This window comes from Gossypium raimondii, chromosome 7 (genome assembly GCF_025698545.1).
Source record: "Gossypium raimondii isolate GPD5lz chromosome 7, ASM2569854v1, whole genome shotgun sequence".
Lineage (NCBI taxonomy): Eukaryota > Viridiplantae > Streptophyta > Magnoliopsida > Malvales > Malvaceae > Gossypium > Gossypium raimondii.
In genome coordinates, this window is record NC_068571.1 from 27,768,153 (window position 1) to 27,840,241 (window position 72,089).

At 34.5% G+C, this 72,089-nt stretch overlaps 4 protein-coding genes and 1 pseudogene across 5 annotated transcripts; 3 read left to right on the forward strand and 2 right to left on the reverse strand.

Moving 5' to 3' along the window:
- Window positions 1-10,253: 10,253 nt before the first annotated feature.
- Window positions 10,254-11,717, reverse strand: LOC105762906 (uncharacterized). Its single transcript, XM_012580876.1, has 2 exons — window positions 11,646-11,717; window positions 10,254-10,751 (listed from the first exon to the last, which is right to left on the reverse strand). The coding sequence occupies exons 1-2, from the start codon at window positions 11,715-11,717 to the stop codon at window positions 10,254-10,256; spliced, it is 570 nt and encodes a 189-aa protein (XP_012436330.1).
- A 7,523-nt stretch (window positions 11,718-19,240) lies between these two features.
- On the forward strand, window positions 19,241-20,313 carry LOC105797829 (ethylene-responsive transcription factor ERF038-like; annotated as a pseudogene).
- A 10,388-nt stretch (window positions 20,314-30,701) lies between these two features.
- Window positions 30,702-33,977, forward strand: LOC105797795 (autophagy-related protein 3). Of its 2 annotated transcripts, none has more exons than XM_012627718.2 (10): window positions 30,702-30,969; window positions 31,143-31,213; window positions 31,329-31,445; window positions 31,535-31,701; window positions 31,910-31,995; window positions 32,151-32,202; window positions 32,365-32,430; window positions 32,578-32,705; window positions 32,942-33,044; window positions 33,644-33,977. In XM_012627718.2, exons 1-9 carry the CDS (start codon window positions 30,809-30,811, stop codon window positions 33,036-33,038), a joined length of 945 nt encoding a protein of 314 aa, XP_012483172.1. In that variant the 5' UTR covers window positions 30,702-30,808; the 3' UTR covers window positions 33,039-33,044; window positions 33,644-33,977. The 2 variants fall into 2 exon arrangements, with proteins under 2 accessions (XP_012483172.1, XP_012483178.1); XM_012627724.2 differs by having other exon boundaries at window positions 33,653-33,977.
- An 885-nt stretch (window positions 33,978-34,862) lies between these two features.
- On the reverse strand, window positions 34,863-35,719 carry LOC105797818 (auxin-induced in root cultures protein 12). The gene has a single exon (XM_012627730.2). It carries the CDS (start codon window positions 35,650-35,652, stop codon window positions 34,945-34,947), a length of 708 nt encoding a protein of 235 aa, XP_012483184.1. The 5' UTR covers window positions 35,653-35,719; the 3' UTR covers window positions 34,863-34,944.
- Window positions 35,720-61,611: 25,892 nt separating this feature from the next.
- Window positions 61,612-67,734, forward strand: LOC105797779 (elongation factor G-1, mitochondrial). Its single transcript, XM_012627705.2, has 20 exons — window positions 61,612-62,109; window positions 62,194-62,415; window positions 62,499-62,620; window positions 62,718-62,868; window positions 63,333-63,404; window positions 63,560-63,655; window positions 63,751-63,839; window positions 63,922-63,988; window positions 64,578-64,616; window positions 64,719-64,779; window positions 64,962-65,071; window positions 65,163-65,237; window positions 65,334-65,402; window positions 65,503-65,624; window positions 65,914-66,039; window positions 66,154-66,274; window positions 66,390-66,490; window positions 66,596-66,656; window positions 67,098-67,151; window positions 67,245-67,734. Exons 1-20 carry the CDS (start codon window positions 61,705-61,707, stop codon window positions 67,347-67,349), a joined length of 2,268 nt encoding a protein of 755 aa, XP_012483159.1. The 5' UTR covers window positions 61,612-61,704; the 3' UTR covers window positions 67,350-67,734.
- Window positions 67,735-72,089: the final 4,355 nt, after the last annotated feature.

Consider the following 72,089-nt stretch of genomic DNA (forward strand, 5'->3'; position numbering starts at 1 on the left):
GTAAAATTTATAATGATTTTTTAAAGTCAGAACAGGGACTTCAAAACCATTCTGACCCTATCTCACTAAAATTCAAATATCTCAAAATACAGAATTCCTTTGCCTACACCGTTTTTTCATATAAAATAGACTTGATAAGATTTAATTCCATTTATAATTCACTCTCTAATTCCATTTCTACTATTTATGGTGATTTTTCACATTCACGTCACTGCTGCTGTCAAAGAAACTGCTTCTTTGAATTAGTTACCATTTTAACATACATAACACCAAAACATATTCTTTAATAGCTACTTCAATAGCTAATATTAGCCATATCATTTGAACATGCTCAAAATGATTAAGACCCTATACATGCCATAGTTTAAACATTTTGAAAATCACATAATACCGAGATGATTATGATAGTGTGATACGAGCTCGACGATCCCCAATTCGATCAAGTTCAAATCACTATAAAACAAAGGAAAAGAAAGAAAGGTGTAAGCTATAAATAGCTTAGTAAGTTACATGTAAACAATAATTACTCATTTAATAATTAACACTTTTAACATATAACTAATCAAAACATTTCTTAGCAATTTCAATCACTTACACATGCACAATCTTACCAATTCACTTGCATATACATTTTCACACTTAACATTCATCACATATGCTCAATTCTTTCAATTGTACCGCATACACACTTCATTTCATATTCACTTTAACCCATCATTAATCCCGTTGAACACTGGAATATACACAGATACGTAGAGATTTAGCACATAAGTGCAACACCGATATGTAGCCGGTTACCATCATTATGTAGCCGGTTACCAATGAAATGTAGCCGGTTACCATCAAACGTAGCCAAAGCTACCACCGATCAATAACACCGAAATGTCCACGGCTCGCTCACACAAGCCGTCAGTGTCTCGCAACACATGCTAGATCACCCAGCACCGGGACTCACTGTGACATCAGAACATCGATCTCTAGTGACATGTCACTTGTATCCACTTCTATTCCTAAGTTCAACCGGAATTTACACTTAACACTTTATTTTCAACACTTTATCACTTGAATAATTCATGAACAATTTTCCTTCCGCATTCAATATTAATTCACATATCAAATATAATTCACAATTTATAAAAATATAACTATTATTTACACGTAACTTACCTCGGATGCAAAACGACTATTTTTGTAATTTAGTCGATAACTTTCACTTTTCCCCAATCACTTGCACTATTTCTTCTTTCTTGATCTATATTAACACAATTTAATACATTTTATCAACATTTCATTCAAATACAATTCATACACAACATTTTGGCAAATTTACATTTTTCCCCAAAACTTTTCAAAAATTCCACTTTTGTCCCTAAGCTCGTAAAAATAAAATTCACTAAATTCTTAAATTTCAAACTTCACTAAATCATATTTCATGCTCATAACAGCCCTCAATTTCACAAAATCACAACTTTATGCACACTTTACCATCTTTCACAATTTAGCCCTTTTTCAACATTTTCGTTAAATTTATCTAGTAAAACTTGTAATTAACACTTCAAACATTCATTATCTAACATCACTAATCAATTTACAATTATATCATGAATGGGTCAATTTTAAACTTCAATTTCATTTAAATTAAATGGTAGAAACATGAAATTCAAGCATCAATAAGCATAAAATACGAAAATAATTAAAAACGGGCAAGAAATCACTTACAATTGAGCTTAGAAAATCAAGAACCTTAGCTATGGTAACATGAAACTTTCGCAGCAAGCTTCTGATTTTGAAGAAGATGGACACTTATTTTCTCTTTATTTTGTCTTTTATTCAATTTGGACAAAATGCCCTTGACCCATTACTTAGATATTTTTCTAGAAATACCCTTTTGTGTCCATAACACTAATTTATGGTCTAATTGCCATATAAACACTTCCAATTTCATGCAATAATTCAATTAAGTCATTTAATCACTAATTAGACACACTTTGCATTTTTCTCGATTTAGTCCTAAAAATTCAATTAGGCACTAAATCATTAAAATTTTCTATCCATATTTTCACACAATATTTCAATCAATCAGTAATTAATAAAATTTATAAAATTAAATTATTTCACTTGGATTTGTGGTTACGAAACCACTATTCGATTAGGCCCTATTTCTGCTATCACAATTCTCCCCTTAGGGATTTTCGTCCCGAAAATCTTACCAATGAATAAGTTGGGATACTGCTTCCTCATAGCCTCCTCGGTTTCCCATGTTGCCTCTTCCATCCCATGTCGCTGCCATAACACTTTCACTAAAGCAATTTCTTTATTTCTCAACTGTTTCACTTCTCGTGCAAGATTCGAATCGGCTCTTCTTCGTATGTCATATCCGATCAATTTCCACTTGATCGGTGAAATCACATGCGATGGGTCCGATCGATATCGCCTCAACATAGAAACATGAAACACATTATGAATTCTTTCCAATTCGGTGGTAAAGACAATCGGTAAGCCATCGGACCAATTCTTTCTATCACTTCATACGGGCCAATAAATCTTGGACTTAATTTACCTTCTACCAAATCTCAAAATTTTCTTCCATGGAGACACTTTCAAAATACTTTATCACCCACTTGAAACTCAATCTCTTTTCTTTTCAAATCCGATACGACTTCATCGATCCGATGCAGCTTTCAAACAATCACGGATTATCTTCACTTTTTCTTTAGTTTCTTTTACCAAATCAACTCCATGTAACTGATTTTCATTAAGTTCAGTTCAATATAATGGAGTCCGACACTTTCGTCCATACAACGCTTCATAAGGTGCCATTTTTATGTTGGATTGATAACTATTATTATATGCAAACTCCACCAAAGGTAGATATCTTTCCCAATTACCTTCAAATTCCAATACACAACATCTCAACATATCTTCGAGCACTTGAATTACTCTTTCGAGACGTCCATCGGTTTGGGGATGAAATGTGTACTAAAATTCAATTTAGTACCCAATGCCTCTTGTAATTTCTTCCAAAACCTTGAAGTAAACCGTGGATCTCTATCAGATATAATAGACACAGGCACACCATGTAATCGAACTATCTCAGCAATATACAATTCAGCTAACTTGTCAAGTGAAAAACTCATTCGCACAGGAATGAAATGAGTGACTTAGTCAATCGATCAACTATTACCCAAATTGAGTCTTTCTTTTTGGTGACAATGGCAATCCGAAACAAAATCTATAGTAATTCTATCCCACTTCCACTCGGGCACCATAATAGGTTGAAGTAACCTCAAGGTACTTGGTGTTCACTTTTACTTGTTGGCACACAAAACACTTTGTCACATACTCGTAGATATCCCGTTTCATACCCGCCACCAATATAATTTCTTTAAATCATTGTACATTTTTACACTACTGGGGTGAACTGCCAAGCGACTATCATGTGCTTCCTGCAAAATTTTCTGAATTAAATCAACATTTTTCGGAACACATATTCTGTCACGAAACATTAAACATCCATCTGAATCAACCCGAAAATCAGAATTATCATCCATTGCACACTGAGTCTTTTTTCTTTGCAATTCATTATCCACTTTCTGAGCCTCACAAATTTCTTGAAGAAACAATGGTCTAGCTTTTAACTCTGCAAGCAATGATCCATTTTTAGTCAATGTTAATCTTGTATTCAAAGCTCTCAAAGCAAAGAGAGACTTTCTGCTCAAAGCATCAGCAACTATATTGGCTTTTCCCGGATGATAATCTATCACAAGTTCATAATCCTTCATCAATTCCAACCATCTTTGCTGCCGCAAATTCAGATCTTTTTGTGTCATAACATATTTCGAACTTTTATGATCTGTAAAAACATGACATTTCTCACCATATAAATAATGACGCCAAATCTTCAAAGCAAAGACAATAGCAGCCAACTCTAAATCATGGGTAGGATAATTTCGTTCATGCGGTTTCAACTGTCGAGAAGCATACGCTACCACTTTTCCTTCTTGCATCAATACACATCCAAGCCCATTTAACGACGCGTCACTATAAACAACAAATTCCTTTCCTGACTCGGGTTGCACTAACACTAGTGCCTCAGTTAAACACTTCTTTAATTTCTCAAAACTTTGTTGACACTCCTCGGTCCATTTGAACTTAACATCTTTTTGCAACAATTTTGTCATCGGTGAAGCTATCATCGAAAAACCTTCTACGAATCGACGGTAATATCCGGCTAAGCCCAGAAAACTCCTAACTTCAGATACATTTCTTAGAGGTTTCCATTCAACTATTATCGATATCTTATTCGGATCCACTCGAATGCCATCTCCGAGACAACATGTCCCAAAATCCCACTTCATCGAGCCGTAATTCACTTTTACTAAATTTAGCAAATAATTTCTTTTCTCAGAGTCAGAGCACAATTCTTAAATGTTCAAGTGTTTCACTTCACTTCTGAATAAATAAGAATATCATCTATAAACACCACCACAAATTTATCCAAATAGGGCCGAAAAATCCGATTCATCAAATCCATAAAAATAGCTAGAGCATTAGTCAGACCAAAAGGCATTACAAGAAACTCATAGTGACCATACCGGGTTCTGAAAGCAGTCTTTGGCACATCTGACTCTTTAGCCATCAATTGGTAATATCCGGATCTCAAATCAATTTTGGAAAACACTGTGGCATCCTTTAACTGATCAAACAAGTCATCTATTCGGGGCAATGGATATTTATTCTTTACTGTCACTTTGTTAAGTTGACGATAATCAATACACAATCTCAATGTCCCATCCTTTTTCTTCACAAATAGCACGGGAGCACCCCACGGAGAGTAACTTGGTCTTACAAATCCTTTATTTGTTAACTCTTGTAATTGCACTTTTAATTCTTTTAATTCAGTTGGTGCCATTCTGTAAGGAGCAATCGATATTGGAGCAGTACCTGGCATTACTTCAATACCAAACTCTACTTCTCTAATCGGAGGCAAACCTGGCAACTCTTCTGGGAACACATCTAAATATTCACATACCACTGGCACTGATTCGATCTTTATTTCAGACACTTTTGTATTCAACACATAAGCAAGATATGCTTCACAATCATTTTTCAAACATTTCTGAGCAGACATGGCAGAAATCATAATTGGCATCACATTTAACTTATCTGTTTCAACCCGAAGAACTGTACCACTACTACACTTTAACTCAAGAATTTTCTGACTACAGTCTATCTTGGCCTGATGTAATGTCAACCAATCCATTCCCAAAATAACATCAAATTCATCAAATGGCAACAACATCAAGTTGGCAGGGAAACACTGACCTTGTATCATCAAAGGACAATTTTTGCATATTTTATCAACTATCACATGCTTGCCTAAAGGATTCGACACTTTAATCACATACTCAGTCAATTCAACACACAAATTCTTATCAGACACTAAATTCATACATACATACGAGTGAGTAGAACCAGGATCAATCAATGCAAGAACATTAGTGTCGTAAAGAGAAAATATACCAATGATCACATCGGGGGAAGATGCTTCCTCTCTAGCTCGGATGGCATAAGCTCTTGCTGGAGCTCCCACTTCAGATCTTACAGTCGTGTCTTTTGTTACACCTTTACCACTAGTTCCAGTCCCCACATTTCTCGGTGGTCTTCCTCTAGTAGTCACACTGTTCGATCTCACATTTTGAAACTTTTCTATCTCTTCTCTTTCTGGACAATCTTTCACAAAATGATCTTGAGATCCACATTTAAAACATGCTCGGCTGATTAAATAACATTCCCCTAAATGTCGTTTTCCACAATGTTGACATTCCAGTCTAGTAGGTTTAACACTACCTACACTTGCCATAGAAGTCGCCTGAGCTTTAGAACCTGAATATTGTCTTCCTCGATCTCTTTGAAAATTCACACTAGAAACATTCGATCGTGTATTCATTTCTCTAGACTTCTTCGCTTGAAATTGAAATGACTTGCCCATTGATCTTTTTCTTGCATCTCTTGCTTCACTTTCCACCTTTCTTTTCTCTTTGCTCAATTCTTCAACCTTGATAGCTCTTTCAACTAGTACCACTAACTCTTTAATTTCAAGAATTCCCACTAGCAATCGGATATCCTCATTTAATCCATCTTCAAACCTTTTGCACAATGTAGCTTCATTAGATACACACTCTTGGGCATACTTGCTTAATTTGACAAATTCTCGTTCATATTCGCTACCGTCATGCGCCTTGTTTCAATTCAAGAAACTCTTTTCTCTTTTGATCAATGAACGCCGACTTACATACTTCTTTCGAATTCTTCTTGAAAGAAGTCCCATGTAACTTTCTTTTAGGCACCACCGACACTAAAGTTTTCCACCAATTATAAGTCAATCCTCAAAGAATGAGATAGCACATTTGAGACTTTCTTCTGGAGTACAAGATAATTCATCCAACACTCTGATGGTATTATCAAGCCAGAACTCTGCTCTTTCAGGATCATCATTTACATTAGCTCGGAATTCTTCGGCTCCATACTTTCAAATTTTGTCTACTGGAGGCTTTGACAATCTTAACACTTCAGTTTGTTGAGGAGCTATGGGAACAGCTTGAGGAATAGGAGGGGGCGGAGGAGGTTGAGCATTTGGATTAGTTCTAACAAACTCAGTGTACCAATTGTTCATCATCTGGAGAAAAGCTTCTCGAGCCTCATCTCCTTGACCCTGAGTCTCGAATCGACTTTCAACAGGCACATTACTTTGAGCATCATCAGTTGTATCTCGATTAGAATCCATTACTATAAAAAAATATTTTAAGATGTCAGGAGTCGTCACACTATCATTATTCAATTATGGCATGTATAGATAGTCTATTACACTCGCTATGTTAGTCCGAGAATCGACTAAACCGTAGCTCTGATACCACTAAATGTAACACCCCTTACCCGAGACCGTCTCCGGAATCGAGTACAAGATGTTATCCAATTTAACTTACCAATTCGGAGCATAAAAAAAATTGCTTTTAAAATTAAATTTACTGTTCACAACAAAACTGTCTACCTACGTGACTTTCACTAATTTAATTATAGCTCAAGTTACAGAACTCGAAATTTAAATCCGTAAATTTTCCCTGAAACTAGACTCATATTCCTACTTACCATAAAATTTTCAGAATTTTTTACTTAACCAATTAGTACAGTTTCTTCATTAAAGTATCCCCTATTTCACAGCTCAACAGATCTGACCTCTTGGCACTAAAAATAAATTATCTCTTTTTACAGAATACATATAAGGTTATCGTTTATTTCTTTTAAAAATAGACTCAATAAGAAATCTACACATATAAATTATGACCCATAATTCTTTCTGTAAAATTTATAATGATTTTTCAAAGTCAGAACAGGGGACTTCAAAAACCATTCTGACCCTATCTCACTAAAATTCAAATATCTCAAAATACAGAATTCCTTTGCCTACACCGTTTTTTTCATATAAAAATAGACTTGATAAGATTTAATTCCATTTATAATTCACTCTCTAATTCCATTTCTACTATTTATGGTGATTTTTCACATTCACGTCACTGCTGCTGTCAAAGAAACTGCTTCTTTGAATTAGTTACCATTTTAACATACATAACACCAAAACATATTCTTTAATAGCTACTTCAATAGCTAATATTAGCCATATCATTTGAACATGCTCAAAATGATTAAGACCCTATACATGCAATAGTTTAAACATTTTGAAAATCACATAATACCGAGATGATTATGATAGTGTGATACGAGCTCAAGACGATCCCCAATTCGATCAAGTTCAAATCACTATAAAACAAAGGAAAAGAAAGAAAGGTGTAAGCTATAAATAGCTTAGTAAGTTACATGTAAACAATAATTACTCATTTAATAATTAACACTTTTAATATATAACTAATCAAAACATTTCTTAGCAATTTCAATCACTTACACATGCACAATCTTACCAATTCACTTGCATATACATTTTCACACTTAACATTTATCACATATGCTCAATTCTTTCAATTGTACCGCATACACACTTCATTTCATATTCACTTTAACCCATCATTAATCCCGTTGAACACTCGGAATATACACAGATCGTAGAGATTTAGCACATAAGTGCAACACCGATATGTAGCCGGCTACCACTGTTATGTAGCCGGTTACCACTGAAATGTAGCCGGTTACCATCAAACGTAGCCAAGCTACCACCGATCAATAACACCGAAATGTCCACGGCCTGCTCACACAAGTCGTCAGTGTCTGCGCAACACATGCTAGATCACCCAGACTCGGGACTCACTGTAACAACTGTAACATCGATCTCTAGTGACATGTCACTTGTATCCACTTCTATTCCTAAGTTCAACCGAATTTACACTTAACACTTTATTTTCAACACTTTATCACTTGAATAATTCATGAACAATTTTCCTTCCGCATTCAATATTAATTCACATATCAAATATAATTCACAATTTATAAAAATATAACTATTATTTACACGTAAGTTACCTCGGATGCAAAACGACTATTTTTGTAATTTAGTCGATAATTTTCTCTTTTCCCCGATCACTTGCACTATTTCTTCTTTCTTGATCTATATTAACACAATTTAATACATTTTATCAACATTTCATTCAAATACAATTCATACACAACATTTTGGCAAATTTACATTTTTCCCCAAAACTTTTCAAAAATTCCACTTTTGTCCCTAAGCTCGTAAAAATAAAATTCACTAAATTCTTAAAGTTCAAACTTCACTAAATCATATTTCATGCTCATAACAGCCCTCAATTTCACAAAATCACAACTTTATGCACACTTTACCATCTTTCACAATTTAGCCCTTTTTCAACATTTTCGTTGAAATTCATCTAGTAAAACTTGTAATTAACACTTCAAACATTCATTATCTAACATCACTAATCAATTTACAATTATATCATGAATGGGTCAATTTTTAAACTTCAATTTCATTTAAATTAAATGCTAGAAACATGAAATTCAAGCATCAATAAGCATAAAAATACGAAAATAATTAAAAAGCGGGCAAGAAATCACTTACAATTGAGCTTAGAAAATCAAGAACCTTAGCTATGGTAACATGAAACTTTCGCAGCAAGCTTCTGATTTTGAAGAAGATGGACACTTATTTTCTCTTTATTTTGTCTTTTATTCAATTTGGACAAAAATGCCCTTGACCCATTACTTAGATATTTTTCTAGAAATACCCTTTTGTGTCCATAACACTAATTTATGGTCTAATTGCCACATAAACACTTCCAATTTCATGCAATAATTCAATTAAGTCATTTAATCACTAATTAGACACACTTTGCATTTTTCTCGATTTAGTCCTAAAAATTCAATTAGGCACTAAATCATTAAAATTTTCTATCCATATTTTCACACAATATTTCAATCAATCAGTAATTAATAAAAATTTATAAAATTAAATTATTTCACTTCGGATTTGTGGTTACGAAACCACTATTCCGATTAGGCCCTATTTCGGGCTATCACACTCGCCTACTGGAGAAACAAACGATTCTAAATTAGAAATTCTTGCAGCTCACAAAAATACTCCATTCAAAGCAAGTTATGAAACAAAGAAACATCGCGAAGACTCTCACATTGACAATTGCTTACCCGATTGCCTTCTGACTAGTGACTAATAATAGAATTTCCATTAATCTCGTATTCCTCTATGACCCGATTAGCAAAATAATGAAAACAAAAAAGAAGAAAAAGAAGATAGAAATGAGGAAGAAGAAGAAATTAAAAAAAATAAGGAAGAAGGAACTATCGTTATTTAATTTCCTAACTTCCAAGCAGATTTCTAACATTTGACAAAAAAATTTCCTTATTGGAAACCTTCGGGACTTGAACACGAGACCTAACAGAATACAGATAAATGCTTAACTAGAGAACCAACAAGCTCATTTCTGACACAGTTTCATACTGAATTCAACTTAACCCAGGTAACGTATGATTATGGGTTGATTTTAAAACAACAAAACTTTTAACGATACAATTCGAACTTCAGACCTTAAACACAAAAGCAGAGCATAAAACCAGAGATATCGAAATTAATTACTGTAGATTCTCATAATTAAATTCTCAAAATTTTAGGCCGTTACAACTCTCTCCCCCTAAAAAAATTTCAGCCTCGAAATTTTACTTGAGTCAAACAGATACGGATACAGCCGTCGAATTGATTCTTCCGATTCTCACGTGGCTTTCTCAGTACCGTGGTTCTGCCACAAAACTTTCACTAGAGGAATGGTTTTCTTCCTCAGCATTTTAACATCACATTCCAATATCTGGACAGATTCCTCTTCGAATGTTAAATCCAGTCGCAATTCAATCTTGTCGACAGTAACAATATGTGACGGATCTAATCGATACCATCTCAGCATCGAGACATAAAATACATCGTGAATTCGATCCAGCTCCGACGGTAATTCTAACTGATATGCAACGGGTCCGACACGCTTTAAGATACGATAAGGCCCAATAAACCTCAGGCTCATCTTGCCCTTGCATCTGAAACGGAAGACCTTTTTCCACGGTGATACTCTCAGGAAAACTTGATCACCAATAGAAAACTCGATGCATTTTCTTTCTAAATTAGCATAGGACTTCTGTTGATCAGATGCAGGTTTTAGACAGTCCCAAATTACTCTCACAGTGTTTTCAGTTTTAGAAGCTAACTCAGGGCCCAAAATCTGACATTCACTTATTTATATCCAACATAACGGAATACGGCACTTACGACCATATAAAGCCTCGTAGGGTGCCATCTGAATACTAGACTGAAAGCTGTTATTGTATGCAAACTCCACCAACGGTAGGTACTCCTCCCAACTACCCTTGAAATCTGTTACGCAACCCTGAAGCATATCCTCTAGGATCTGAATAACCTGTTCTGACTATCCATCAGTCTGAGGGTGATACGTAGTGCTGAAATTAAGTCGAGTTCCTAAGGCCTCATGGAGTTTCTTCCAGAACTGAGACGTAAATCGTGGATCTCTGTCAGAGATGATCGAGACCGAAATTCTATGTAGTCTCATAATTTTGGCGATATACAATTTAGCCAACTTCTATAAGGAGTAATTTGTCCGAATGGGTATGAAGCGGGCTGATTTGGTCAATCGATCAATGATGACCCAAATTGAATCTTTCTTAGTTAGGGTTAAAGGCAACCTACTAACAAAATCCATCATTATCCACTCCCACTTCCATTGAGGAATTTTAACTGGTTGAAGCAACCCGAATGGCAATTGATGTTCTGCCTTAATCTTTTGGCAAGTCAGATAGTGGGACACAAAAGCGACTATCTCCCGTTTCAGTCTGGGCCACTGGTAGAGTTCTCAAATATCCCAATACATTTTATTCTCACCAGGATGTATAGCATAAGGACTATTATATGCCTCTTGTAGGATCGAATGCCTTAACTCCTTTTCATTGGGTACACAAATCTGACCTTTGAAGCATAGCATATTATCGCTATTCAAGCTAAAATCGAAAGTCGTGTTTGAATCAACATGTTGCAGACATTGAACTAAGGACTTATCGCTCAACTATTTAGTTCAAATCTGCTCCACCCAAATCGGTTTTACCTGCAATTCAACCAACATCCCTCCATCCTCAACCAAACTCAGACAAGCTAACATTGCTCTTAGATCAGTCATCGCTCTACGGCTAAGGGCATCAGCTACCACATTAGCCTTACCCGGATGGTACTCTATCGTGCAATCGTAGTTTTTAAGTAACTCAACCCATCGGCGCTACTGAAGATTTAATTCTTTTTGGGTTAGCAAATATTTGAGACTCTTGTGATCAGCATAAATAATACACCTTTCACCATACAGATAGTGTCTCTATATTTTCAGAACAAACACAACTGCAACTAGCTCAAGATCGTGCGTAGGGTAGTTACCCTCGTGTGCCTTAAGTTGTCACGACGTATAAGCGACCCCCTTACCGTCTTGCATAAGCACACATCCTAACCTAACATGTGAAGCATCTCTGTACACCACAAACTCCCGACCTGATTTCGGTTGAACTAAGATAGGAGCTTGTGTCAGAACAAACTTGAGTTTATCAAAACTAGACTGTTGTGCCTCAGACCACACAAATGGAGCATTCTTACGTAGCAGCTTCGTCAGAGGTGACACAATTAGAGAGAATCCTTAGACGAACCTTCGATAGTAACCGGCGAAACCTAGGAAATTAGGAAGTTCAGATACATTTTTTGGTTGTTTTTACTCAACAATAGCTTTTATCTTCTTGGGATCAACTCGGATCCCCTCCACCGTCACTATATGACCTAGAAAAGTGACTTCCTGCAACCAAAACTCGCAGTTACTAAACTTGGCATACAACTATTTTTCTCGGAGTATCTAGAGTACAATGCGAAAATAATCATCATGCTCATTTTCAATTTTAGAGTAGATCAAGATATCATCGATAAAAACCACTAAAAATTTATCTAAGTACGATTAGAACACCCGATTCATTAAATCCATAAATGCCGTCGGGGCATTCATTAAACCAAAAAGCATCACCAAGAACTCGTAATGTCTGTAACAAGTCTTGACAATAGTTTTGTACACATCAGCCTCCTTGACTTTGAACTGATGGTAACCGAAGCGCAAATCGATTTTGGAGAAAATGGATGCTCCTCGAAACTGGTCGAACAAGTCGTTAATTCTCGGTAACTGGTAATTATTCTTGATTTTCAACTTGTTTAACTACCGGTAATCTATGTACACCATCATCGACCCATCTTTCTTCTTAACAAACAACACCGACGCCCCCCACGGAGACACACTCGGTCGAATGAATCCCCTATCAAGGAGTTCCTGAAGTAGCACTTTTAGCTCGGTCAACTCTTTCGGTGCCATGCGGTAGGGCGCAATAGTTACCGGAGTGGTACCTGATAATAGATCAATTCCAAACTCCACTTCTCTATCCGGAAGTACTTTGGGAAATTCCTCGGGAAAGGCATCCGGGAATTCCCTCATGGTTTGGATATCTTCCATCAAAAGTTTTGCGAGAACAGAATCAGATACATAAGGTATGCCTTGTACCTCTTCCGGACTAACTTATCTGCTACAAGAGCTGAGATTACATTAGAGAGGTAATCTCGACACTCACCAACCATTACTACTTCGTCATTCTCATTCGATCTCAGAGTAACTTTCTTGGTTGCACAGTCTAAACTGACCCAATACTCAACAAGCCAATCCATTCCCAGAATTAAATCAAACTTATTAAAGGGAAATTCCATTAAGTCAGCTGGAAATACCATACCCTGGAGCTCTAGAGGTACCCACCTGTATACTCTATCAACTCGAATTGACTGACCCAAAGGACTAATCACAGAAAACTCTCTAGACGTATTCTCAGCGGTTAAACCTAGATTTACAGAAATAACGCTAGCTATGTACGAGTGAGTAGAGCCAATATCAATGAGAGCATAATACGAACCAGAACTATAAAGAAGGTACATGTAATGACATCAGCGTCGTCGCTCTCCTCGCGGCGTCTCACCGTATTAACCAGTATTGGCTGACAAGCCTCAGCCTCACCTGCACCTTTACTTGGTGCTCTTTGTCCTCTCCCAGATCCATTACCACCCCTACCAATACCACAACCTCTGAATGGTTGCTGAACCTCTCTCAGAGGTCGAATAGAATTTGGAGCCAGAGTCTGTGCTACAACTGGCACTGAATCTAGTTGACGGGGGCAATCCCTAACTCAATACTCCATCGACCCACAACGGAGGCATCCTCCTAACTTTTTCCAGCACTCACCTAGATGGCATTTTCTATAATCACTACACAGCTGAATCTCAGTCACTATAGTCGGTGCCTCGACTCTCAAAGGGCTATCAAACCTTGCCCGCTTCTTAGGACGTTGACCTGAACCAGAGGGACCCGAATCCCTCCTAATTTTATTCTGATCCTTCTCACGATCATGTCGCTCGCGCTCAGTTCGCTTCACTTCTTCCACTATCTTTGTTTTGTCAACTAGGACCGTAAAAACCCACAGATCATATGTCAATCCCTCCTCAAATTACACATACTTGTCGTAGTCAGACACTACCAAAGTTCACGTATACCTACTCAGTCACAGAAACTCTACTTCATATTCAACCACAGATCGATCACCCTAAACTAGGCTTATAAACTCGCGTCGGCGAGCTTCAACATAACTCGCCCTCACATACTTACCCAAGAAGGCATTCTTGAAATAATCCCAGTTCACCTGTTCGGGCTAAGCATCTTGTTCAACTGTCAACCACCATTGGTAAGCTTCGTCTGGGAGTAGAGACACAGCACCCCTCAATTTCTGAGTGGGACAACAGTCGATATCTGTCATAATACGCTCAGTAGCCTCGAGCCAATATTCAGCAACAGTAGGAGCGACTCCTATGATGCCCTTGAATAATTCAGCCCCATTTGACCAGAGTCGTTCAGTGACCGACCTTCGGCCTCCTGATCCCGAATGAGTCCCTGCAACCCTCTCCAATGCTCGAATCATGGCCTGGGACAGTGCATCGTCCCCATCCGTTAGAGTCTGAGACTCCGTCTCTACAATGGGAGTACGAACAGTCTCGTTGGTCTCCAGATTGGGCATACTACCCATAGAAGATTACTCTACTCGAGCTCCCCCTCGGCATCCTCGACACCCCCGAATACCACGTCCACGACTACCGCGTGAACTCATTATGGCAACTAGCTCCAATGTCAGAGTACACAGATCAGTTTAGACATCTAACAGGATGATTTCACCAATTTACATCAAAACATTTAATCAAACAATAGTTTTGGGTATTACAATCTTTACAACAGAACAGAAATACTTACAAGATTAGCGTCGGAGACGCGGTCATTCACTAAAGTTTCAGTGTTTCCATATTAGTTCAGATACTAAGTTATCACTAAACTACTTTTCTCACACATTATGAGCCCAGACACAGTTCGAGTGTTGACAAACCTGGCTCTAATACCACTAAATGTAACACCCTAAACCCGGCCTAGACATCTAGCCCAAGTTTAGTGAGTTACATCGTTAATCATCAGTTACTACACAAACAACACAACAAGACTAAACCATGCATCACATAATATTCATCACAAAATTTAATTAATTGTATAGCCTTCCAAAGTCATAATGTTATAGTTTACTCCTAAAGTACTACCTAAAGAAGGATAAACTCTTGACCGAGCTCCAGCTGAAATCCAACCAATAACAAAATGAGTTGTGAACTCAGTGCGTAAAAGGAATTTATTCAATTAATGATCATTTATAAAGTAGTTCCAAATTCAGAGATTCGGTTCGATATAGAAGTAATTTCAGTTCAGATTCAGAGTAGATCAGTTACATATATATGCAATTTCAGTTCATATGCTAAACAGATCAGTTTTAGATGCAATATTCCTATCCTTGTCTGCTACACACTGCCTTTAGCCATCCCAACACACCATTAAGAACATTCAATGCCCAACCAACCCTACATACCTTAAAGTGTTCATTGACACTTTTACAGAAACGCAGCTTAGCTGCTAGTTCAGTATGCGACAAGTGCCAGAATCAGATTTATACTTATTGTGGCATAGCCACGATTTCAGAACAAATTTCTTCCTCCTTCACAATATTCCAACCCATGTCAATGCAGAAAACAAATACCCGTATCATGTATTCAGTCATTCCAATTCATTACACAATTAAATACGACAGTTCAATACCAGAATAAGCATTATAGTGTACGTATAACTAAGTTGCTCGCAGATCAATCTTAGAGTATTAGACAATTCTCATATAATCAATTTCAATCATTTTTAAATTGAAGAGGCCGGTATCAATGTTTAGTAACATGCCACACGGCCAGGTCACACGCCCATGTGCCTTGCCCGTGTGGTTTTGAAGTATAAACAGTGAGTTACATGGCCTGAAAACATGCTCGTGTCCCTGCCCATGTGATCTTGTACCACAAACAGTGAGTTACACGGCCTGGGCATACACCCATGTCCCTAGCCGTGTGGTCTTATACACAAAAGCAGAGCACAGAACCAGAGATACAAAAATTAATTACTGCAGATTCTTCAAATTAAATTCTCAAAATTTTGGGGCGTTACTGGACTTACCACCTAAACGACCAATAGGTCGACCTACCACCCATACTGTTGGTGACATGACACTATCGGACAAAGAACCTCCCCCTAGACATACCCTAAAGCATAAAGAGTTAGAGATTCTTCTTGTTCTCTAAAAAAAGCCCAAAACATTTCCCTTTTTTATCCCCTACCTTCTCCTCTCTTCCCTTCTCCTCCTTCAACCTCATATTTTGACTCTCCGCCTATCACATGTGGACTGGCCTTCCAGTCACCACTACCTTTTCTCCAACTCTCGCTTGTTGATTCCCTGTATCTACACTCATATTTCATTTACAATTTTAATTTTAATTTTTAGTTTCAAAATTTCTCTTTAACTTTTATATATAATTTGGCTTAGTGAAGGATGACATCTATTTAAAGATCCCATTACAGCGAGATCCCGTGAAATTCTTTTAAAGCAAAGGTATAAATAAAAAGGGAGAAAAAAATATCAATCCATTGTTGACCATGCCAAGTAAGATTTTGCAATGAGAAATGTGAGTTGACCCTTTAATCAATTCAACCAGTTTCCACAGTAAAGATTGAGAGAAACTAATTTCCAGGTACATATTCGGCAACTGATTTTTCAAGTTCTAGGTCACCAACATGATTTCCTAGTTTTCTGACATGGCTTAATCAAATAGCTACAATCTTCTCATTTTTGTCTTTTAACAACAACCATTGATTTAAAAAAAATCTAACAGGATCCCACTATAATAGTATCTCACTTTAAATGTTACTTTAATGAAGAAATAGAATTTTTAAATAGGATTTAACACCCAAAATTTATGGAGATTAGCCGATACAAGAATGGTTAAGTATGGGATGGCTCAAAGTTTAGTAAAAAAAGGTGAACTCTTTAAGAAGATATACCGGACGATATTTGGAAAATGAACTATTTTCTTTACTCTATAATCTAGATATTCCATGGTAGCTCCAAAGGGCTATTGGTTATTCATTCTTAGATTGTGCAATGACACATGAGATACACATGCAGAGTATTGCATTTGCTCGAGCGATTGATGAAAGAAGAGGCAAGAGGACTCCTTTTGAAAACAGTTATAGAAAGAAGTCTCAAGTTCTGAAATGTCTTTTAGTATAGGGTGGTCCAAGTGCCCTTAATCAGGGCAACAGATTAGAGTATTCATAATTGCTTTTGGACCCTATGTATAGTATAGACGTTAAAACATACTTTCCCTAGTAAAACCTAGTGATGTCCAAGGCATTTACTCATCTCCAAAACACCTTGATTTGTTTGATAAAAGGAGAAAGGAAAACGTAAACTTTGTTGGAGTAAAGTATTCCTAATTAATGTTTGCATCATTCGTATCTTGTCGTCTTCCTTGATTACAAAATCCACATGTTGGCTTTTCTATGGCATCTTAGAAAGCAGTTTGACAAATCTATTTATTTGCACACATCATATCACATTCGTAAATTTCCATAGGCAGACTTATTTAATTAAGCCGTAATCTAAACAAGGATATTCGCTAACGTGTAGTGTTCAATGAACTCTCACCAAAACAGGAACTGAGCCTTCGAAATAAACAGACAGGTCAAAGTATGAAAATAGTATCGGAGATGACATGTCAACGAGTTAAGGTATACTTTTGTGATTATTAATTTCCCCAAAGCCACTTCATTGAAGTACAAAAAATTGAGAGCGGAGAACCAAAAGAAAGAAGGCATACATGTGAAAATTTGGGACCCTTTGAAGACAATAAATATGATTTTAAGCTTTGCATTTAGAAAATAGAAATGGGCAAACCCTGAATTTTACTATAGGTTGAAGCTGGCATAAGAAGAGGCCAAACCCAAAGATGTTTCACTCCAACCATTTTTTTAAGGGTAAACTACACTCATAGTCACTTTTTTTTTATCTCAGGTTATACTTTAATCATTTATGTTTGAAATGTTACATTTTAGTCACTTACGTTATCGTGTTGTAACATTTTAGTCACTAAGCCATTAATTATCATTAACGGTGTAAGGTAAGCTGATGTAGCACGTTAAATCATCATTTCAAACAAAAATTTTAGGTTAAATTATACAAATGGTCCTCATATTATTTTCGTTTTGAACAAGTTAATTTTCTTTATTTTTCATTTCCTTCTGCTTCTCCCTCAATTTTCCTACCTTCTTCATTTATTTTAACATATTAGGAAGTTGAATTGGCAGTGAAGAAATAAGCAAGAAGTCGGAAGCCGAAAGCCATCATTTCCTATAACCAAAACCCATAAACACATACCATCTGCTAACTATCAAAACCCTCCACCACCACCCATCATCTTCATTTTATCCACTAGCACCTTCACCACTACGATGACCTCCATTCGAAAACATCTCAAAAAATCCCCAACTTTTGGACTACCCGAGATCGAATCTCCCTCACCGGCCATTAGATCGGCTCGATTTTACCTCTCTGTGGTTTTTTGGGGCTTATTAATTGTTGTTTACTTGGACTCTTGATTGATTTGAATGTGAATTTATTTGGTGAAGGTGTTAGTAGATGAAATGAATATGATGAGTGGTGGTGGAAGGTTTTGATAGTTAGGATGGTATGGGTTTATGGGTTTTGGTTATAGGCAATGATTTCTTTTGACTTCCTACTTTTTTCTTCATTGTCAATTCGATTTCATAATACGTTAAAGGAAATGGAGAAAGTAGGAAAACAGAAAGAGAAGCAAAAAAGAATGGAAAATAAAGAAAAAAGAAAGAGGAAAGTTAATAGCACATAAAAGAAAAAAAATTAAATTGCTCAAAATAAAAAAAAATATGAGGATCAATTGTATAATTTAACCTAAAATTTTTGTTTGAAATGATGATTTAACGTGCCACGTCAGCTTACCATTACACCATTAACGGCAATTAACGACTCAATGACTAAAATGTTACAACATGATAATGGAAGTGGCTAAAATGTAACATTTCAAATAAAAGTGACTAAAATATAACTTGAGATAAGCAAAAATGACCATGGGTGTAGTTTACTTTTTCTTTTTTTTTAATTGGTCACATGGGTAACAAATTAGTTGATCTTAAATGGCGTTATGGCATGGACCCAGGCTCCTTTAATTGTTTTTTCTTTATATCATCATTAATTTTTCTTTTAAAGTCAGAATTCATTGTAGAATTATATAAGCCCCTAGACCACTATTATATGCCAATCGCTCAAGGCCTCTATCTGTCATGGAAAGACATATATATCAACATTGAGAATGATGCTCACTGTTATAACAAACTTTGCTTAGTTCTTATTCCGTCATGTCTACCACCGCCTCCACTTCCACTTCTTCCTCCACCGGATTTTCATTTCCGGGTTTTCGGAAAAACAAGAAAACTTCAAAAAACAGTGTAGCTCCTCAAGAGTCGAAGAAAGCTGGAGATTACTCGGAAGAGAATGGTAATGGGAAGAAGAAAAGAGGCATGATTAGTGAAGATGGTGGTAGTAAGCATCCGACATATCGGGGAGTACGTATACGAAGCTGGGGCAAATGGGTGTCTGAAATCCGAGAGCCAAGGAAGAAATCAAGAATATGGCTGGGAACATACTCCACAGCTGAAATGGCTGCTCGAGCCCATGATGTGGCCGCACTGGCCATTAAAGGCCACAAGGCTTACCTTAATTTCCCTCAACTTGCAAAGGAACTTCCACGCCCTGCAAGTACGTCTCCCAAGGACATCCAAGCAGCCGCTTCCCAAGCAGCTTCTTCAACATTTCTGGAGACAAGACGATCCACCATTGAAGACGAAGCTGGACCAAACCAGGAAGAAATCCCTGTTTCACATTCATCATTCACTTCAGCAGCCTCCGATAACTTACAAGAATCATCAACTTCACTCTTCACCCATGACGACGACACGTTGTTTGATCTGCCTGATCTCATGATTGATTGCTCTTATTCTTCAGCATGGCAAATATGTGCAGTCGATGCTGGGTTCCGGACTGAGGAGCCATTCGTCTGGGATTACTACTAGGAGAGACGACATCATTTCGGTACATGGAATCTTCATAAATAAATATAAACGATTTAAAAGTAGTGAATTCCATATTTGTGAGTGTAATTAGTGTTAACTACACTTAAGGCCAACTTTTGTTTAGCAAATACAAGCCACCTTGCTATATTCAGTGCCTTATTTAACTTTTAAGCTAAGAGCCAGGTTGCAATATTAAGATATCATATAGTTTATTTAATGGAAGTTTCGACTCAATTGACTCTTAAAAGTATAAAGAGACCAAGTGATAAAGTAATTAGCAACAAAAGCAAATCAAAGATACCGTGTCTATGGATTGGAAAAAGACCCAAAGAGCCAAAACCATCATATGGTGAATGATTTATTGGCCTACGTAATTGGTGATATAAAGCAGGCAAAACTGAATATGGGGGAATAATTGAGCTAGCCTGACACTACTTTTACATGCCATGGAATCCAAGATAGATTCCCAAGTTGTGTGGACACATTTAGAAGAACCCAGACAAACTTACAGCATATAAATTATGCCATATCAACAATTATTGTGAAGTTCAAAATATCCTTCATTTTTTTTTCTTTGGTTGCTAAAGGGTATTATGTGGTAAAATATAGGGGCTACTTGCCCCAATATATTAGTTGAATTCACTATTTCTTTGTGACAAATGATATCACCCTTCATTATCTCCTATTTCATATCATTTCAGCCAGACAAAACATAAGCTTAACAGAGAATTATTTAAATACCACAAATTAATTCTACACTAGGAAATTATTAAAACTAAATTTTATCATACTCATAATATGGATGATCGAAAATATTTTATATTAAAAATATATTTATAAAAATTTATTAGCAAATGATTATTAGTGGAGTGACAAAAATTTTATATGAATTTATTGGACTTGTGTTCAATTCTTAAATAATTTTTCAAGTTATTTTATTTGAAGATGATACAAAAGTACGAGAATAATATTGATTACCCTTTAAAGTAAGGATATTTTAATAATTTCACAATTGAATTGGTGTCATCGTATATATTATGAAGATATTGTTGTCCTTTTCTTATTTTTAAAAACTAATAAAAGATTTACAAATGTTGATATTTAAACCGATGCTACCAACATCTATAGAATCTTTTTACCACTTCAACCAAAGTTTCATTTTAATATGTTTATAAATTTCAATGTTATTACATAAATTGGTTCGTCCTCGGTGTTTGTATATATATTGATAATGCCGTTGATTGAGTTTGTGTCATAAGTTAACTCAATATTAACTAAAGAAAAATGATAATACCACGATAAACAATTGGAGTACATTTAATATTGTTAATATGATGTATTTATCTATTTAAATCTCATTTTGCTCATAATTTAAACTAATTTTTTATTTTAATTTCGTACATATTGCATACGTGTTAATATTAGTTTCAAACTTTATGTTTTATCATTTATCATATATCCTTTTTAAACGCAGTTTTGATAAAATTTTAATATAAATTAATTTTTTGTTTTAAGAAGTGAGCATCGAGAGCTGGGTTTAGTTTTCCATTAATTATACCCAAAATCTTCAAATGTAACAAGGACAAGACAAAGGTAAGAAGTTAAATCAGGTAGGAATCTTAGGAGAAAAGAGATTATTTCTAACTCTATCTCAAAAATCCTAAATTAATCATTTAAAAGCGAGATTGGGAAAACTAAAATAAAGATTATATGTACTTGGATGATCATGATCTTTGGGTATGTATTAAAAATCACAAATTTGTTTTGGGTCACCCTCTTTGACCAAAATCACATAGGTTATACAAACCAGAGCTGCCATGAAATTTTGTGGAGAATAAGAAAATGAAACATGGAACATGTGAGAAATGACAGGGAGAATCTAATGACGAGAGTTCCTTAATTATGAAGAACTAAAACTTTAACGATTAGGGTGTAATGGAGAGGGTAGCTAGAAATGAATAGGAAAGAGTACCAACTATACACAAATGGGATACAAGTTGAAGAAAAAGACAGAATCCTCTAACCTGATTTTTCTTTCAACCATGTGATATATACTTTGAGAGAAAGAAGCTTTATGTATTAAAACTTTAACAGATTAGTAGAATTTGCAGGGGAATATATTAGCTCTTGTTTACGGACTTCATCATGAAAACTCACATGCATTGGCTCGCAGATCTTTATATCAGCCGATGCTAAACCCTTTTGATAAATGAGTAAAAACATGCTTTGGTATGTATAATGATCTTAAATTACACCAAATTTAATTACTCCAATAAACTGAAAAGACTCTTATATGATTTTGAGAAATTTGAAGTCATAGCTTAAAATTGTTGAAAATCACCAATCATGGCTGAGCAGTAAACAAGAATTTTTGACCTTGTAATTCATGTTATACCAAGAATCAAGCCAGTTAGATTCCTATGAACGGCCATCTTAATAATTATCTTGCATTTTACTTGTTAAAATTAGATCAAAATTCAACTAGATAAAATGACCTATGGACTAAACTATAAAAAAAAATAACAAATAGATGTGTCTAATGTAAGAAGAAGGAGATGAATTAAATAGGTATGTAAAAGGACTAAAGTTGTGATACCCAAGTATCTTGATAGTAAAGTCACCAAAGCTTAATTAAGTTAGTGGGATTGACTAATCTAGGCCATCCAACACCACTAACAACACTATGGTGGATTTTTTCACCCTTAGATATTTTATAATAACTAGTTTCTAATATTATCATTGCATGTAAATTTATGTATTTAATTTTTAAATAACTTATTTTTTATTATTTTTAAATATCATTGATAATAATATTTTTTCTTAATTTTTAAATAATATATAAATTTGGAACTATATAAAATAAATAAACTATAATGTTAATTTGACAAAATAGTTAAAACAACATGTAGATAATACAAGTTCATTATAAATAGGAAAAATATTTAAATTAAATTAGTAAACGTATTTAATAATAGTGATTAAAAACAATTGTTAAAATTTGACTTTCTTTTCAAAACAAACTCACAAAATATTTTTCCCTTACGTCAAACAAATAACAGTTAGATAAAAAATTTATTTCAAAAGTGTTTGCTTCACATAGCATAAACTTATAGAAGATTTAAAATAATAATATCATAATATCATATTACCTCATCATGAATTAATATAATCTTCAATCACTCTCCAACGTTATTGTTGTTCAAATATAATTCGATATTGCCTCTTCAAGAACCATAGTTTTAATTCTTCATTCTTTTTTATAATTCTAACTTATTAACATTAAAATCTTCATTTTTACTAGTAATTTTTCTTTATGCTACTTGATTAAATATGCATAATTATCGAATGCTATTTATAAAGCTAAGCCTAAATTTAATTGGTATATAACTCTAATATTAATCAAGTGATAATTAAGATGATTAGAATTCTATTGAAGTAATAATTCTATCTTACATCAATAAACACAACTAGTTTTTTAAAAAAAAATTAACACAACTTTTTACATCAGTTTTTTCCAAACTCATGATTTTATTTATATATTATAGATAATTGTAATCATAATTAATGAAGTAAAATAAGTGGGGTAAATGGAGAAGCTTCTCAAATCGTCCTCTCCATTTGGTGTATCCAAGAAAAGAAAAGAAGCAAAAAGAATTTCATGGTTTTCTCCTTCCAACTATAACAGCTCGTTTTTTAGTGGTATCAAAAAATAGTGGTTTCGGTTCTAAACTCCGACGTTTCAGTTTTTAAATATTAAATATTAAATATTTAATATTTATGAGGTCATCTTGTCGTATTAAATTTTGGTTAAAAAGTTTATTGTTTAGATAGTTAATTAGGTAAAAGAACTAAATCATAAAAACGATAAAGTTGTTTGCTATAAATTAAGGTGGTCAAATAGCTATAAAGAGGTGAATTGAAGGTCTAGAATGGTAATTAAACCATTATTCTTCATAGTGGATGGTAAATGGCATATAATTGAAATAATAAGGGTACAATTAATAATAAGGGTACAATTAATTAGGTTATAAATGAAATTAAAATAAAATAAGATAGAAATTTCTAGTCATCTTCTTCCATTCACACTTTCTAAACTAAAAACCATTTTTGAAAGAGAGGAGAGCTTCGGCTAGTTAGGGTTCTTATATTCGATAGGTATTTGATACTCGTTTTTTTGTAATTTTTATGTCTTTGAGCTCGTATTAGCTTAATTTAGATAACCCGAGGACTAATTTGTAAAATCGTCAAATGTTTTGAATTGTGCCATTGATGAGATTGAGTTGCTTTTGAAGTTTTATGTTAAATTATTAAGCTTGATTGTTAGATAAGACTATTTTGTGAAGTAATTTTGGATGATTTTAATGTTTAAAGACTAAATTATTAAAATGATAAAATAGCTTGTACTTGATGTGAAATATTTTCAAAAATGGGCTTTAATGAGACCCTTGCATATTTGGTTAAGTTTAAATGTGAGTGAAAATGGTTAAATTGCATGTTTTGGGCTTAGGGACTAAATTGTATAAAAGTGAAAAATTGAGGGTAATTTTGTAAAATTTCAAAAAGGACTTAATTGCATAAAATGAGTTAATTTTTTTTGGATTAGTTAATTGAATGAAATTATTATTCTTGATCAAGACCGTGTTGATAATTGAGGAAAAGACAAAGTAGTTGAGTAGTCCTTGTACTTTGGTTGTTACTGCAGATTAGTTAGGTAAGTTCGTTAGATTTAATTTCAGTACAATTTTACTCTTTTTTTGTAGGAATTTTGATATTGAATGTTGGGTTGTTAAACTACTACTTATAAACAGAACATGAGATAGTGAGTTATTCAAGAATTATTCTGTGATGAAATACTCTGTACCGACGAACTTAGGAGAAAGTACGAGTGGCATGCCAATAGGTTATTTTGTGCGTGGTATGGGATTGATCTAAGCAGTGGAGATGACTTTTGTATATTCTCTATTCACTGGATATACTGAAGTCCTGCATTTGTTGCAGACTATCGTGTTATATTACAATGTACTCTGGTGTGTTGGCTGGTCTGGCTCATACGAGCATTCTGGTGTGTTAGTTGGTCTGGTTCATTTAAGCATCTCATAGCCAAAAATGAACTTTCATAGCCAATTTGAGAAAAATCCTTAGGGTTCTAGTGGAATTGAGAGAATAAAATTATATAAGAGAAAGATCTCATTCCTTTGGAAGTAAAATTAGTAAGCAAAAAGCTTGTATAGCATTGGTACGATTTGAACAAGGGTCTAAAGGAGAGGTGAGAAGCACATTCAAGTTTGAGAATTCTTGGTAGTTTAGTATAGTATCTAAAAGTAAATTTATATGAAACTATAGTAACTATTGCTATGAATTGTTGTTTGTATGGTTTTGAAGCTAAAAAAATTGGTGAGGGGCTTAGCATCAAAGGCAAGGCCAAAATAGTTGATGATTGAGGCCTAGCAAGAGTTGAAAGCTTTGCAAAATTGGTTTGTAATCTACAAACTTTAACCTACTATATTCTGTTTAGATGTATAGGAAATTAAATTGAGTAAGAACCATGATTTTAATAAGTGATAGTTTAATTAAACATGAAAAAGCATTCTAAATGATGGGTAAAGAAATAAGTTGTGCTCAAGAGTTAAAAAGTTAAACTACAAGTATTGGACGAACAAAGTAAGCATATGTTATAGCTTCTACAAGGTAACAGTTGTTATATAGAATGAATTGTGTGTTTAATTGATGAATTAGATTGTATAGATTATATTTAAAAGCTTGAATATATAGAGATTGAAAAGTCATTAGGTAATCCTAGTTAAAAGTATAAGAACAATATAGTTATGTATTTGAAATAAGCAAAAAGTATAATGGAAATTTAATGTTACAATCCTTATTAATGCCCATCTAAACCAGATAGGACATTATTTGATAAATATGGCATGTCATAGAATTACAGTAGTGGTACTATGTCTTTATATGGAAAAGTTGTACAAGTTAGCGTTTTGAGCTCTTGAAGAGTTTCGAAGAGATTTATATTACACTTTGTGTGCCTCACTGTTATAGTTTGCAATTCATGTGCCTTCTAGTTATAGTTTACAGCTACAGTTCACATATATCAGTACTCTATGCCTGTAAAGAGTTGGTTGGCTTACAATGTTTATTCTCCTATCTGGAGAGTTTGGTTGGACATAGATCCACCTATCTAATATAGTTTTTTCTCCAATATTACTTAGGCGTAAAATGTTAAAACATAAAGAAAAGATGTCAAATGTAAACTTGATCAAAAGTGGTAATGACATATAATTATAAAGATAGATTTAAACTTCCCTTAAGTTAATCATAGAATGCATAGTAAAGATTACTTAAAATTCTTATATAGTTTAAAGAAATTAAAAGGTATAAAAGTTTATCCTTGATGAACTCCTATTACAAATTAAAGAGTTCACATGTGTACCAAAGAAAGGATGGCACCATAGTTATATGTTTATAAAGTTCAAAGGACCATAGCTAACCAAAGTTACAAGTCTACTTGATACAATTAAAGATTAATTTAATAAAAGAAAGTTAAAGTTGAGGAAAAGAAAATAAAAAGTCATAGATAATTTAATGAGAGAAAAAGTATGCCCAAAGTTAAGATGACTACTTGATAAGATATAGTAAAGAAGTTAAATAGTTAAATGGCAAGAATATGGTAAAAGGGATTTTATAAAATGTGAATTGTGGTTCAATTCATGTATTAGTGTTTAAATTGTCTTTAATAGACATTGCATAATATATAGTATCGTTAGAGCTTGTGTGAGCCACTAAGCTTTGAGGAAAGATTAATGTGCAGAATGTTTGTTTTCCATGCATAGGTTATTGATCTCAACGATGAAGAGGAGGCATATTATAAGTTGTGTCATATTAGAATTATCTCTATTTTTTAATGTTTCTATATATCTTACCTTTGAATCTTGGTAGTGAGATGTATATATATTGACTTAATGATATGTATTTTTGGTCATGTTTGAGTTGTATTGATGTTATATAGCTAATATGGTTTTGGTTATTTATGCGTATAGTGTAATGACCTGCTTTTGTCAATATTGGAAATTTTGGTTTTAGGTCAAATTTCTTAAACCCATCCATTCCAAGAAGTAAAATCAAGAGGTTTTCAAAAATAGGCATGATAACGAATTAGAGGTTTATTAATTAGTAAATGGGTATTAATTAGAATCATTAGTTAGTTAATATTGAGAGTTTAGTAATTATAGCCTATGGATTAAATTGTAAAATTTAAAAAATTATTGAAATTTTATAATTTAGAAAAAGTTAGATTTTTAAAGTTTTGGGGTTTTAAAAGGTAATTTGACCAAGGACCCAATAGCAATATGGCCCTTGGTAGTTTTTGAATGGGGTTTATGTTTGTTTTTTTATTTGCAAGTTTGTTTTTTTATTTGCAAGAGCATTAAGTTTTCTCTCATTGTCTCTCACTAAATTCTCTCAAATATTTCTATAATTTTGCAAGGGTTTGATTTCTAGATTGAAAGGTAGATTTATTTTCCACTAAGATTGTAAATATTTTAAAAATCAAAATGTATTTTCTCACTTTTTCTTATATTTTCTCCATTTTTGCAAGAGTGTGGAAGTTGAGAGAGAAACAGTTTTTGTTTGATTTTTTATTTGATTTCTAAAGATCCAGAAAGCTAATGAATTTTCTAACTCTAATCTATGGTTTTCTAATCTTCCTAAATGGATTTGCAATGATTTTCCATTTTCTCAAATTTGCTCTTGATTTTTGTGTTAGTGAGAGAAAGTTGAGATTTCTTTAGGTTTTTGATGTTTCCAAGTTAGATTTGTGTTAGTAATGAGTTTAGAATATCCTTTGAATGGTGGAAATCAGATTTGAATGAAGTTTAGACTTAATTCTTAGAATTTTTCATTGATGAGTGCTTAAAGGAGAGAAAATGGCAGATGAGTTTTCAATAGTGATTTTTTTTGTGTTTTTAAGTTAGATTTAAATTCCTAATGTTAGGACCGTAAAAACAAGATCTAATATAAACTTAAAACTGTAAACCGAAATCTATCATGTCAAATCATCAAGAACAAGTCAAGAACAAAACTAGATGTGGAAGCATACCTGAATTCATCGATTTCTTGAAATCTACGGATCTTAGGGTTTTGATCTTCCAAATTAGCACACAAGTAGGAAGGTGTCTCTCTCTTTTCTAAGGTTGAGATATTAGAAAAGTTACTTATGTGTAATTTGGGGACCATAACCCTAATATATATAACTTTTGCACATTAACCCTAATTTCCAATCGGCCCATCATCAATTTGAAATTAGTTACTAGAGTATTTACACATATTTGGTCCATACTTTATTTAATAACTAAAGTCCAATAAACCTTAACAAAATTAAATCACTTTTAATTTGGGCTAATATTTTATGATAGTAAATAATAGCATGTAATTACTATTATTATATATGTGACGTCCATATTTTCTAACAATCTCTCACTTTGATTGCATATATATTAATTACTCTATAATTACATGTCATTATATAATTTTATGAGCTCAAAAATTTACTATCATATCTAAAAGATATTCTATAACAATCTAGTCCATCGACTATATCCATATAGGATCAAAGCAGTCTTTGTCATATCAATCATGACTAAACTCATCAATGGTCACATATACAAATATAGTCAAATGACATAAATCAATCATGGATGCGTAGCATGGAAATTACATGCAATGTGAACCAAAACATGCCTATTTTCAACTAGTCCTCCTTAAACTTAAGTGAGGTCAGTATCAAAATAACAAAACAAAATGAATAAACTGAATACTTCATTTCTGCTCAGAAAATAACCAAATACATAAATGTCTGAAAACAAACATAAATCAAATAAAATACAAACTCCCACTAAACCATAATATCCTCAAATAATATAACACCCATATGAGCAGTGTGCTCATGAAAGACCTTGGGTGGTAAACCTTTTGTGAGAGGATCCGCTATCATGGAGTTTGTCCCAATGTGCTCTATGGATATTTGTCCATTTTGCACTCTTTCTTTCACAAGTAGGAACTTTATCTCAATATGCTTTAACTTAGATGAACTACTATTGTTGTTGGAATACAGCACCGCTGACTTATTGTCACAAAATAATTTTAGTGGTCTTTCCACAAATGCGTAGCCCAATGATAAAATTCTTCAACCATATTCTACTCAAGAGGAAACCAACCACTATTAGATGGATGCCTTCTACTCAAGAGTCATCTGTGATAGACCCATCAATGACATTGTGAACCGGACGCTTATTTTGTTAACTTTTTAAACTTGTGTAAATTTTCCTATTACTGCTACTGATTTCTTACCTTAGGCAAATTATTTTTTGTAAATTTACCTATGATTGCTATTGTTATCTAAACTTAGGCATATAGTTACTAAGTTTTTTTTCTAAATTTGCCTACAATTCAAATCTATTCATTTGTATTGAATTGTAGGCAAATTTGGCAATAGTTTGCCATTCTTTTTGTAAACAGTTTGAACTTAAATTATGAAAGAAGTTTAACGCTGACTAATTTTTTTTGGCTTTTTTTATTTGTTTTATCTCCTGAGCATTGATCCATGCAATGTAAGAAAATAAAAAACAATAACCAAATACTCTTTCAAGTCTTAAAAGAATATTAAACATTCAGAAAATCAAATGAAATGAAATACAAATGTGTGAGAATACTCTCCCATTACAATTAGTCTTTCAACTTTCAAGTCTGTAAGCAAACTTTTACCCTTTACAAACCATTACATTTAGGACCCTTAGCAGCCATGAAAGAATACCCTTCCAAAACCGGCAGCCATATAAGTTGGTTTTTAGTGCTAACAACAACAACAACAACAACAACAACACCATCAATCACATAAGCTGGTTTAGGGTTTAAAAAATAGCAACAATATTACAAATAGCAGCACCAAAACCCATTGTTTTCTCTCTCTCCTCCTTGCATCCTCCAATGTACTAACATTTTTCAGAAGACCTAACAACACAATTCGTGAGCAGGGTGTCAATGGTGGATCAAACTAGGTGAAAAAACGACATGGTTTTCGAAACCCACTCCCAAACTTCTTACACCCAAAAAACCTCCTACTTAGGTTGTCATTGGATCAAAACGTGTTTAATTTGGCTGGTTTGTACAATAGCATACCAAAATCACGGTTGACATCTCCATTTCTTCTTCTTCTTCTTCTTCTTCTCTTCATCTTCTTCTACTGCCTAAACCCTAAACTGGTGCAAAAATGGGCTATTTAAATTAGTGCTAACCGTCCAACTGTCCGATTAATGACAACAAGGAATCCGTTAACTGCCATGTCACTTTTCCGTTACATTTGTAATGCAAAATGGTTAAAAGGACTGTTTTGTTATTTTTCAAAATTTGAGTGACTAAATTGAAATCAGAGTGATTATTTTGTCAACTATCTCAAAATTGAGTGACTGTTGGTGCAATTTACCCTTTATTTATTTATTTATTTGGCTTTTTTCCCATATAGTCAAATACATTCGGCAATCCTTTTCGCTGTCCACCTCGTCGATAAGGATCTCCAGGGTTTCAACTCATTCTTCAATCTTCGACTGAACCGCAAGAGTTTCGGTTGATCGTAAAAGATGGTGCTTTCTCAGAAAATTCACGAGGCATTCAAAGGAACTGTGGAGAGAATAACAGGGCCCCGCACCGTCTCTGCTTTTAAAGAGAAAGGGGTTTTGAGCGTCTCCGAGTTCATCCTCGCGGGCGACAATCTCGTCTCCAAATGCCCTACCTGGTCTTGGTATTTTCTCCTCCAAGTGTTTTCGATAGTTCTATGATTCTATGGTTGTACCAATCAATTCTGATTTTCATATTGTATATCCATGTTAATGGATTATTTTATGCTAAAATTTAAATTTGACTGCGTAACTCAGTGTACGATAGTTTAATTCAGTGGACTGGTGTGAATTTTAGGGAATCAGGAGAGCCTAGCAAGAGGAAGTCCTATTTACCGCCCGAAAAGCAATACTTGATTACTAGGAATGGTGAAATTGACCACCATTTTACTTGAATTTCTTTTCTCTTTCTGTCAAATGTTTTTTTCTTGAATTTAGTATCATGATCATTACTAGCAATCTTATTTGGTGATTTTCTGGTTAGTTCCTTGCCTGAAGAGGGCTGCATCGGTGGAACAAGAGTATGAAGCTGCTGGAGGAGAGGTTCTTCTTGATAATGAAGACAATGATGGTTGGTTGGCGACTCATGGGAGACCTAAAGGTTATCTTCTTCCTTGAGATTGCGCTTGTTTAGTTGTTTGAAACTAAGATGAAAATTTGGACTTCTTATGCAACTTCTCTTCCTGACAGATAGAAATGATGTGGAGGAAATCTTGCCTTCAATGGAGACTTTAGAAATAAGGCAGAATGAGACTGTAAGGTCAATACCTTCATATTTTGGAAGTGGTGAAAATGAAGAAGATATACCCGACATGGCTGACTATGAAGAAGCTGACAATGCTATTGAGACTGATGCAGTAAATCCTGAGAAACTTATCTGATAGGCAAATTGATTTTCATTGCTTTATTTTTCTTTTCTTTCTGTAACCAATTGGTGTAGATTAGCCTTCTATAAAAGTTGAAAGCATATAAACTAATTTCTTGTACTACCTTGACACTGCATACCTGATGGATAACCTCGAAGGTTATTTATGTACTGATTTGATTCGCCTATGATCAATGCAGGCAACTCTACCATCAGATTATCTTGTTGCTCAAGAGCCTGATGATGACAATATTTTACGGACCCGAACCTATGATGTCAGCATAACGTAAGATAATCCTGGTGCTCGCAAACTTGCTTAGAATTTTTTGTCAGAATATGCGCTTCTCAATCTTAAACATTTCTCTTGATAACTCATTAACTTGATGTCAAACCAAACATCTAGTGAGAGTTTAAACTTGCTAAACTTTATCTTCTTTGCAGGTATGATAAATACTATCAAACTCCAAGGGTCTGGCTTACTGGGTATGATGAGGTAGGTGTTGGAGAATGGGGCCATCCTCCCCCCAAATTCTCCCTTGCCATATATAATAATAACATGAAACCCCTGCATTTACTGCATTCTGTTTATTTAAAAGCAAAAATTGAACTAATCAATATGGCTCAAATCAATCCCCTCATCTTAATTTGGGCATAGTCGAGGATGCTTTTGCAACCAGAGCTTGTGCTGGAGGATGTTAGTCAGGACCATGCACACAAAACTGTATGTTGTACTTGCCAATTTAAGATTTTATATTTACTTCATTCGTTTTAGTTAGGGTATGAATTCAGTTTACTTGTCTCATATTTTTGTCTTCATGCTCCTAAGAATTTGAAAAATGTCTTACCCCATTCTGATTCCTGGATACAGGTTACTATCGAGGACCATCCTCACTTACCTGGGAAACACGCGTCTGTACACCCATGCAGACATGGTGCTGTGATGAAAAAGATCATTGATGTGCTGATGTCTCATGGTGTTGAACCAGAAGTTGATAAGTAAAACTTTGGTCCCTCATTTTACTGCTAAATTGCTGTGAATTGACCCTTTTAGCTTTTGATAAAACATGTGTGCAAGTGTGATTACAAATTTACGACAACTCTGATCATATTGTTTTCTTACTCTTAAAATTACAGTATACATGTACTTTTAGGTTCTTTGTGCTATTAATGTTACTGGCATTTCTCTTGTAAACTTTGCTCATGAGTTCCTTTTTCCAACTCGACCATTGCAGGTATCTTTTCTTGTTCTTGAAATTTGTAGCCTCTGTAATTCCAACAATTGAGTATGACTACACCATGGACTTTGATCTTGGTAGCTCCAGCAGTTAAATAGAGGTAACCATCATTTCTTAGCTTTCTAGTAAATTAGGTTAAAATGTGCCATAAGTCCATGTACTCTTCATAAATTTGAAATTTAGTCCCTGTACTTTTACTTTTAGAAACTTAGTCCCTCCACTTTTCAGATTTCAAAATTTAGGTCCAACTATTAAATTTGTTAAAATTATTTTGTTAAATTCAGATTTATTACAATGTCATTTTTTAGTTACGTTGCTACCAAGTGAGTATTTTTTTTATTTCAAAATGTCACACCAACAAATTTAACAAAAAAAAATAACAGTTAACAATTGGACTTGAATTTCTTAAAAATAGAGAGATTAAAATAAAAATAAAAAGATTAAATTCCAAATTTGTGAAGAGTACAAGCCCTATGACATATTTTAACCATTAAATTATCTATTTACTCAATAGTATCATGTGCAGTTTGCATTCGAGACTGATGATTAGCAACACCCTTTTTTCTTTCATTTTGGGTCTATGTACCACCTGAAACCTGCACTTTTACATGTACCATTCGAGACCCACACCCATAATACTTGTAAAAAGCTTCATATCACTACAGTTTACCTTGACTGAACTGATTTCTATATTATCAGACTTTGCAGGCACAGATTGACAATTTGGAGCTAGTTGATTATTATCTGATGCATACCTGAAGCTACTTGTAATGTCTGCAGTCAGCGCTGGATGGTCAACCATCCTTGCAAGCACTGAATGACAGATAATTGTGTCGCTGTTTGTTCATAAGCTATTAATGACTGCCACGCTTGTAAATACATCTGTTAATAAACTGAAACTTAGCTTTCTACATTGTTATTTTGTCACAAACATGATTCTTGAGTGGGATTGTGAATCAGTAAGACTACTGTATGGTTGGTTGCTAGATATAAATAAAATAGTACTTTGTTGAGTGCTAGTACTCAAAGCTAACGAGATTTCTAGAAGAGCCAACTCTGTGTTTTTTGTACAAAAGGCAAGCTAAAAGACATACTTACAACACCTGACGTGTATCAAAACTTTTGAATAAACACATGGAGGGTATAATAAATCCTGAAGTCAGAGGTCAAACAGAAACATTCAAAAGATATGGACATTATTATAGCATTTATTTATAACTTTACCAAAAAAATGGAATTCTTGAGTTGAGAGCAAGAATGTCATTGGCATGAACCCAAATCTCTTAATGTTATGATGCAATTACAAACATTCTCCTCTTCTGTAAATAATATAACTAAATAAAAAGAACTAAAAGAATCCGAAGATTTTCTTCCAACAACTCAGCCTCACATGAAACAAAGAAAAATTATGACAAAAGAAGGAAAGTAATGATACACCGTGTGCAACCTTTCTAGATATTTCTTTGGATAAATTTTACTATTTCACCATACGATCAATCCTGAGTAATCTGCAAAACTTAAAAGATTCCAGTGGCAATCGCTTTTGTCTATTTTCCAATCTTAGATTTGAGACTGTGACAACTGCTTTTGAATATTTTTCCAATGAAACTGAGTTTTGAAATCTTTCCCCTGCAACTCATCATCTTCTTATGGAAACTATGTCAGGATTGCTTACCACTCGCACATGCAGCAAGGAAAAGAAATATATGAGTCACTCAAATGTGCCGTGGATCATTTATTCAGAGCTTTGTAATTTTGCAAGAGAATTATGGTTTAGCTATTGTTCTTAATTTAGTACATACCGATGTAATATTTTGTAAAGTTTGTAATTTGACTGTTTTAGTAAAGAAAGAAAGAAAGAAATGGAGTGATATCACTCTTGGTCTTCGACGAAACAAGGTAAATAATGCAAAGGCGATTCCAACAGGTCAACCTGGATTCTCTTTTCAATAAAATATGTTTTAATAATGAAATATGCTGGTTTTTATTACACTTCAAAATCACAGTACGGAGACCAGCCAGGAAACCAAAGCCAAGATCCAGAATCCAGCATATATTTCTCTAGCCCTGGACCCATCTCCCGAGTCATTATGAGGTACCGGTGACGGCGCAGGGGATGAGGAACCTGAACTTACTTTCTCCACCAACTTCAAGTCTCCCCAAGAACCCAGATTAGCTTTACCAAACTCATGCTTCATGGGGTGACCGTCACTCACCCCTGGTCCCACTTGCCAAACCTGGTTCAGCTTCCCCACGCTGCCTCCAACTTTCAATGAACCATATATAACCATCTTTCCGTCGTTGGTAGCCTCGGCTTCCAGGTCCCACACGTCGAAGGATAGCTTCCCTTCTACAATAGATCTGTAGGAGCTTATGTTATAGGTTTTAACAACCATGGAGCCTTTGTTCTTGAAGGCAAGGAGGGCTTGGGAACCTGCCATCCCTGTGGCCGTGGGGTTGACGGCCCAAGCTATCCAACCGTCGGCGTTGGAGGGAGCAGCTGAGAAGGCAATGAAAAGGGAGGAGTTTGTGGCGTTGTAGGTGAAATGGAGGGTGGAGTTTAGGGTGGGAAGCTCTGTGCAGTTGGAGTAGTGTCTTATGCCGCCGGGAAGTTTCAGGGACGAACAGTCGATTGAATGTGAAGGTGAGATCAAAGTAAGCCAAAGGGAAAAGAATACAATCAGTGATGGACAAAACAGAGACCCCATTTTCTCTTTTGATTTTATGACAAAGAAAGTGGAGACGACAATTATTATGGTTCATGTTAGGAGAATTTTGGAGGAATATATAAAGGTAGAAAGATTGGGTGAAACTGGAATCTTAAGTCGGGCTTATAGTTATGAATCCAATAGTTTGATGCCACGATGATGGGCTTGTTTTAGTAGGGTAGATCACATGCACAATCTGAATGGAATTAGGCGAGAACAAGTTGAAACAGAGATAAAAGAAAAGTTATTAATAGCAAAGGCTGCACATGGTTATTTAAGTGAGTGGAGTATGATGACATCTCAAAGTTGTCACCAATTATAGTGCGAAAATCTTTAAGATTTTATGGTTTATTTTGGTACGTATGTGTATGTGCTGGGTAGAGTAGAATTGCCCCGAAGCATAAAAAAAATAAGGTTCTTTAAAAAACGGGTTAAGCCTCGAGTAAAATATTGTTTGTCTAAATACACAAAAGAACAAAAAAGATTTGTTATTTTTTTGTTACTTTAATGTTATTTTATTGTTGTTTTCTCCCTCTTTTATTACTATTTTACTATTATGTTACTACTATTTTGTTGTTATTGTTTGGACATTGTATAGCACTGTTTCATTGTTAATTTTGTTATTATTTTAGAGACATTTGCTTGTTAAGTTATATTTATTTTAGTGTTATTTAAGTATACATATTTTTTAAAATTTATTCTCAATGTGTTGGGAAATATTTATTTTAATGTTTATAGTATTTTTGATGTATTATATATATTTAAAAATAATATAAAATTTAATACAGGCAGGCCAAGTCAGACCCGGGTTTTAGCATTTTTATCCGAGTCAGATTTGGACAAAATTTTAGGCCCATTTTCGGGCCAAACCCGAGCCTAACAAACCAGCCTAAATTTTTTGTTGGGCTTGGCCCGGCCTTTGAGCACCTCTAGGGTAGATTACGATTTAGTTTTGTTGATACAAGAAATTAATAACGAGGAGACTAGGAGGAGAAGATAGTGGTAATTGGAAGGTCAGATGATACACGAAGAGTCGGAATAGGAAGCTAAAGGAGAAAGAGAGGAGAGGAAGAAGGAAGGAAACGGCTAGGGAGATAAGGTTTCCTTGGAGGAGAGAAAGTGAATCCCTTTTACTTCTCGTGCTTCAGGGTATATAAGAGGGTGGTCATTTGTCAAGTAGTGTCATGTCATCGACAATACAAGTCGTAGACCTGCCTGTGCAGTCAATTAGGTGGCAGGTCTATTGTATGTTAGTTTTTGCCATGCACAGTACTATTGCTTGTAGTAAGTGGCCTTTCATCTGGCCTAAGTGAGATTCACAGATGGTTGGTCACAAATGACTCCAGACGGAGGGTCACCATAAAGGCTTTGAGATAAAGGGACGCTTATGAGTCGCACTAAGTGGAGGGTCCTTGCTAAGGTTCTTTCCAGACCATTCTTCATTCTAGCATGTATCATTACTGAATTAGGGGTATAACAAGTTTACATTGAGGTTAAATTTTTTTTATTGAAATCTTTTAACATTTTATTTAAAAAGTATTGTGTTTTTACTATTAAAGTAAAAATATTTATTTAAATGATATTAAAATTCTTTAATATTATGATAAATTGAATATATAAACTTAAAAGTTTTCCATTATTTTTATATTGTAGAATATGATATTATTTATTATTATAAATATGTGGGTATGTTTTTTCATTGTTAGGAAGAGTACCTAAACACTCATCAATGTTAAATTCAAGGTAACGTCAAATCACCATGCTAATGTGCATTTGATATGAAAATGGTAATAGTGTCAATGTATATGAGTTAGGGTTCATCATGGCGTCCGGTCTAGTTCGAAAAATAGGTTTAAAATTTTATTTTAAATTCGATTTAAATTGAAAATATTAAACTCGAGCTTGACCCACTAAACTTATATAAAATTTTTAAAATTATTTTATATAAAATAATTTTAAAAATATAATACATCAAATACACTAAAAATATTAAAATAAATAACGCTAAAATAATTGTAACTTAGCAAGTAAATATTTCTAAAATAGTAGCAAAATTAACAATAAAATAAGAATTATACAATATCCAAACCATAATAACAAAATAGTAGTAATATAATAGCGAAACAACAACAAAATAGTTAATTTCAATCAGACCCAAACTAAATAAATTCTACCTGAGATTCGGTCAATTTAAAAAACGAGCTTTACTTTTTGTTCAAGCCCATTTTTTGAGCTTATATTATTGTCTAAACCTTTCCACTTTTGAATGACCTTTCGGATCTAAACGAATAATCCAACCTATGATGAGATGTAATATGAGTGAGAGTTGTAATGTTAATTGATAGGGTTTTTTACAAAAATATTATAAAAAAATAAAAATTAACCAAAATATTATAACTTTTTTTTATTTACCAAAATATTACTTTTTTTTATTATTTACGAAAATATACCAAAAAAACAAAAAAACACGCAAAAAGTCGACACCAACTGATCAAAGCCAATCACATTGGCGGCACCAAAGGTGCCAAAGAGATTGGTGGCACCAATGGTGCCAAAGTGATTGGCGACACCAAAGGTGCCAAAGGACTAAAATGTGACTAATTGCCTTCTAAGCCCTCCTTATTTATTATTTTCTTTTTATTCCCCTTCAACTCATTTTTTTATTTAATAACTCTATTTTAATTTAATAAAATATTCTCATTTAATAACTCTATTTTAATTTAATAAATACTTAGTTTTTTTAAATTAAAATAGAGTTATTAAATGAGAGAATTCTAATTAAGTGACCATTTGCAGTTTTAAGGACCTGACATGCAAAATTACCATTTTGAATTTTGAAAGTGAATTGCTGCTGTTGTGCGCACTAAAATTAAAATGTGGCTAATTGCCTTCTAAGCCTTCCTTATTTATTATTTTCTTTTTATTCCCCTTCAACTCATTTTTTTATTTAATAAATCTATTTTAATTTAATAAACTATTCTCATTTAATAACTCTATTTTAATTTAATAAACTATTAAGTAATACTTAATTTTTTTAAATTAAAATAGAGTTATTAAATGAGAGAATTCTAATTAAGTGACCATTTGCAGTTTTAAGGACCTGACATGCAAATTTACCATTTTGAATTTTGAAAGTGAATTGCTGCTGTGCGCACTAAAACTGAAATGTGGCTAATTGACTTCTAAGCCCTCCTTATTTATTATTTTCTTTTTATTCCCCTTCAACTCATTTTTTTATTTAATAACTCTATTTTAATTTAATAAACTATTCTCATTTAAATTAGCCACATTTTAGTCCTTTGGCACCATTGGTGCCGCCAATCACTTTGGCACCATTGGTGCCACCAATCTCTTTGGCACCTTTGGTGCCGCCAATGTGATTGGCCTGATCAGGCTGGTGTCAGCTTTTTGCAGGCTTTTGCAGGTTTTTTTTTTTATTTTTTTGGTATATTTTCGTAAATAATAAAAAAAATAATATTTTGGTAAATAAAAAAAAGTTATAATATTTTGGTTATTTTTTATTTTTTATAATATTTTTGTAAAAAACCCTAATTGATAAGATAGTAATGCAAAGAAAAATAGTGTCCCTCTTTTCCCTGTCCTTTCTTTATGCCCCTCATATGATTCCTTTGACACCTGCGTAAACTTATTTCATATTACAGTTTATGACATTAACGTTTTTACAACGTTAACTTCTTGCTAAACATAGAAAAAATTCTGTAGTCTGAATGGAAAAAAATATGAATCAGCAGCAACGTTTTTCTTTCCTATTTGACTTTAACCTTCTTTTCCCTGTTTTTTTCTCCTTTTCTGGTATCAAAAGAGAGAAATCCGAAAAATATCAAGTGCTCAGGATCGTGTTTCGATTTGCTTGACTGTTCTTATAGCAGCTCCATCGTCTTTGAGTCATGGTGCATCTCGGCTAAGACCATGGGTTCTCATGGCTGTAGTGGCAATCTTATGGTAAAGAGGTTTAATACTTCCGTTTCAATCTGCCCTTTGCAGTAGGTGTTGCCTCATTGTGATAGCAAGTTTTAGAACCTACCCAGTTACTGAAGCAATTTATGGAACATAATGGGAGAGAACAAAGAAGGTTCCAATGTCATGTTATACTTGATTGTCACTTTTATGTTTACAATAAAGTTTCACTTCAGAAAACTCATTTGCTTGTTTTTAAAGAACTTCTCACATTCACTCTCTTCTTCAACCGTGTACTGCTAATATAACTCAAAGCCTCCAACTGCTAACTCTTCAATTTCCCATTTTTTCATTTATTCTGCATCTGATTTGATCACCCAAGGTACTTGCAGTGATTTTTATGTATTTTGTTTCTCCCATTTGGTCATCTTTATGATCAGTTTCATGAGCTCAAAGCATGCCCGAAACTTGGATAAGGATTGTGAGATTTATCTTCCTTGCTCGCTAAAGACAGGGAAGACATGGAAGTTATTGTGTATTCACTTGATGATCGCAAAGAATCAGCCACGAATGTCAATGAAGTATTGCTATGAGTATTTACAAATTAAAGGGACGGAATTAATGGCAAAGTCCCGTTATTTTGCCAACAGTGCCAAGAAATTAGTGGTGGAGCTCATAAGGGGGCACATAATAGTGATATATTGTTATTTAAATACATTGATTGGATTTCATGTATGTTTATTTGTCATATCTTTCCTTGAAATTTAATGTTTTTGATGACATTTTTAAAAAAAATATTTCATTAAAGAGAGTTATGTTTTGAAAATGCCAACTGATTTAAGAGTAGATTTTCTAAATGTAAATTTTGTTATATAAAAAAGAGGAGATTGTTAGTTTTACCAAGCTTTTGATATATAAATTTTATTAAATAAATTTTTGGTGTTCAAATATTTTCAAAGCATTTTAAAAACTTATAAAATATTTTAAAAACACATATTTTAAATGTATTTTAATTTATCTAAATGCTTTTGAAGTCTATGTCAAAGTGTTTTTAACTATTTAAAATTGATTTTATGCTTTGAATGAAAATTTCTATTTGATCTAGGGGTGGATTTTAAAATGTAAATTTCTCTTAAATTTTGTTATATATATATAAAAAATAAGATTGTTAGTTTTGACGTCTCAAGCTTTTGATATAACAAAATTTAAGATAAATTTTATTAACTAAGTCATTTAGGTAGTGTTTAGAAAGGGCAATTTACCAAAAAAAGTCTATTTTTTTAAAATTTACCGAAATGGGCCCAGTATTTTATTATTTACCGGAATGGGCTCTTTTCTCTGAAATTGCATCCACGCCGCGATGTCGGGGCGTTCAGAAATCGCTTCCACGTCGGCGCTTTGTCGACATGGCAACAAATCGCGTCCTCCGAGCGCGATTTGTGTCCACATCGACAAAGCGCTACCGACGTAAGTCATCGATCCGACCAAGCGTGAACGATTACAGCGGTCAAATTTTTTACCGTTGCCCCCTCCCAACGGTAAAAAAAACTATAAATACCCCCACCCTTTGTTTTTTTCACAAACTAATCCTCTCTCAAATTTCCTCTCAATTTGCTCTCAAATTCCTTCAAATTTTCTCTCAAATCCATATTTAATTTCAATTTGCTCTCAAGTTCTTCTTAAATTTCTCTTAAATCCCTATTTTTAAAGAATTTTAAAAAAATTATTTTTTTAAAATTTTTTTATACCGTAAAATTTTGTACGATTTCAGCAATGGCCGGAGAATTGACTCGTCTTGATAATCATCACATATCGGTGGAACAAATGAAAATGGTAAGCGTTAAATATAATTTTTTAAATATTATTTAAGAATTTTTTATTTATTCATTTTTAGATAATTATTAATTTATTATTTGTTATAAAAGTCTGTAGATCGGGTATTGGAATGCAATATCCGGAATATGCATGCTCCTCCATCACCGTTGGTAGAGAACTACCTATGGGAAGCGGGTTTTTGGCACATGGCGACGGTAGGCCGGGGATGGAAGGTGGACTCGAAACTAATCAGTGCGTTGATCGAGAGGTGGAGACCCTAGACGCACACATTCCATCTTCCATGTGGAGAGTGCACTGTCACTTTGGAAGACGTCAGCCTGCAATTGGGATTGCTGGTGTGGGCGGTACCAATCATGGGTCTCCCTAATCGAGCGATTGGCCAGCGGTGTGCTACGAGCTTCTAGGCGCTATTCCGGAGAAAATGGACAGAGGTAAGATCGAGATGGGCTGATTGCGAGACACATTCCCGGATCCGGATGAAGATTCAACCGAAATAGAAAGAATCTGATATGCTCTGGCATACATTCTTCAGTTAATTAGAGGTTATCTGATGCTGGACTTGTCACGGAGCCGCGTACATCTAAGACGGCTGCTAAAACTCGTTGATTTTAGAGCAGTTGGTGAACTGAGTTGGGGGTCTGCCGTCTTGGCCACATTATATTGAGATGTGCGGGGCGACGCGACCGAGAAGAGCAAAAATCGGAGGCTGCCTGTCACTACTGCAGTCATGGGCACGGTTTCGCTTTCCATTTCTACGTCTTCGAACCACCCATATACATTCTCACTCATAATGAGGTAAATTTTATATTAGAGTTTACAAATTATTATTAGATATTTAAAAATAAAAGTATGCCAAAAGTTTATTTAATTAGGTGGAACCATCCGGCAAGTCATGCTCGATTACCTACGAAACTTGAAGATATATGGCTTTTATTAGACCAACAGTCGGAAGCAAGTGTAAGTATTAAATAAAATTGACATTTTCATCATTTGCTAGTCGATTGGTAATTAGTATTTAGTATTTAGTATTATGTATATAACTAATATTTCTATAATGTTCATATAGTTTCAATGGACACCATACGAGGATCCGACAATTCTGGCAGTAATTCCGGATGAGTTCTTACAAAATCCACTAGCTTGACACGTGAAAGTCGTGTTGATCAACTACGCAACCGTGGAGCCGCACTAGTCAGACAGAGTGCTACGACAGTTTGGATGTAGACAACTGATTCCCATGGATCTTGAGGTGTTTGACGATCAACACAAAGTCGACTTTCGGCAACTGAATACGGATTGGCCGAGATACTGGTCCGAGTACATGGAAATGTGGGAAGATCGGTATGAATATATACCTACTCAAGAACCAATCATCGTTCTGGAGTTAGCGTGCGTTCCGGAATACATGCCATGGTTTAGGATCCATGGCAAGCCGTATTTACTGACGCCAAAGGAGAGGCAGCGGTAAATACGTGTCCAAAGGGAAAGGCGCGGGCCTCTAAATCTAAGACGACAAGACGACGAAGGCAGCCCCTCAACGAGGCCCAGACATTCACCCGGCTCATCATCAGCGGCCATGCAATCACCAGGCCCAACGAGAGCACCGACACAGTCACCCGACGCAGCAGTTCAACCGATGATACCCACGCAACCACCTTTTCAGATGATGCCAGGTGCGTTTTATAGCCCTTATATGTATCCTAACCCTTATATGCATCCTTTTTCAAGTCCTATGGCAGGTTGGAGCCAAATGCTCGGTTCAGCTCCATTTTCTGTTATGCCGAGTGGACCGTCGATGGATAGGCCAGCGGCACATAAGGGATCACAAGAGGGGATGTCTGGGAGCTCTCATTTTTACCAATCCCCACCAACGTATAAGTTTCAAATACCGTCGCCGTTCGTGATGCAAACACCTCCACACACACTATTCTTTGAAGATGGATCATCGTCCCAAATCCGACAACTAGATGCCGTACCGGAAGAACCGTAATCCCCGGAGAGAACAACATTACCACGGAAGCTAGACAAAGAAGGAATCCGGTAACAGAATCATATTGATGGCGGCCATGTGGCACTGAATCCCCCGGGCATAGACATTGATTGCCGTATTTAAATTTATTTTACAAATATTTTGAATATTTTGATATTATTTTATGTAATAAAATAGAATTTTTTTGATTTATTTTGATATTATTTATGTAATAAAATAGAAGTTTATTTGATGTAATAAAATAGAATTTTTTTTGAGTTATTTTGATATTATTTGATGTAATAACATGAGCTTAATTAATTTGTACAAATATTTTGAATATTTTGATATTATTTGAGAACTCTACTAACCATTAATACAATTATCAGTTAATATTTTTACATTCACATAATGTTAGATTTGAAAAATGTTTTGTGATTACTAACAATTAATACAATTATCAATAAATAATTGAAAAAATATAATTTATTTACAATTACATTCAACTATTCTGATTAGAGCATGATCGGCTTGTATGGCCTGAATTCCTACACCATCTTCACAACTTCTGTTGACTGGCTGTTTCTCGGATATCCATATTGTTACCTATTCTAGTCAAGCAAGGTCGACCATTTGGTTTACGACGCAATTCTCTATCCGGTAACAGCTTAAAATGAGCAAGAGATACGGGCGGCCACTTACGTTCATTTGGGACCAGTGGGAAAACGTGTCTCCAGACGCTGTACATGTTTTCTAATTTGTACACTTCGTCCACATAGCTCATCGGATCCAGACGGAGATTCTGACAAGCTGCAATAACATTAGCGCATGGATAACGAAGTGCATCAAACATCCCACAGTCATAAGTCCTATTTCGCAAGTGTACACGATATTGCCCGCCAACAACACCTTGGTGCTGTCTGTCAAACTCTATCACGTGAAACCATAAATTGTCTCGATCGTGACATACTGTATGCATGGTGTTTGCCCTCGCCTTGGCCTTGTTAATTTCTTGAACTACCTTACTGCACCATACATGGCATCCTCGATCGCCTCGCATAACTTGTCGCTCACTTTGGAAATAGCGTCAAATAAAAATATGTCTCGCACAACCGATGTTATCGGTAGATGGCGCGTTCCTTTAAGAATGTAATTTATGCATTCACCGAGTTCGACGTCATATGGCCATATCGTAGGTCATTGTTGTATGCTTGTGCCCACTGTTCGAAACGTATGTTACAAAGGTAGTCTGCCCCTTCTCCGTTAATTAAACATAAAATTGCCAACATCTCGTGAAAACGGTCTTTATTTATTTCATACCCTGCTAATATAAGATCATAGCGAATAATTTATACCACTTCTACCAATAAAACTAATTAAAATTGACAAACGAAATAACACAGATATAGACTAAATACCCATGTTGGTCACTTGTCGTCGTTCGTACTTAGATGGATATTGCATGTAGTAGTTCGAAACAACATGTCTTAGGCAATATCTATGGTGTGTGCGTTGCCATAAGCTTCCCTGTCGATCAAATGCAGTTATTATACCGGCACCTCGATCTGAAATAACACAGATATCAGGTTGGGGGCACACATGCCTCCTTAACCTAGAGAGAAAGAAATCTCAGTCATCAGACAACTCCCCTGGTGTTATTGCAAATGCAATTGGAAGAATTCTCCCACCGCCATCCTGTGCCACTGCAAGCAATAGCTGATAAGTATATCTACCGAACATAAAGGTACCGTCAATTTGTACCAACGGCTTGCAGTATGGAAATGCGTATCGGCATTGCTTAAAGGTCTAAAACAGGCGTTTGAACACTTGGCACCCACGTAGCAATCGGCCGTTATAGTACGCATGTTCCGTTTCAAGGTCTGTGATGGCACCTGGGACGTATCTCTCTAGCACCTGACACCACTGCCATATTTCATTATATGAGGCGTCCCACCCACTATGCATCTTCTCCAACGCCTTTTGCTTAGCTATCCAAGCCTTGCGGTAAGAGGACGTGTACCCCATTTGGCTACGAATATTGGCAATTAACACCGACACTGAAGTCTTAGGATCTGCTTTAACCGTGGGCAGTATCAAGCTAGCTAACATAGTTAAATCCATCTTGAAATGATCTGGTGGAACACCTATAAACCGAGTACATTAAATAATGCAACATTGCATAATAAAAGTATTATTCAGAAACCGTCAATACTATACCTGCAGCACATGTATATGGACCTTTGTACTTTTTAATCTCCCACAACCCTGTCCTTTTCCTTAACGAGGCGTAGATTTTCCATGAACATGTGTTGTCTTAGACTGCACACTTCGCCTCAAACTTATCAGATTTGGATTTAACGACGTGGTAGTTAACGCCATTTTTGATGCTATGTTGTTTCAAAGCACCAATAAAACTATCTTTGTTCATAAACTGATTACCAACTCCAAATTCACCGGAATCTACCCTCGAACTTGTACGATCATGCAATCGGTGTGGTAGATCTAGAAACTCTAACGCATCATTTGTAAATAGATCGACATTATACATGTGGGCTGGAGGTGAGTATACTCTGAATCGTGAATTTTCTTCTTCATCTGAACTCCTTTCAGCATCTTCAAGTTCTGTTGGAATAGGCTCCTGTTCAGAAAATAAGCCAACTTCTGCACCATTCAGCTCGGGCTCTCGAGGTGGATCCACATTGGAGTCATCTTCTAACCCACAATCATCTGCAGCATACGAGGTCCCCTCACCGGTTGACATCGTAGGGAGTACATCATCCCTTCTTCTGGGCATTTGATAACGTCCCTAATTGGATGTAGATTGCCACCCACTGGAACTTGATGTCGTTCCCCAGTACGTATTTCCAGCATAAAACATCGAGCTACCGACGTACATGTCCCATCCACCGACAGAGTGTCTTGTAGGGGATGTAAATTCGACACCGCTACCAAACATGGGTTGTTCCATATTTTGTAACCCGCTAACTGAGTGTCGGCCAGGGGTCGTGTATACATCTCAAACACCGGTCGCAAGTACATCATTTGGTGATGTAAATTGTACATATAACTTAATATAAGGTGCTCCACTAGCAAGATGAGTCTACACCATTGCCTCCAAGCTACGAGCACCTTTTATGTCGAACGAGTCATATGTCACTGGATCAACAGAAGAACAAAATCGATACGTGATAGACAGAGCTTTCATTAGCGTCGTTCCGAAAATTTTACGCCTAATTCTTTTACGAAGTTCTGTCAAATCTATGTTCTGGTTAAAAACCAGTGGCACTGTATTCTCCGACAAAAAAATAACACCATTCTCGGTGTGGCAAACCTCACCATCGTAGTAAATAACAACACTAATACGTTCACTCATATTTGAAACTCTAACCTTCTTAGCCTCTCTAAATTGTTTCTGCTGTGACTTATGCATTCTAAGAACATTTTTTGCCTCATTTATAGCATCAGCCCAAACATGCTACTGTAGCAAAAGCGCGTCCACGTGGGCGCGATTTCACAAATTCTTCTCATAAACCATCCTGGTAGAAGCGATTTTATACTATTTGCTCAGAAACGTCAACTCAAAATTATTTCTTCCAGGACCAACTGTAGCAAAAGCGCATCCACGAGGCCGCGATTTCAGAAATTCTTCTCAAATAGCATCCTGCTTGAAGCGTTTTTTATACTATTTGCTCAGAAACGTCAACTCGAAATAATTTTTTCAGGACCTGCTGTAGCAAAAGCGCGTCCACGTGGGCGCGATTTAACAAATTCTTCTCATAAATCATCCTGGTAGAAGCGATTTTATACTATTTGCTCAGAAACGTCAACTCGAAATTATTTCTTCCATGACCAACTGTAGCAAAAGCGCGTCCAAGAGGGCGCGATTTCACAAATTCTTCGCGTCCATGTAATTTTAATTAATTAATTAATTAATTTCTCTCCGAAGCCCTAAAAATCTGAAAAACCTTAAAAACCTAACGTGGGAAACACCACGAAATCGCGTCCACGTCAGCGCGCTTTGCTGACGTGGACACAAATCGCGCTTTCAAGGCCGCGCTTTGTTCCCATGTTAGCAAATCGCGCTGACGTGGACGCGATTTAGGGAAAAAGGGCTCATTCCAGTAAATAATAAAATACTGGGCCCATTTCGGTAAATTTAAAAAAATTGGCTTTTTTGGTATTTTGGCCGTTTAGAAAACCACCTATTAATTGGATTTGAGTGTAATTGCTTGTAATTACAAACAAAAGTTTGTCAAGTTTGAGTAATCATTATAATTGATGGGTCCCTTCAAATTGGATGTAATTGGAGCACATTACTTACACTTTCCAATTCTTTACTGGAGGGTAAGAATCGGAGTAATGCAATTACACTCAAATCTATTTTTTTTAAAAATTATTTTTATACAAGTTATAAAAAGTAGATTATAAGGATGAAAATGTATAAGTGTTTAGGATGATTATGGAAAAATTTATTATATTATAAATCCTAAAAATATGTTACAAAAATAATTTGTGTATTTTATAAAGTTATAACAAAAAACTATATTATTTAAATCCTAAAAAATTAATGTTATGGTAAAAAATTATTATAAAAATAAATTACATGTTATAAAAGTGTTATAATATATTTATTTATAAAAAATTATGGCCAAATATGGATATAACTTATTTATGTTTCCATGTTATATATTATTATTAGAGTTGTGTGACTCAAATTCTAAGAAATTACTTGCAAGTTAATTTTAAAAAGTCTAAGAGATTGCTTGCAAGTCAAGTTAAATAAAATATATTTTCTTTCTAGAAGATTTAGTAGTATAATATATTTTGCATTGATTAACATTAGGCTTTTTCAACCTATAAATAGATGTGATTGAAACTCCTCTTGTATAATCATTCGAATTCGACATTAGTGAATTTTCTTCTCCTCTGCCTCTGGTTTTTCCCGAAAGGGTTTTCACATAAAATCTGTGTGTTTTATTTTTCTTTCTTTTGATTTGCAATCTTTCTACATTTCCATTATCGACAATCAGATTTTAACAAATTGGTATCAAAGCTTTTTTTGTTGCTTGTCTCGATCACAGTAATGGCGACAATGAAGTATGATATTTTGTTGTTAGATCGTAACACTAGATTCTCGTTGTGGTAGATAAATATGCAAGCAGTTCTTGTGCAAATAGATTTGGAGGATGCTCTGCTAGGGGTAGATAAGATGCCTTTAACATTGACGGAGGAAGGGAAGAAGTGTAAAGATCGAAAGGCTTTAACGCAATTACATCTGCACCTTCCGAATGAAATTCTACAGGACGTGATGAAGGAGAAGATCGTCATTGCATTATGGGGAAAGCTGCAATAGCTATGCATGTCGAAAACCCTAACTAGCAAGTTGCATATGAAGCAGCGCATTTATGCTCATCGTTTAGAGGAAGGTGCGTCTGTGCACGAACACTTAACTGTGTTTAAAGAATTCTCTCGGACCTAGAGGCCATGGAAGTTCAGTACGATAAAGAAGATTTAAGGTTAATTCTATTTTGTTCGTTGCCCTGTCTTATTCAACCTTTAGAGATGCAAATCTCTCACAGTTGATGAAGCCTATCCTTCATTAACATCGTATGACAAGATGAAGCATCTTGTGTCTAGATCCAACTATCAAGGAGAGGGTCTCATTGTTCGTAGGAGACAAGAATGAAATACTGATGATAATCGTTAGAGGACACATGAAAGAAATCATTGCGGTAAATCTAAAGGTAGATCGAGATCTTCAAACAAAGGTAAAACATGTAACTTTTACAAGAAGAAAGTGTACATTAAGTTTGAGTGCTATAAGTTATAAAATAAGATCAAAAGGGAGGTGGCAAATCAAAAGGGAAAACAGCCAGAACAATCTGGTGAAGCTAATGTTGTAGAAGACTACAGCGATGGTGAACTCCTAGTTGCTTTGCCAACAACCCTAAAGTGAGCGATGAGTGGATCCTTGATTTTGATTGCACCTTCCATATGAGTCCCAATCGAGATTGATTTATAACATATGAAACAGTGTCTGAAGGTGTTGTTTTGTTGAGAAATAATGTTTTATGTAAAATCACAAGTATTGGCACGATCAAAATTAAGATGTTCGATGGAATCGTCAGAACACTTAGTGTCGTACGACATGTACCGAAATTGAAGAGGAATTTGATTTTGTTGAGTACTCTTGATTCAAAGGGGTACAAGTACATAGCTAAAAGTAGTGTTCTAAATATTAGCAAAGGTTCCCTCGTTGTGATGAAAGGGCTGAGAAAGACTGCCAATTTATATGTTTTGCAAGGTTCAACTGTTACTGGTGGTGTAGCTGTCGCTTCCTCTTCCTTGTCAGATAATGATGTTACTAGACTTTGACATATGCATCTAGGGTATATGAGTGAGAACGGTATGGTGGAATTTAGCAAAAGAGGACTTCTTGATGGACGAGGCATTAGCAAACTGAAGTTCTGTGAACACTTAATTTTTGGGAAGCAAAAGAGAGTTTGATTCATTAGAAGAATCCATAACACAAAAGAAATGTTGGATTATAGTCATTCTGATCTTTGGGGACCATCAGAGTGCTTTCGAGGGGTGGTGCTAATTATATGCTGACGATCATTGATGATTTTTTCCAGAAAGTTTTGGGCATTCTTCATAAAGTAGAAAAGTGATGTGTTTTTCACGTTTAAGGCTTGGAAAAACATGATCGAGAAACAGACAGGAAAACAGATAGAACACCTCTGCATAGATAATGGCTTGGTATTTTGTTATGATAAGTTTAATGAATTGTGCAAATTAGAAGGGATCGTGAAACACTTGACAGTTCGTCATACTCCATAACAAAATGGCATTACAGAACGGATGAATAGATCGATCATAGAAAAGGTTCAATGTATGTTGTCAAATGCTTGTTTACAGTTCTTTGTTATAAGGCTGGTGTTAAATGATATAAGTTATGGTGTCCTGAAAATAGAAAAGTTGTGATTAGCAGAGATGCTATTTTTTATGAAACTATTATGTTGTCTATCTCTTAAAGACTCTTCCAATAAAGGCCAGCAAAGTCCAAGCATACATGTGAAGTAAGTTGAGCTATAGATTGATCCAGAATCTACAATAGAGTCTACTCCTCATGTTAGTATAGAAACTCAGAGTAGAGTTGCTTCTTCACCACAATATTCTATTGCTAAGAATTGACCTAGAAGAGAAATTAAACCTCCAAAGAGGTACGCCGAGGCTGATCTAGTTGCTTATTCTTTAAACATGGCTGAAGGTATAGATGCAAATCAAGAGTCATCTACTTATTCTAAGGCAGTTAGTTGTGAATATTCAGGAAAGTGGATGCTTGCCATGCAAGAAAAGATGGAATCGCTTCATAAGAATAGAACATGGAATCTAGTGAAGCTTCCTAAGGGTAAAAAGGTTGTTTGTTGTAAATTGGTGTTCATTGTTGAATAATACCCTTAAGGGGTTTCGTGGAAGAGGTGGAGAACTTATTTGTTGAGAGTTCGTGGTGAAGAACTTGTTCGTTGAGGATTCGTGTCAAGGTGGAAATTGTTAGAGCGTGTGACCCAAATTCTAAGAGATTACTTGCAAGTCAAGTTAAACAAATACATTTTGTTTCTAGAAGATTTAGTAGTATAATATATTTTGCATTGATTAGAATTAGGCTTTTTCAACCTATAAATAGATGTGGTTAAAACTCTTGCAAATCATTCGAATTTGACATTAATGAATTTTCTTCTCCTCTATCCATGGTTTTTCCCGAAAGGGTTTCCACGTAAAATCTATGTGTTATATTTTTCTTTCTTTTTCTTTGCAATCTTTCTACATTGCCATTATCGATGTTCATATTTTAACAATTATAAAATAGTATACTTATTCATAAAAAATGTTATAGTTTTTTTATCATAACTTATTTATAAAAATTAAATTCTAAAGTTATGAAAAAATTATATTATTTATAAGAATTGTTATGAAAGTTTCAGACAACTTATAAAACTTTTTTTAAAAAGATTATATATTTATTTTATTTTATTTTATTTTTGACTTAATTTACATATTATAAAAGGAATTTGACTTAGTATAAGTCTTTCTCCAAATTAAGTTTATATAAGTTTTTATAATTAAAGTTATAGACTATTTGGACTGTGGACTTAAATATTATAAGGTCAATACTAATTATGCAAATAAAAAATATTTTTTTTGCAGCATATCGTAGGGTATGATACCATTTGAGAGAATAGTGTCAGACACAAGCACCTTAGATAGCTCGCGAACTCTTTTATTTGAGATGTCCAGGGCTTTAAAAAGTGATTGAGAAGACACTTGTTGATCTAAAAAGAAATTCTACTATTAGCAACATCACCTTAGCATAACATAAAAATCCAGGTTGGATCATACTAGCATGTTGAATATTTTATAACTTCAATCATAAGGGAAATTGGGACGATTCATACTTCAAAGAGTACATGGAAGAAGGATATCTTGATAATTTTAATGATGCGGGTTCAAATTCAGATGAGGATGAACTCATTAAAGGACTAACATATGATGATAAAGAGCATAAGTTAAATATTAAATAGGGAATAACCCAACAAATATGCACTAGAGCAATTCGATAAAATTGCATCTGATATTTATTTTTCTTGCTATTTTTATTAGTAATTATATTATCAACTATTTCATAAACTAACATAATATATATATATATATATATATGATGATTTGATTTTAATTTTTGTTACTTGTTTAGAAATTATTTTATCATACTAATATTTTTATAATAACTAATATTTTTAAAATATAAATTATATAATCGTGTAATTACAACTTGTACTACCAAACATGACATAGGGAATTATGATGTAATTACACTTTGTACATGTTTAAGGGATTACAATTCTTTGTAATTACAAGAGAGTGTAATTACTATCCTAGGAATTACCCTTCCATTCAATTACTCTATTTTGTAGTGTTCAAACGTTTTTTGAGTTTATGCCAAAGTGTTTTTAAATATTTAAATTTGATTCTATGCAAGTTTAGTACCAAGTTTTGATGCTTATCTTAAGTGTATCGGAACAAACGAAGTCAGTAGCCTCAGAAGGCAAATTGAGGGTAAGGTATCAGTACATAAGCTATGAGGTATTGAAACATGGCCTCAAGTTTCGATACATACTGTAATAGCCCAATTTTTAATGGTGCCAGAAAAGACGATTTTGAAACTCCATTTTCGTAAACCGAGATCGTAAATATTAAATATGAATATTTACAGGATTAGTATAAAAATATATTGATGTTTGACCCATCAATTTTATCTATTAATTACTTAATTTAGGTACAAGGATTAAATTATAAAAGTCTAATCGCTATAAGTTTTAATTGACCAAAGACTTAGGGATTAAAATTGCAATAAACCAAAGGTTCAAAATGATAAATTAATCATTTTCAATAATATTTAGTGATTTAAGATGACATCTTCCACTTTTGTTAATTATAGGGTTAATTATGTTAATTAAAGCATGATTAGTTTAATTAATCAAGTTAATTAGTTCTTAATCATACTATATAAGTAAAAATAATGTAAAAGGTTGTCATATTTTTCACTCATCATCTTCTTCTTGTCAATTTTGAAAGAAAGAAAACCCTTTTGAAATTTTTAATGTTTTGATCGGTATGTTCATATGGTATTTATTTACTTAGATTGTTATGTGTTTGAATTGTAATACATATATGTGTGTGTTTGGTTGTGGAATAATTAGTTGTGAATTGGTATGAAAGGCTAGAATTAAACTAAATTGAAAAGTGACGTTTATATGTGTAAAAGGTGCTTGTATGAACTTAGTAAAGGTTAGGATACGATTAGCATATCAATAAGGTCTTGTGTGGGCTTGTACAAGATTTATTACATATGTTACTGAGGTCCAACATTTGTTGCAGATTCTCAAGTGTTATGTGACACAGGTTTTGTTGGGAAATGTGCTCATATTGTAGTAAACATGTAATTGTTTTCTTTGTATTTGAACGATGAATAAATAAAAAAAGTTAATTTCACATTTCACTATTATGTCTTTTTGTGTTTCTGTCTTTCATGTTTTGCATACATAGCAAAATTGTGACAAACAAATATTAGCTCATTGATTGTCTAAGTTCAAACTGATGATAAGTGGCACCAAAAGAACGTTTACATTGCGAAAAAGATAACTTAATTCAGTAGATAATCTAAACAAGTTTGTAATCTCATAAAAGAATCAAAATGAGTATTTGATTCAAATACTTAGAAGGATTATTATGTCGCCTACAATTCAAATTGGGGAGATAGCTAGTCTTGGCTATCAGAGCAGTTGACTCCACGGTAGAGACATAGATGTACTCATTGGAAGAATGATACATTATATTGGACCCAAGTTGAATTAATTTTGAATCCGTTTGTGAATTAATTCACTTGTGATGTTCATGGCGTGATTTACCGAAATATTGAATTGGTCACTGACCATGGGTATGTAACTCATGCGCTTTGATATAAGTGGAAACTAATGCTCTAAAGATGATCGAACCCATAGCCGGTATGTTGGGTACATGACTTTTGTATGGTATAGTTTTACTAGCAATAATGGAATTCATAGCTCGATTAAAGAGTTAACAATACTCTCTCATTGGAATTGTGTGGATTGATAAATATGAAATGTGGCCACAGGTTGCTGGTTCTTGAACGAGCAATTTATCACAGTTATTTGTTGTCAGTGATCATATTAATCATTAAGAAGACACAATGGTGACAATGAGGTAAAATAAGATTGTATTGAGTGAATAGATTCAACTAAAAGGAATTAAGGATATCATATGAGGATAACACACACATGACGAGATCATTGGACAAAACAGTTGGATGAATTGCTTTCATAAAGAGTATACAATAAGGAGCTTTTAATCATAGTACTTCTTGTGGATTGACTCCATAATTAAGTAAATTGTGAATTATCAGAACGATGCTTCTGGACATAATGCAATTACTCGAGCCTAATTGTATATGTCTTATTTGTCCCTTCGCTAGCTCAACAAAAGCTTGATCAGACTGCATTTGAATTAGAAGAAAATTCTATGACTTTGGAAATAATTTAATTGAGTCGATTTATTTAATGTGGAATTAAATTAGGCGGTCGTGAGAATTGTTTAACTAGAGAATTTGATTAAAGAAATTTCTTAAAAAATTAATTTGAAAATTCTAAGTGATTTTTAGGAAAATTAATTTTGATCAAGTAAAATTAAAATAATCAAATTAATTAAAATTAATATGATATTTTTGGAAATTAATTTTCAAGTCAGACAATTGGCCCAATAGGTAAAAAATTTGGGCCTGAGAACCCAAAACCGAGACCGAGACCCAAAAATTGGTCGAACTAGCCCAATATGTGAAACTAAGCCGATGGTCTAACTGGTGGCTGGATCAAACCAATCAGGTCATCATTGGCCCGAACTGAATCGACAACAGTCGAACCGACTCGGGGTGTCGTAAGGGTGTCGCACTTGCACCACCTAACACGACGGTGCCGACAGCGATATTTCGGTGGCCGGCGGGTGGTCCTTCAACGATTGAGCAATGGAGGAATTACCCTCCTACTGGGAATCTACCAGATTATTTGATTTCAAATTAACTATTCTAAAAATAATATTATTTTAATATATTTAATATTAAACTTAATTTAATACTTATCTTAATAGTATTATATTAATTTAATATTAAAGTAATTAAATTTAATTATAGTTGAACTCTCTAAACTCTCTCTATATAAAAAGAGTCATAGGTTAATATTTTTCACACACTTGAATTTAAGAGAAAGTTGTACAGAGAAAATTCTCTGAAAAAATTATTTTAGAATATTTTTAGAGATATTTTTATTATTTACAACTTGACCCAAAATTTTAGAAAAATTACAAAATTTCCCCACTGGTAATTTTGTGGAAAATTTTCTGATTCAAAGCGAACTCACACTCAGCAAACGTGAGATTGAGGATAGAGGAGAAGACTACTCAGTCGAAGTGTTCTTCCTAGACGAATCGAAAAGGTACAATTTTGATTAAGTGTTTATTACTTTAGATATCACAACCAAGTTCTTGTTTTTGGAAAAAAAATTTAAAACTCTAATTTTCCTCAAATCTATTTTCTGTTACGTTTTCCAAACCCATTTTTTTAAACATGTTTAGCTCAGATGAGTAACCTAATGTGTCGTTATAAAGGTTTAGCCTGGATGGGTAACCTGATATGTATATATTCGAACTCGGACAAGCAACTGGTGTAGTATGGACACTTTTGTATCTAAGTCTGTTTACTAGGGTTCATTGAGCGAAACAATTATGAAATAAAAATTGAACTGGGATGAAATAAACTTGGTCTTCAAATGGAAAAATATTGAATGCATTGAGCATGAATAAAATATTGGAGTAATGTCTTTGGCATGCATGTGATTGTATTATCCCTTGATGGATTGAGTTTTTGAGATTAATTACATAAAGTGACATGAATTGGCATGTTAAACACTTATGCTATCATATGTTTTGATTATAAATCAATGCTCACAATATTGGTGTTTTGATTGACATGTTTAGCCAAAATGTTGCCAAGCTTTTATAACTTATAAATGTTAGGTAAAAATAAGGTAAGTTTTGTACTAAACATATGAACTTACCAAGCATCCTATATGTTTACCTTGTTTGTTTTCCTTTCCTTGTAGATTGTCACCTTGCGAAACTCATCAAGCTAGATCATCTCAAAGCTCACACTATCACCAAATCAATAGTTATGCGATCATTTTGGGTCTAGGGTTGTGCCATGTATATAAGTGTCTTAATGTATACCCTAATGTATAAAAGTCTTGATTAGTTGAAATAGTTTGATGAATATGTTATATGATGATGATTTTCAATTTTTGGTCATGACATGTGACTTAGTTAAGGCATGATTTGGCAATGGTTGATGCCTAGTTGAAAATAGTATGTTTGAGTGTCATACTTGAGAATATGTGTTGGTGTGTGGTTCATTTGGTTCATTTTTAAGGTCATGAAGATTTTTATGATTGAATTGTATATGTATGCAAATATTGAGTTTGGCTAAACATGGTTGACATAGTTGGATGGAAATCTGGGATCAAATAGGCTTAAATGTTGAATGGTTGAGAAATGTGACTTATTCTTGATTATTGATTTTTATGCTTAAGGCTTATAAGCCATAGATGTGCATAACGTGCATAAGTGTATGTAATTAAAATGGTATGAAATGTTCAATAAGGTAAAGGCTGGTAATTGAATAGTTGGTAGTTACATTTTGGTGTCATTTGAATTGTTTAAGTTTAATTAATGAATAAGTATTGAATGTCTTGATAAGAGGTTGATTTTGAATGTTTGAAATTGTTTGGCATGATTTGGTATGTTTTGAATCAAGTGGAAGTGGTAATTAGATGATCATATTGAATGGTTGAGGTTGGAAGATATGAAATAGGTACCAAAATGTGCATCTCACCAAAAAATAGGGCCCACATCTCAACGACCAACATCCCTTGTCGCAACGTCGACCAATAGTAAGTGACGTCGCGACGTCAAATGGTATGAATTCGTGACATGACTTACTGTTTTGGTGACATCACGACGTGGAAGTGATAAAGTCGTGTGTCGGTCCTGAATTTTCAAGACTTTACAATTTACTTATATTTCGTGCTCAAGTTGACAAAAGAGCTTTCGTAAGCTTGTTTAAGACCCAGAAATGATTATTTAACATAAATTGAATGTGATTGATGTTAAGTCACATGTGTAATTGATTAATTATTGCGTATTTGACAGTAGTTGCTCCGGCAACAAATGTAGCATTCCATAACTCAGACCATGCGATCGAGTCGAGTGAGGGGTGTTACACATACAAGGCCAACAATTATATTTTGTAAAGGAGGGTATCAACAACTAGAAACTATGTATCAAAACATAAGGCTTTGCAATTGCAATTAATGCCTTAATTAATACTCCAAATGGCTCCAAAACATCCCCAATGGTTATAAACGAATACAAATCACTTCCTTGATATAAATGCCCATTAAGAACACTTCAAGATTGAGTAGATCTATATCCAAGCACAAAAATCAAGAGAAAAGCCTAAAATTCTTCATTTCTTCATTTTCTCTTATACTCTTAGGTGCTTAATGTTAGATATTTTTTTATCATTTTCATTTTCATTTTGAGAGAGAGAGAGAGATAACACTTATTATCACACACCTTTAAGAAGTCTTCATTGTTAACATTTCTTTCTCTTTGTTGTAATGTGTATGTATACTTAAGGTTTTTGAGGTACAAAACCTTAAGTGGATTGTAAAGTGTTTTGAGTTGAGCCATAAAAGCTAGAGAGTTTTAGTTTAGCCACAAAAACTTGGGGGGTCTATCTTAGCCTTTGTAAAAAGATAGATATTGTAAATGTTATATCTTGTCCTTGAAAGGTAACAATTCAAGTATAGTGAATTGGGAAATCCTTGGTTCAAGTATACTAAGGTAATGAAAGTAGGTAATTGGAGTCAAACCATTATAAATTGAATTATCCAAACTTTTTTTTCCTTTCCTTATTATTTAGAAAAGTTTGCAAAAATTTCAAAATCCCTATTCACCCTCTATTAGTATTTCTATGCCTAACATTTATTTCAAAGTTTGTTTTAAGAATGAAAGGATCAAGTGGATATGAAGGTATTAACATGTAACACCCCATATTCGGTCTGGTCATTGGACCCGAGCTATAAGGTGTTACAAGTGAATACAAAACATTTTATTTCTTTTCATAGTCTAAATATCAATTTATTCATATCTAATTCAATACAACATGCAATTCAATCAATTTCAGGTTTATATCGAGCTTATGAAAGCTTAAAACCAACCTAGTATCAATCAGGGATCAAATCACAATAAAAATAAAAAGATAGGAAAATTTTACAAACATGGGTCACATGACTGCATCCTCTGACCGTGTGGAAGGGATGAGGTTGTTTGGGTGGATTACATGGCCGTGTGGGTGAAAAGTGTAAATATTCAAAAGATGTCACACGGTCTTGTCATCAGGCCGTGTAACAAACTGTGGCCGTGTGCACCAAATTCGACCTAAATGTGCAGATCACACGGACGTGCCATATGCCAGTGTACGGCACACAACCATGTATCAAGCCGTGTCAACCTATAAATACCTTCCAAAACAAGCTTTTTAACCTTAATCACTTATACCACAAGTAACACTTCATACTAAGTTTCAACAAATTCGAATGCATTAATATAACATCAAAAGCAACACATATATCAATCAACCTAAGTACCTAACCAATATGCCACAATTGACACCTCAATTTAACAATTAGAATTCAAACAAAACATCATATTCAACAAATCCAATATGCCTTCCAAGGCACCTCAAAACAATTAAGATAACATACATCATTTGACCACTTTAAACACCATTTAACAATGATTCAATATCAAGCATATAAACATACACAAGCCATACCAAAACCCTTCAACGTAGCAAGTACAAACCATTCTTTTACTAATTACCTCAAGCATATTACCTTATCAACACCAACCAATTCAACAAGACAACATTGCCATCACTCACATATTTATACATATATATACAAGGTTCTCAAAATGCCAACAAAATCCAAATTAAGCATTATTTAACCAAAGACTCCTTAAGTACATGTCATGACCCAAATCAAACTATTACCAACTTTTGAGTCCGGGATTGTCACTATATGCTGAGTCGATGATTGAAATGTAAAGTACCTAACTTGCACATGAAAACAAAACCGTACGCTAATTAAACTCAGTGGTATTTCTATAATCCGAACATTAAAACATAACATAGTACATTCAAATGCGCGAGTTAGAAGTAATGGATGATATGCAAATTAACATGTAAATTTCCACTTTTTCATAGCTTCTATTAACAAAATTAACAAAAGTACTAATATGTAGCATTACACTACCATTTCACATTCATTGAATCATTAAACTTTAATATCCTTTTTCATCTCAATTTATAATAATCAATTTCTAAAGTCCACAACATAATCATCAACCAATCATCAATTTACATATGTGACAAGATAACTCATCACAATTGAATTCAATTGCATAATTATAACATTATATCATATTTTTAAAACTATTCAATTTAGTCCTCATCACCAACAACTAATTCAAATCGATTCAATTTAGCTCGTTCTATCATTTCCAGGTTACCTTATGTTATTACTATGCAACATAGTTCGTAAATGCAACAATTGAAAAAGGTTTGAGTTATAAAAATACAAACCGTAAACTCCGAGCTATTCGTCAATGACTTTGTCTTTTCCTTCCTTTTTTGAGAAATCCAGGTCGATGATAGCTATGGATTAACACAAACATACCAGTTCATCAATATACAAACAAACTCATACTTAATTGTAAATTTATGAAACTTTTGTATTTTTTCAATTTAGTCCCTAAGAATGGGACTATAGTACTTCTAGGACCTTTTATTTCTCATTTTTACCACTATTTTTGAAATTTATGCATTTTAGTCCCTATCGCACAAAATCATCAATTGACTTTACAATTTAGTCCTTTTCAACTCTAAATTTAAAATCTATCAAATTAACACCAAAACTTTAACTATTCAACAATAGTAACATCCTAAATCTTTAATAGTATAAAAAATACAACATGGGTCAACTAACTTAAACTATCAGGATTCCGAAAACATAGAAATTATAAGAAAAAAAACTAAATTGAACATACCAATTGAAGGTTTAAACTTTGAAACCCTTTGGTCGTTGGTCTCCTATTTTTCTTTCTCTTCGATTCGGTTTTTGCATGAAAATGGATTAAATGTTTTTTTTCACCTACTTTTCCCACTAACTTGTTTATTATTATGTTTTATTTATTAAATTAATTTGTTAAAATTTTATCACATTTTCTTCGATTACAAAGTACATTACCATCCACTATCACTATAATAGTGGTTTAATTACTATAAAATCCCTCAATCAAGTTCTACTTATTAATTCATTAACAATTAAACTTGATATTTTTATGATTTAGTCCCTGCACCTTAATTTAGCAATAATTTGATAAAAATTACCTAACCGAAATTCAATTCACTTCTAACACAACTCCATAAATATTTAATAAAAAATTTACGAATCTGGTTTATGAAAACAGGATTCCAAAATCTCACTTTTCGACATCACTGACTTTTGAATCATTACATAACTGCTAAGACATATTGTTGTGGAGAAGAAAATGGAGGATGGACTTTATCACTATACTTTGGGGACCAATTCAAGCATTGTCATTAAAGACATGAGGGAGGATAAGGAGTGACGACCTCCTAACAAGTAGTAGCTTGAGTTTGTATCCATCTATTACCCAACGAAGGAATGGGCACTACCTTTGGTTGCTAGATTTGGTGTATGTTGTGGAGCTCTTTCATGTGCTGGTTATTTTTTGGTTGTTGCATAAGTAAATGATATCAAGAATTCTTTCTTCAATAGAGACATGCCATGATATTGGCTAGCACCTATGTTTAGGCATTGGCTTCAAAACGTGACCTTAGTGGTATGGTTGAGATTAGACCTGTCCATGGGCCGAGCCGGGCCCGAAAAAATTTTTGGCCCAACTCTTAGGCGGGCCCTACCCTACCAAATATGGGCCTAAAATTTTGCCTGAACCCGACCGAAAAAAATAATAAGCCCGAGCCCACTACTACCGATTTTTAATAAACACAAAAAATATTTTAAAAATAAAAAAATAAAAAAATATTTTTAAAGTATTTTAAAATTAAAAAATAAAAAAATATATATATTTATTATATTTGGGCCGACCGGGCTCGAGCCAAAAAAGTTAAGCCCGAGCCCGGCCCATTTTTTAAACGGGCCTCGTTTTTTTGCCCAAGCCCATATTTCGGGCCTATATTTTTACCCGAACCCTCCCATATTTCGGGCGGGCCATCGGGTCGGGCCGGGCCACCCGGCCCATGGACAGGTCTAGTTGAGATATGAGGTTGGGACCCTTGTGCTATGGTTTGTTGGTCTCTTTTTGGATTGTTTTAGGGCCCAACTACATATTTAGAACAAGAACTAATGGGCTTATGTAAAACAAATGAAGTCACCAAATAGGCCCGGACGAATATCCAAATTAACCGACCACCGGAGAAAATGAATCCGAATTGTTCCTGATCCACCCCATTTTCAGAACCCGAACGGGAAACTAAAAACCCCTTATTTTGGGTTTAGGGTTTTACCCGTACCAAGCAGCACTACCCATATTCCACCATGGCGCGATTCCAAAGATCCGCAGTCCCGCGCCTCCTTTACACCTTGTACTCCACCAAAGCGGCGCCCTACTGTTCCCCCTCCCCGACCGCCGCCCTCCTCCTGGGGAACTTCGAGGTCCGTCATTTCGCTGCTGGCAACGTCGCGCGAGCAAAGGACGACAAAGAACCATGGTGGAAAGAGTCCATGGAACGACTCCGAAACATCGGAATCTCCGCTCACATCGACTCGGGAAAGACCACACTGACAGAGCGGGTTCTCTATTATACCGGCCGGATCCACGAGATCCACGAGGTTCGCGGGAAAGACGGCGTCGGAGCAAAGATGGATTCCATGGATTTAGAAAGAGAGAAAGGAATTACTATCCAATCTGCTGCCACGTATTGCACCTGGAAAGATTACCAGGTTCGTATGGTATTTTGAATTTGACCTAATTTGACTCTTTGTGTTACTTATTATGACGTGCAAATTTTCCATCTGCTGTTTCAGATTAATATAATCGATACGCCTGGTCACGTTGATTTTACGATTGAAGTCGAGAGGGCGCTGCGTGTTCTTGACGGTGCCATTTTAGTTCTGTGTAGCGTTGGTGGTGTACAAAGTCAGTCAATTACTGTTGATCGGCAAATGAGAAGATACGAGGTGCCAAGACTCGCATTTATTAACAAGCTCGATCGAATGGGAGCTGATCCATGGAAAGTTCTCAACCAGGTACATTCATGTAACTGAATTGATGTTATTGAACTTCACACATTTAACAGTGGCATTCTGATCGTTTCTGTGCCTGGTGTCAGGCAAGGTCTAAGCTTCGGCATCATACTGCGGCTGTGCAAGTTCCAATTGGTTTGGAAGAAAACTTTAAGGGACTTATCGACCTTGTGCAGCTAAAAGCTTATTATTTTCATGGTTCCAGCGGGTTTGTTTCGATCTCTCTGGTTCACTTAATTTTTCTTCGTGTAACAGCCATTTTCATTTCCTGTTCTTTCTTTTTCGTCATATAATAACTATTGCAGAGAAAAAGTTGTGTCTGAGGGTATACCAGCAGATATGGAAGCCATAGTTGCAGAAAAGAGACGTGAACTAATAGAAGTGGTTTCTGAAGTGGATGATAAACTAGCTGAAGCATTTCTAAATGATGAGCCTATTTCCCCTGCTGATCTTGAGGTCTGTCCGGGGACTGGTGATTTATTTAATTCTTTTTTTTCTACTGATAGAAAGTGTATTTGATGCTGCCCATCTAGTGTCCCTTTTGCATTTAAAAAATGGCAGAGAAAATAGCATGCCTGCCTTCACTTTGACTTGATGCCCATCAAATATTCAGGGTCCATGCTTGCTTCTGAAATTTGAATATGGATGTTATGGGCTGATGGCCTTTCACTGGATTTACGATGATCCTTCATGTTGAATGGTCTTTCATTGTACTCTATATGTGCTGTACGGGTGGATGATGGAGGCTTTTTCTTGCATCAAATGTTACAATGTGAAATTAGCTTAACTATTACCCAAGTGTAGACCACAACATTTATTTTTCTATTGTTTTAACCTTACAATTCTATATGTTGCTGCTTCTTTTTACTTGATTTATGAACTTGATGTGAGTTCTAAAATTTGTAGCTTGCTCTGAGCAGGAAGCAGTTCGTAGGGCAACCATAGCACGGAAGTTTGTTCCTGTATTCATGGGTAGTGCATTCAAAAACAAGGTATTTTATGATTAATTCTGTTCTTTGGTTCCCATTAATTTCAGTCACCCAACTTCTGACAATAAGGCAGCCATCAGAATTTCCATTATTTTATTTGTTTATTTATCTGTTGGATTATTAGATGCCACTTATTTGATACTTTCTCTTCTGCACAGGGTGTACAACCGCTTTTAGATGGTGTCCTTAGTTACTTGCCATGCCCAATTGAAGTCAGTAACTATGCTCTTGATCAAACAAAGAATGAAGAAAAGGTATAAAATTGATACTTCAAGTCCTCCCAAAAAGGTTTTGCTGAATCTGGTCAGAAACCTTTTTTTAATGTAATTCTTTTGTAATTCTCTTGTAGGTAATGTTGCCTGGAACCCCAGATGGACCACTTGTAGCATTAGCTTTTAAGTTGGAGGAAGGGCGGTTTGGTCAGCTAACATATCTGAGGTAATGCTGCTGCATCATTTTCCGTTGTTGTAGCGTATGTATTTCATGCTAAATTACCTAACAATAATTTATATTGGTGAAGAGTCTACGAGGGTGTGGTTCGGAAGGGTGATTTTATAGTCAACGTAAATACAGGAAAGAAGATTAAGGTAAGTTTTTTTTTTTTTGGTTTCATGTTCTCTTGCTCTAATTTTTTCATTCCGTTTCTTGAGCTTCTGTTTTATTTGATCTTTTTGGGCAAACACATCCCGTTTTTTGTAGTGGATGTTTTATTTGTTGTCTGTGAGTGTGAATTGGTCTTGAGCTGAGTTAGATGGACCTCCACAAATTCATGTATCAAACTAAAATGCGTTCTTGGTTAGCATTTTGTGATTTTGATAGAAAACACTATCAGTTGAGATTTTGAAATGCTGTTACCTATGATGTTTGATCAAGTATCTTCCATATGCATGTTGATTCCAACCTAATACGCAAGGTGACTGCTCATCAAAATTGGGTAACATTGGTTCTTTTATTAATTATAATGTTCATAAATTGTATGGTTCTGTTAAGTCAGGACATATGTCATTTTTGGTGTTCCGTTTTATGTGATAGACTTCCATGACACTGAAATACATTTTTTCATTTTAACATAATTTGTTTGTTTGTCTCCTCTTTCCCTTGCTCTATAACTGCTAACCTTATCCTCGGGGTTTAGTATACAATAATACAAGCTAAATATTTTTCATTTTGTCCCAGGTGCCTCGTTTGGTTCGGATGCATTCTAATGAAATGGAGGTTGGGCTTTTCTTAACATCAGTCTCAGTAATTATGCGAATGGTGGGACCTTTAAATAGTAGTTTTATTTAATATTTTCCCCTTTGGGATTTATGCATGCAGGACATTCAAGAGGCACATGCTGGGCAAATAGTTGCAGTTTTTGGTGTAGATTGTGCTTCAGGTCCTACTACTCACTTTTCATACTATTTTTGGATGTTTAAATTGTTTTCAAGGAGCTTGACTATGCTAGGGAAATAAAAATACCAAACTGATTGTTGGTTAAGCATACAACACTATTATTTTCCCTTAAAAAAAGCCTGAAAAGCTTTTAGATTATCATAATGTATGGTTTTGCGTTTCTAGGTGACACATTTACAAATGGGTCTGTCAAATACACCATGACTTCTATGAATGTCCCTGAGCCAGTGATGTCATTAGCTGTTCAACCAGTTTCGAAGGACTCTGGCGGGCAAGTGAGTGCTTTCTGGTATAAATGCTCATGTGCGCGCACTTGTTCATATCTTTTGGTATTTGCTAATGATGAATCCTGTTTCATTGAAATAGTTTTCAAAGGCATTGAATCGTTTCCAGAGAGAGGATCCTACATTCCGTGTGGGCTTGGATGCAGAAAGTGGGCAGGTGTGATATGGAAAATTTGTTTTCAATGATTCTTCTTATTCTTATACTATATACTACTTTCGTCATTTACTAACAATGTGTTTATTTATTACATAGACAATTATCTCTGGAATGGGAGAGCTTCATTTGGATATATATGTGGAAAGGATCCGGAGAGAATACAAGGTTTTCACCTGTTCTTTTGTTGAGCATATAAAATAAAAGGTTCTAAGAATATTAGAATTGAAATTTTCACTTTTCAAGTAACTCAAGTTCCTTAAAGCAGGTTGATGCAACTGTTGGAAAGCCTCGTGTGAATTTCAGGGAGACTATAACTCAACGTGCTGAATTTGATTATCTACATAAGAAGCAATCTGGAGGACAGGGTCAATATGGACGAGTGTGTGGGTAAGCAGCTGAGTTGTCTGTAGCTTATTTTATTTTACTTTTTTTTTTCGTTTTTTTTTTGGGGGGCAGTGCTTATCTTTCCATTGAGATCTTATTGATATATCTATCGTAGGTGTAGTTTCATGATGCCTGGTTCGCTTGTCTGATACTGCTCTTTTCTGATCTGGGCTAACTATTTATGTTTCAAGATTTTGTTTTCATTTTCTTTGTATAATTATTACTTGGCAAGTTTGTCCAGCCTTTCCTACCTTGTCCAATGATGTGATCTGTTGATTTCTTGTATTGATAGGTATGTTGAACCACTTCCGCCTGGGTCTCCAATTAAGTTTGAATTTGAGAACATGATTGTTGGACAAGCTATACCATCAAATTTTATTCCTGCGATTGAGAAGGGTTTCAAAGAAGCTGCAAATTCGTGAGTGCATTTCTTTGGCTCCCATGTTTCTGAAACTCATATGTAAGGAATGATGACTTTTTACATAGCTTAAGTGTATGATTTGATGTTTTGGCCTTTTATTCTCATGTACAGAGGTTCATTAATTGGACATCCAGTTGAAAATATCCGGGTTGTCATAACTGACGGTGCTTCTCATGCGGTAGATTCTAGTGAGCTTGCATTTAAGTTGGCTTCTATCTATGCTTTCAGACAGGTAGGTCTAATGCTTATGATGGTTCTCTGTGAATTGATTTATTCTTTTGGTTTCCTTCCTATTATTCTTTTTGGCTCACTGTTGCTGGATTTTCTTATTTTCACTTGTGAGACAGTGTTATAGTGCTGCTAGGCCTGTGATATTGGAACCTATTATGTTGGTTGAGTTAAAAGTACCGACAGAATTTCAGGGTACAGTAGCTGGTGATATTAACAAGTGAGTCACGGCCTTTGTCCTTATACTTGAATGGTTTTTTGGACTGAGCAATTCTTTGATCTTCAACCTTTTTCATCTGAATTTCTGCATGCCAATTATGTGTAGGAGGAAAGGTGTTATAGTTGGAAATGATCAAGATGGGGATGATTCTGTAATTACTGCCAATGTAAGTGGAAATTTACTTCTCTTGAATAGTTTGGCTTAGCTGCATTCCAAACAATTGGTTAAACTTTTGACGGCAGTATCTGGTTCTTGTTGATGTTCTTTCTATTCTATTGAATTAATCCTTTATTCTTTATGGATAAACTTTTAAGGTTACTTTTAAGGCTACCCTTGTGTTAAGTTAAACTCTGGTTCATCTTTCTTGAGATTGAATCAATCCTTTAATCATGTAAAGTAAAAATCTTCAGGTTGTCTTGACATTTGAGCATCAATGTCGTAGTTGTCGAATAAAATTATATTTAATTATCCTTTGATGTATGTAAGTCATGTTATAGTTGTGCATATGGTGTATTTCATGCTTATGCTATGCTGTGCATTTAGAAACGTGATTTTCCATACATGCTAGTGCCATCATAGCTGAAAAATCATTTGCTCCTCTTTCCAGGTACCATTGAACAATATGTTTGGTTACTCAACAGCACTTCGTTCAATGACACAGGTAAAGACAAAATCGATTCATAGACAGGGCATTTGGGATTTCCCTCCACATGTAAATTTATTTTCATACATGTATTGCATTGTGTGTGCACAGGGTAAAGGTGAGTTCACCATGGAATACAAGGAGCATTCACCAGTTTCTCAGGATGTGCAAATGCAGTTAGTGAACACACACAAGGCCAATAAAGCAGTAGAATGAAGGGACGGCTGAAGAACTAGCCATAAGCCCTTAATAGTCTTTTCAAGTCTATAATTTGTTGTGATATTCATTTTTGCTATATTTATTTAGGCTATATGTTTAATCATATAGTAACATTTTTGGAAGCACAATAAGTTTAAACCGTCTGTTTGTTGGCCAACATGAGCCGGCAAACATTATATAGGCACCTAGGGTGTTTTTTTAGGGAATACGGTACTGTAAGGACTTATTTCCATACTGCCCCAAGAAAGCAGAGAAAAGACCTTGCATTTCTGGATGCAGAACTCATACATACAGAATTCCATGTTTTTTGAGGATGAGAACCCGTACCTTCAAAACTTTAGATCCTATGTATGTATATTGTCATCACAGTCCTTCCGTTTAACTTGTTCTGAGTCACTTGAGGCATTGGTTTAAATTGAATTTTTTAGCAATCGACAAAGAAATGGGTTTCTTTCGTCTAAGCTTGATGAAATCATTGGAGATACACGATAGGTTATATATTTTGGATGTATAGCTTCTATTCGTATGTAGTTGCATTATTGTTGTTCTTTTGTATGTTGTGTTGGCTATAAGTTGATAACAGAAGAGATGTTGACAAGGCAAAGAATATGGCATTGCATGATACGGAGCTACTCTTGTCCGTTTCTACTTTTTTCCACATACAATACGTGGTGCTTGTGCCTCTTCTATTTTTCTTTCGGATGTCTTACAGTTTCTTTCTTTTTTCCTTTTTCAAACATTTGGTGGGATTGGGAGGCAGCTTTAATCTTCATTTCTAGTTCCTTGAACACGGTTTCAGTTAGCTTAAGTTGCAGGTTTCATATGTAAGAAATGTATCATAATTTATATTTCTTTAATTGCAGACTTTTAGTTAACTTCCTATTTATTTTTTGAGTAACAAAAGAAGAAAAATTAACATCGGCACACTTCCTAATTTTTAAACACTGCATCCTCAGAATATTAGAATAAAAAAAAAAATCTTTTCATGAACTCCATTATGATTGAAAGTAGAAGAGAAAGAAAAATGAAGTGAATGTCTGAGTAAAGTAAGTGGAGGATATCTTCCGTACACGGTGTGTTTAACTTTATGTGTGTCAGCCTCTCACCAAATGTCATCAGAGGATCAGTGTACTCCCATATTTCATTCATTATCATTATCTCGATTGGGTTGATGCAGTGTCTATTGAAACAGTTCGATGAAGGAATTTAATTTCTCAAGAAGTGAAAAGAAAATGAAGAGTTTTGTAAGAATTGCATTGCTGGGGATGACGTTTACGCCACATTTAAATGTCTGCCACTATTGCTTAATGATCATTAAATCTAACAAGGAATGAAGCCCTTTCTTAAAATGATCAAACATTTCTACGACCCTCCCATCAATTAGACGTAGCGGGAATTTGGATGGGGTCCGTACTAGGACAGATATAGGCAAAGCAGTCTATTAAGTTCCAAGCTGCAGCTCTAGTGTTTTACAGTTCATCTCAAACTGTTATCGATGCGCAGTCCCACTCCAAACATAATCAACTATGCGTTGAATTATGGGATGTTGAATGATTGGTGTTAATTTCAATTTTAATTTAATCTACACTCGCACCACTCAAGTTTCCGGGTGAAATAAACAAATATTCTTTTTTAAATAATTTTGCAAAGCAACCGGAGAAAATTGTTAGTTCTTTTATTAGTTTAGTCAAAATGTTGAATTTTTGAGTGGATAATTATTTCAAGGGTAAATTATCAAAATAGTCACTTCTATTTGTCTCAGACCATATTTTAGTCACTTATGTTTAAAATATTACGTTTTAGTCACTTAAGTTATCGTGTTGTAACATTTTAGTCACTGAGCGTTAATTGTCATCAACGGTGTAACAGTAAGCTGACATGGCATGTTGAATAATAATTTCAAATGAAAAAATTAGGTTAAATTATACAATTGGTCCCTATATTTTTTTTCTTTTATGCTCTTTGAACTTTTTTTTCTTTATTTTCCATTCTCTTCTCTTTTTGTTTTCCTCCCTTTTTTATTTCTTTTAACATAGCTTTTCTATGTTTTCCATTTGTTAAAACTAGTCCCTATACATTTATTTTTATGAATTTAACTTTTTTTCTTTTTCTTTCTTTATTTTCCTTTTCTTCTTACCCTTTAAATTTTCCTCTTCTCATATTCTTCATTGTAGAAACATAATCTTTCCCTCCAAATAAACCAAGTCATTATTTCTTTCACATGATTCTTAAATTGAATTTCACTCAAAACCGAATATCAATATTTTTTAATTAAATCTTGATTTGAATATAACCTAATTTTGAAACTAAAATTGGATCTAACCTAAACTCGAAAAACTTTGTTAAGGGTGGGCTGCCATAAGTCACAACTGGTGAGGTCTTCGACTGAGGCGAGCTTGTGGACTAGGTCATTGAGAGATCCAAATTGGTTTGTTAAAGTGATGATGGACAATGAGGGACAATGAGGGTTTGTAATTGTGCGATGAGAATATGCGAAGCAAATTTTATTTTGGCTTCAGCTTTTGCCTTTTATTTTTTCATAAGCATAAAAAAGTTTTAACAAATAGAAAACATAGAAAAAAACTACGTTAAAAGAGATGGAGAAGGGAGGGAAACAGATAGAGAAGCAGAAGAGAATGAAAAATAAAGAAAAAAAATAAAGTTAAAAGAATATAAAAGAAAAAAATTAAATTTCTCAAAATGAAAAAATATGGGGACCAATTATATAATTTAACCTAAAATTTTTGTTTGAAATGATGATTTAACATGCCACGTCAGCTTATCGTTACACAATTAATGGTAATTAATGGCTCAGTGACTAAAATGTTACAACACATTAACATAAGTGACTAAAACGTAACATTTCAAACATAAGTAACTAAATGTAACCAGAGGTAAACAAAAGTGACTATTTTAGTAGTTTACCCTTATTTTAAAGTAGTCAATAATTTTTAAAAATATTTAAAATATGTGTTTTAATAAATTGAAAATTTAAGTTTAAAATAAATTGAAAAATTTAAGTTTAAGTTATAAATATAAAAGTGAAATATTTAAAGGACACCCTATGTTTGGATTAAAAGTAGGAAAAGAGTGGAAAGCTAAATAAATTAAGATTTACTTATTATTTTGTTTGGATAGTTAAAATTAGTGAAAAAGAATTAAATAATTTTAATCATTTTGTTTAGATAAAGAAAAGAGATGATTCATTATGATAATATTTTTACAAATTATAACCTTTTCTTTATAAATCTATTTATAAAAGAAGGAGAGGACAAAAAATCATTTTACATCTTAAAATTTATTTTTAACTTTCCTTTCTTTAGCTTTTTCCCCAAAATTGGGGTAAATAAAAAATAAGGGAAAGCAATGGATACTCAACTTTTGATGGCAATTATAGTGAGAACTTTTAAAACGATTTTAGCCATTAGATTAAAATAAATGGTTCTAAGCTTTAGGTTTTGTGTTTAACATACATTTTTTTTTGAAAGAAACTGGGCTTGTATTATACAGAACAAAAAAGGAGGTCTAATACAAGAGAAACAAAAACCAAGCAAAACAAAAAATGAAAACCAACCAGATCAAATCCTAAAAAAGCCCAATACATGTCCCACACACCAAATGAAAACCCTAACAAACAGAGGTGATCAGATATCAAAAAGCTGGATGGCAGCAGAAACAGTTGGAAACCAAAAGATCCATTGAGAAAGAAAACTAGACAGGCTAACACACATACTACAAGCACAAAGGGAAACAGTGGCGATCCCAACAAGGGCATAGAGGCGTCGCCAGAGCGAAGAGAAATCTACCGAAAAACCAACCCCAAACCTCCAAACACTCCCAAAAGAAACAACAAAAACCAACGGAAAGCACCCCCACCCCTCTCCACTGCTCTTTAAACGTATCACAAACTAGAGAGACGATCATACTCCACCGCCCGTTTCACAAAATCGAGAACACCCTCGCACATATAGGAGCCCATCTCTACTTTCAAGCCTTCCTTAGCCAACAAATCAGCCACAGTATTACCCACGCGAAGGACATGTTGAAAGTCACACTTGCGAAAACATCCTGCCCAACATTTGATGTCTCGGATATAAGCGCCGAGGATCGGTGGATCAAGCCGAGAAGATTGGACCTTACGGAGTACCGTGAGAGAGTCGCCTTCAACAATCACATATGAAAAACCAAGAGCCAAGCCCAAGCGGACCGCATGAAGACAAGTAGTGGGAAGAGCTACAAAAGTCGAATGTATATGTTTATAGACCACTATGTGTGAACCCAATACAATCCCATATCTATTTCTGATAACAACTTCCGCGTAGGATGTCTTGGAAAGGGAATGAAAATCTGCATCAAAGTTGATTTTCAAACAGTATCCACTTGGGGGTTGCCACCACTCAACCCCAACTAGGCGCCTAAGAAGCTTCACTTGTGCCACATCCAATTCCAGAAGGTAAGTATCAACCTGTTGAATTAAAACATACATCTGTATAATAGTATTTTTGTGTACACGATGATGTTGAGCATTCCAGACAAACCATAAGGCACACACAACTTTCTTGGAAATTGCGATAGGGTAAACTTGAATAATGTAAAACAGCCAGTCTTGCAAACATGCCTCTAAAAGCACACTAGGCCAGGTTATGTGCAGGTCCACCCATATACCAGCAACAGAGGGACAGTCATGAAAGATGTTCTCTAAAGTTTCAATAGCCGCCAATCATTGAGCGCAACAAG

Excerpts from the sequence above, each read along its gene's own strand:
- LOC105797779 (XM_012627705.2), top strand. The coding sequence starts at position 61,705 with ATGGCGCGATTCCAAAGATCCGCAGTCCCGCGCCTCCTTTACACCTTG. Across the intron at positions 62,416-62,498 it reads CATGGAAAGTTCTCAACCAG|GCAAGGTCTAAGCTTCGGCA; the intron begins GTACATTCATGT and ends GCCTGGTGTCAG. Across the intron at positions 64,780-64,961 it reads TGGTGTAGATTGTGCTTCAG|GTGACACATTTACAAATGGG; the intron begins GTCCTACTACTC and ends TTGCGTTTCTAG.
- LOC105797818 (XM_012627730.2), bottom strand. The coding sequence starts at position 35,652 with ATGGGGTCTCTGTTTTGTCCATCACTGATTGTATTCTTTTCCCTTTGG.
- LOC105797795 (XM_012627718.2), top strand. The coding sequence starts at position 30,809 with ATGGTGCTTTCTCAGAAAATTCACGAGGCATTCAAAGGAACTGTGGAG. Across the intron at positions 31,996-32,150 it reads ACCTATGATGTCAGCATAAC|GTATGATAAATACTATCAAA; the intron begins GTAAGATAATCC and ends TCTTCTTTGCAG. Across the intron at positions 32,431-32,577 it reads AGGACCATGCACACAAAACT|GTTACTATCGAGGACCATCC; the intron begins GTATGTTGTACT and ends TCCTGGATACAG.
- LOC105762906 (XM_012580876.1), bottom strand. The coding sequence starts at position 11,717 with ATGACTGATCTAAGAGCAATGTTAGCTTGTCTGAGTTTGGTTGAGGAT. Across the intron at positions 10,752-11,645 it reads GGATGTTGGTTGAATTGCAG|ATTTTGGGCCCTGAGTTAGC; the intron begins GTAAAACCGATT and ends AGTGAATGTCAG.